Source organism: Temnothorax americanus, unplaced genomic scaffold (assembly GCF_048541705.1).
Source record: "Temnothorax americanus isolate GAGA-0224 unplaced genomic scaffold, ASM4854170v1 Scaffold19, whole genome shotgun sequence".
NCBI lineage: Eukaryota > Metazoa > Arthropoda > Insecta > Hymenoptera > Formicidae > Temnothorax > Temnothorax americanus.
The window spans coordinates 2547417-2618298 of NW_027509329.1; the positions used below are offsets into that span (position 1 = coordinate 2547417).

A 70882-nucleotide genomic window follows, 5' to 3' on the forward strand; every position below is an offset into this window, starting at 1 on the left:
GTTTGCATGGTATATCTTCAACCTTTCGTATGTAATTTACTATATTTTCATGACTTTCAGATAATAATGGTACAGACACTTCGTTTCGCATTGTCGAGAGGGACGAATGGGGTGCACTTCGAGACCCTTAATAAAAATGAAGCTGCCAGTACCATATGTAATTATTGGTTGGTCACAAGGTACTCCGTCACATTACTGTACCACGCAATCAGAGTGTACAACCAAAGTGAGGGCTATTCAGGCTTCTTATTTGGAAAATAAATTTGATGATATCGGCTACAGTTTCCTCGTCGGAGGCGACGGCCTTGCATATGTTGGCAGAAATTGGGACTACGTCGGTCAGCATGCCCGCGGTTATAACGACAGATGTATTGGCATTTCTTTTATCGGTAATTTCAGTTCAATTGTACCGTCGAAACTACAAATACGTGCCGCGCGAAAGATCATAGAGCTCGGCGTCAAAACCGGAAAGATCACGCCTGACTATAAACTGTTAGACCGACAAGTTTGGAATACTGGAGATAACTTATATAATAATGAAATTATAAAGTGGCCTCATTGGTCATCCGAGCCCTGACCAGATAACTTGAAAATTTAAATTGTGAATGGAATACATAATGTCTAAAAATATTTACATTTTTTTCTTTAAATCTGTAATTGCCGCACTGCAAATCCAAGTGTGTTAGTTTTATACGCATAAACGTCTATGAATTACACATTTGACTGCAGTTTTTTTTTACACACATTTGGGCATTTTAAGTTACGTCATTTAACACCTGTAACCGTATGAAATTAAAAGTTAATACGTTCCATCGTGTCAAATAATTAATGTGATTTAAAACGGCAAGAAATGTGTCAGAAGAGTTTTAGCTAAATAACACATTTGCATTTGCAGTGCATCTATATATCTATGTCAGTGAGATATAATTCCAACAAGTTCAAATTAACTCATTTAGTTAACTGAATATATCGCAGGTCTATTATTTTCGTTTCGAATATAAAATCTTCTTACACTCGAATACAGTGAAATATATGACAAAAGAATTAGTCTCTGCTTTCGTAGCATCAATAAATTTAATTAGATCAAGTTAATTAGTGAATAAAGGAAATAAATGTCATATATAAATATATAATGAGTGTAGAAGATATAAAAGGCATTGTACTGGTCGAACTTCATAATAAAATTGATTTGCTGTTAATGAAAATCACTATAGAAATATATCATGCATGAGATACAGGATATATATGTATATAAGAAATGTTAAGTGATCCATTTAAATCAACCGCACACACATTCATTAATGTGTCGAAATACCAGATTACTCATTGTCAGTTCAGTGGTTTGTGTAAAGAAATAAAGGTGCCAATGTGACAATTACTTTCTATATTTTTTATTACTCTATATACTTTATTTTATAATATGCCGAATTTATCAGTCATGTTTTAATACATGATCTTGGAGAATATGTTTATATAAAAAAATGTAAAATTTAATTTTGTTGTATATTTAACGTGCCTATTACTTGTTAAATAAAGAAACATATATGTCCGTTAAATAAAAAAAAAACATTCAATTCCTGTATATCTTTTTTTACTCGTCAAACATCATTTTGTACATCTCACATTGGCGCGTATTTACATGCAATAAAGAATTTAAAAAATTAAAAATGTAAGAGAAATTTTTCTCTTGCCTTTTTAATTTAAATAAAAGAAAGAAATGAGAAAACTAATAATATTGTGATAAAAAAATGGGAGGTCCAAAAAAAAGATGCTGTAGAAGAAATGGTAGAAGAAATGTTACAAAAAGAAGTCCACATAGAAATTAAAGCAAGTTCTGAACAAGAAAAGGAACAAATATGATTACAGAGAAACTGAAAGGTAAGGAATAGAAAATAACAGTTATGATTAAAAAAAAGATCTTAAAGGAGAAAAATATTGACAGTGACCTAACTTGGAAGGTATGACAGAGAGAGAGAGAGAGAGAGAGAGAGAGAGAGAGAGAGAGAGAGAGAGAGAGAGAGAGAGAGAGAGAGAGAGAGAGAGAGAGATACAAAGGAAAATATATAATAATTGAAAGAAAGTTTGCATGGAAAAAAGAGGGGGTTTAAAAGAACTAAATTTTTGAAGCAGAGTTCTGCTGGCCCATAAATAAGCGAAAAGGAGTTAATGCGGCTGTTCCTACGGGCTATATGTCGGCGATGCCTCTATAATACTCTATATTAGAGGAAAGTGCCCTATTATGAGACAGGATCCAAATATGAGATATGTTAAGCTAAAAGGCCTTATATAGGCCCTATCTGTTGATCCCACCATGAAAAAACCCCGCCATCTCATATTAGGATCCTATCTCATAATAGGGTACTTTCCTCTATTATTAGTGTATGCACAAGCTTTATCCAAGCCTGATCAAAATGAATTCTATATAGAGAAAGACGAACACACAACCTATAATAACTCTCGACTCTCAGTTTTTTTATAGGAAAAAAGATCTGATTTTCATAAATGTCATTGTTGGAGTAAGGACTAGCGTTAATCAATGCGCTCTTCTTTAGTAGAGTTGATAATAATTCTTTTTCTTTTATCTTATAAACCGCGCCATGCTGTGAATTCTGTTTGCGTTTCTCGCCGTATCATCGTGGCGCTACTCTTTACATATATATTGCTTTTTATCCCCCGATTCGGTGCACTCTCGTTTTGTACGCACACTGCGTTGGTTCTGTGAGTCATATTATACCGAATAAATACTTTGCCGTATATTACATATAATTAGTATGTGTGTTCTATCCGAACCTCAGCCCAACAGTCGTAATAGTTTACATATGAGAAACAATTCACAATTCCAACATAACATGATTAGAAATAAAGAAGGTCGTCATCTTGGATATTGATTACTTAATAAATTTTATGCTTTTGAGTTTGGAATTTACAATTAAGAAGAATTGAAAGAATCATTTCAAAATATTTCTTTATAAGATTTATATGAAGAGGCAATAATAAACTGTTGCTTGACTTAAACGTCTTTGTCTTATTATAGTTAAATAGTTTCAGTATTTTCAATTTCTTAGTGACAAGAAAACCAGTGGTTTTTGAATTAGAGTTTAACATATATTTCTTCATGAATTTTAAGGGATTTAATATTAAAAGTTAGATAATGACCTTCTAAACAACAATTATTCTTAACCCTCAATTAGCATATCGCACACATGTGCTAATTCGCACCACTTTTTTTCGTTCAGCACTTTATATATTTCAATTTTTCATGTAAAAATCTTTTTTTTTCCTAAAATAAAATGCACTACTCGATTGCCGGGGAAATTTTACATAAATTTTTATTAAAAATGACTGAGATACGACAGTTAAAAGTTGTCAAAATCTCAAATCGCACTAGTGTGGCATTTGAGGTGGCCCAACCGAGGTGTGCTAATTGAGGGTTAAAACTAACATATTAGAATACATTCATTTATATAATTCAGAAGTTCAGAATAATATTTCAAAAGATTAAAGTTTCACATCTTTTAACATAAATAATTAGTATCTTTTTCATATATATGCAAATTTCATAACTTTTTGACCGATCTTTAAGTATTTAGTCAAAACATTATTAAGGTATTAAAATATTAATACATTTGAATGAAAAATCCATTAGATATGACTTAATGATATCAAAAATTATACAAGAAGTCTTTTGAGAATCAATTGAGAAAGTAATCTTATTTAGAAGTTATAGTGAGCATTATTTAAGACGTTATTAATTAAAAGAATATGGTATGTTATTATGGTTCATTCTAGTAGATTTTTTCAAAATATGGAAAATTGTTTTAAATCATTGTCTTTCTAAATTTAATTTTAAGATATATATATTTATACATATAACTAAATATATAAGTTTGTGTCTACATATAGAAAGATCTCTGCAAAACTCTTAGCTCCAAATTTTTTTTATAATACACTGCCTCTTAATTTGAGGCAAATAATCGTGACACAATTAGTGGAAAACACTAATCTTTCATCTTTAATTGCAAAAAATTATATAATAGGAGTAATATATAGATGTTTCGTGTATGCTATTGGTGTTAGAAATCTCCGGCTATAGAAATGAAGATACAAGTCTATTCGATTCCACTAAAAGACTAAAGGCCTCCGCACAATAAAACATATAAAGAACAGATATTAGCGATTAGGGCTAAAAAATCAAGAATAAAGTTGAATACACGATAAAGAATACAGGCAACAAAAACAGGGAATAACACAGGCAATAGATTTTTAACCTATCGGAAGCCGTGCATTAATGCTACATCAGCTTTATTCCTATAATTTCTTATTTCTAATCGCTAATATCTGTTCCTTGTTCCTTATATTTTTCATTATGGGGCCTTAAAAATCATTTAATAAGCGACGTTATCGCACATACATGCATGCCACAGCTACGTCACTGATAACTGTGATTGAAGGAAAGAGGCAAAGAGTGGGGTCACAGATTTCCGTTCACGTTCAACAAGATATCAACGCTACAGCAGTCTGTTTTGTGCCGGTTTGAACGGAGATAATGCCGTCATTTCGCGTACTTTGATTGCATCGGTAATTCGATTGTCAGTGGCTGTTTGACAAGAGGCTTGCGACAAAATCTGTTCTTTTCAATAAAAACGAGCGTTGCGCACTTCCGAAATATACATATGTACAACATATTTTCGGATCGCACTGTATTTACATTCGCTTTAATACGCAGCTTGATTCGCTGATAGATTTGTCGATATGGTGACCGCGGTGCCATCCACTTATCAGCGCAGAAATCCCAGGCGTTATCATTCAAATTAAATAGGGGAATACCTATTATGCAAAAGGCAATTTCCTGCTGCTGTACCAGTTTTTAACATCCGCGTTTTTGTTCTTTTCCTCGTTTTGCTTCTCGCAAGTGAGAAGTGTGAGAACGAGCGCCTTCCACGATTCCACATCCAAGGCGTACTTTCAGCAGCCGTGTGGCGTTATCGCTGAAGCCAGTATCTCTGTCTGACAGTGTCGTAGGATCAATGAAAATAGCCGATAGTGACTTGAACCGAGTCCGTTCTTGTTCGGATTGTACTTTGTTCCCGCGGGACGGTGCATCCTCCAACTGCAGGTGGTGTCAATGCGACGTGTCGAAAACCGTTAGAGCCAGATAAAATAAAGTTTTCCTGCCCGCGAAGCGCTTTCCACAGTGACAGCACCATGTCGTCACAGATCGATGGTGAATTTAGTGTTGACAAAGTGACCGCTACCAGATGGTAATTTGTAATCCTAAATATAAGTCAGTTAATCTTTTAATTTAGCGGATTGTTGCCGACCGATTGCGTCAATTTAAAATATTAGGGTGCGTTCAGGAATTACGCCCAGGCCCAGCTAAGTAATTCTAATGCTGTAATATACATGACGTAAACTACAGCTTAGAGTTACCCAGGTTGAATTTCTGAACGCAGCCCTGATGTTTCTCGAGCTTGTTTTTTATTTTACCCTCAAAGTTTTCGCAAATTGTGAAAAAAAAATCAAATAAGAATTATGTTTACAAACTGATCTTTCTTTTGTTATTTGCAAAAAGTAGATTAAAAGACAAAAAATTAAACTGGACATTTATATTCTAATTGGAAGTGAGAGAATTTCGTAGCGACTTGATAAATTTATTTAAAGACCCTGTAGCTTTTTCGGCGTGTGTAAGATATATCTGATATAAAAAAGGTGAATTTTCAGCGTAGCGCATGAATATTGTGACATTGATGCAACAGCAGCATCAAACGCTCGACGGTAATCACCAGGGTCAGAAGGAGCAGGACCACATGAATAATGGTGCGTACTGTTGCGGCGTCTGCCGAGGGTCATGAGGTCGACAGGTTTCGCGGCGAGGCTGGATGTTCGGCGAAGGAAATGGCGGTCGTAGCTTCGGACAATGATAGCGTTGGAGATTCCTCTACGCAGTGCAGGGACGTTATAGACAACGATAATGAAGAAGAAGAGACGGATGTCGAGGAAAGCGGCGCCGGCGGCTGGATCACAAATCCGCCGGTATCGACCATCGTCCAGCAGCATCAAGCGTTCGATACCACGAATGGTTACATCGCCCTTCCGAACCCCGATTCGTTGAATTTCAGTGACGTCCGCGTGAAGGATTCGAGAAATGTGCATCTGGGTAGTGAGGTCAACTACAATGGTTCGGTTACTATTCATGTAAAACATGTCGTTTACACGTCTAGTCCGACTCAAGATGCGAGTAAATCTGATGACACCAGCGTCTCCGACAATATCTCGAATTTGTCGACGAATAAGGATAACGGAGATATAAACAGATCCATTTTTCAGCAAAATATTAAATTAAATAAAGGTAATAATCGTGCAACGCACCCGTTGCTTTTAGTCTATAATTCATTCTTTACGTAAGTATACATAGATATGTATAAGCATAAAATCGCAGGATAACTAAAAAGTAGATCCTTTATACAGATCCTTTATAAGTTTCTGGATCTTAGGGTAACAACAATTTTATATAAGAAATAACAAATCGCGACCCCGCTAAATTGCATTATAGTGTAAATATGCTAAATATGCTATAAATTGAATATAGATATAATGTAAATATTTTTTATTGATATTATCATAACAAAACTCTTCTTTCCTGATAAAAAAGAAAATGTATTTTCAACTCTTTCAAACTAGTTTGAAAACGTGTGTAATAAATATGTTGTGTATCTAAATATTAAAGAATCAATATTGATCTTGAAAATTTTAAATATATTAGTATTATAGGACGCAATGATTACTTGCAGACACTGATTTTAATCTGATAAATTCAAAAACATCATAGAATCAAATTCTCTTTGTTTTACACGTAAACATTTTGTGGTACATGTAAACATACGTGGGTATGTAATAAGCAACGCAAAGTGTTGAAATGTTTACATGTAAAACAAAGAGAATTTGATCTGGCTGAGTAACCTGAAACGATTAGTTGAATCGAAGTCGATGTCGATGCATTGATAAATAGTCGATATCAAATACTGATTCATATTTTTGTCATCATAGTTGTTTTTTTACGTCAATTAAACAATTGCAAATATTTTTGTAAGATTTCTATTGTTTTTCATCTGGCTCCACACATCCAGATGACAAAAATATCAATCAGTATTCGACATCAATCATTCATCGATGCATTGACGTCGATTTGACTAATTATCTCTAGTTGGATAGTACTGATAGTTCTGCGATAGTAATGCGATAAGAATCAATAATGTACAATCTTTATCTATTTTGAAGTTCTATCTTTTATAGTTTCAATAATTTCTTTCATTTAGTACATGTCTTTTTTTATCTGAAAGAAACCTATTTATAAACCGTCAAAGCCACATATTGACCTGTCAGAACATGGGGGTTTTCGGAAGAACAGCCGTTTCTTCTCTTACGTGAAGTATGATAATGTTATCAGAGAACCATTCAGACTGCAACAATTTTTAAAAGTAATTTCAATGTCACAAATATCATTAAATACTTTGAATAATGGTCTTTGTCATACTATTCCAGAATATAGTTTAATATCGACAGTATTCTAGATTTAAAATTATTACACTTTAGTTGCGCCACAAAAGTTTAAAACTAAATATAAAAGAGCTATTTTGATCTCACAATATATATGTGTTGTGCTATCTGGCATAGATTAGCGAGATATTGCATGTGTCACAAATTGTTTACTCGATTGTGAATAGAAAAACAGAAAATTGATACCAAACAATAATTATAATGCTTTACGTGAGGGACTTAATTAATGTAATTATAATATTCCTTTCGTACACACGTGCTACCCGTCATATTATTTGTGTATGAATTTCATCAAACGATATTAATAAGTAGCTCGTGAACAAACGTTCTAATACAGCTTTTTATAATTATTCTAGTGACGCAATGGCTCTGGACGTGGAAACGTGCGGTTTTATCGTGCGTTATAACTTTAATACTTCTAGCTGTTGTAGTACCCATATCGGTCCACCAGACCGCATCGGTCTCCTCGGAAATTCCAACCTCATCGCCCGAGGGTAATCGTCTATCTGGAAAATTTTTTATTTTGCAAGCGCGACATAAAGCAAGCGTTGTGTTATCACGACCTCGCCGATTATAGATCCCGACAAGGTATTCCCGTTATCCGGCTACTACAAGGTTGTGTGCTACTTTACAAATTGGGCCTGGTACCGTCGTGGAATCGGCCGTTATTTGCCGGAACACATCGATCACAATCTATGCACGCATATCGTGTACGGCTTCGCAGTGCTAGATTATTCCGAGCTGGCGATTAAGTCAAACGACTCCTGGGCGGACTACGACAATCGTTTCTACGAGCGGGTGGTAGCGTATAAAAAGCGGGGTCTTAAGGTGCTCCTCGCGCTGGGCGGATGGAATGACTCCGCCGGCGACAAGTACAGCCGATTGGTGAATAGTCCATCCGCTAGGAAGAAATTCATCAATCATGCCATTCAGTTTATCGAAAAATACGGTTTTGATGGATTGGACTTGGATTGGGAGTATCCCGTTTGCTGGCAGGTGAGCGCAATTTTTTTTTAATTTACATTCTGTCAAGTAAGAACGTGGTCGTTATAACTCGCAGTTGGCAAAAGCTATACTCCTGATTCTTGCATGAGTTGATAGAGAATAACTTTTCTTCTTGATGCTTTGCGAAGAAAAGCTCAGTTGTCGTTAAAGTTTTGGCACAGCAAAGCATAAGCGTCGCATGAGTGCCGCGTACGCATCGGGCTTCGAAGCTGTATTACGTGTTTACACACAATCTGAATGCGGACAAAATTTTGGAAATCTGTAAAAAGGCCTTGTTACTATCTGCCAACTCGTGGTTTATAAAAAAACAAATGAAGACTGGATCCTGCAGGTGGATAATGATCCGAAACACCGGAACAGACTCTGTACTAAGTGGAAGGAGCAATCTGGCATCAATCAATTGGATTGGCCGTCACAGTCGCCCGATGCAAATCCAATCGAAAATGTTTGGGCATATATTAAGCATAAGCTTCGTGAAAGACAAATATTCAGTTTAAAGCAATTATCTTCAGATATTCATTGGAGATACGGAGATCCTTGCCGCACGAATAGTGCAAAATATGCCTCGGAAATGTTAGTCAAATATCGACGCCGATGGTGACTGGAAACATTATTAATGTAATTGCATCTTAGCTCTAATCAAACAAAATGTATCTATGTATTTCAAAATTTTGCTAACTCAATTTTTCTATAAATTAGGCCGACAACGCTCTTACTTGACAGACTGTAATAATATTAATACAAGCGTTAGAGTTTTTATTCATCATCGTCCTTTTTTTCGTGTTTTTTTTTCTTTATTTTTTATCTCTGGAAATATTTTGAATAATATTTTAAGATTTAAATATAAAATTTAGATAGTATTTTATATCTTTATTTGAAACTCTGTTTTTCGTACTTTTTGTATATAATCTTGCAAAATATTTATAATTATTTTCAATTATTAACAATTTTTTTCAAATTTTGGCAACAGGCAAATTGCAACAAGGGTCCAGATTTGGATAAAGAGAGCTTTGCAGCTATATTGCGGGAATTAAGCGCAGAATTCAAGCCAAAAGGATTGCTTCTCTCGGCAGCGGTTTCGCCGAACATTCTGGTGATTGACAAGGGCTACGACGTCCCGGCGTTGGCCAAGTATTTGGACTGGATCGCCGTCATGGCGTATGACTATCATGGACAATGGGACAAACGTACCGGTCATGTTGCGCCTTTATATCATCATCCGGACGATGAGTTCTACTACTTGAACGCTAACTATTCGATCAATTATTGGATCTCGAAGGGTGCACCACCCAGGAGCATTGTTATGGGCATGCCGTTGTACGGACACTCCTTCTCAATCGACAATCCCAGAGCTGGAACTGGTCTGAATTCTCCGGCCAGCGCCGGGAACGCCGGAGAGTTCACCGGAATTGCCGGTTTTCTGTCTTACTACGAAATCTGCGATCGAGTACGCAATCGTGGATGGACGATTGTGCAGGATCCGGAGGGTAGAATGGGTCCGTACGCTTATAAGGGCAGCCAATGGGTTAGTTTTGACGACTCAGAGATGATCAGGCGGAAGGCGCAGTTCGTGCGAGATATGGGTTTGGGCGGTGGTATGGTATGGACTCTGGATTTGGACGATTTCCGCGGACGATGCGACAACGGACCACATCCACTGACTCGCACGATTCAGCGGGTGCTGGCGAAACCGCCGAAGGAGCACAACAGGCCTCTGAACCCCGTAGAATCAAAGCCACCCCCTCCAACAATGACGACATGGACCGTCAAGCCAACGCAAGCGATACAGACGACTACGACAATGGATCGCGTTTCACACGACAGTTCCGGCGAGTTCAAAGTCATCTGCTATTTCACTAACTGGGCCGGATATCGGCAAGAGGGCCGTGGTAGATTCGTACCGGAAGATATAGATTCCGATCTCTGTACCCATGTGCTTTGCGCATTCTCCGTGCTCGACGGTAGCAGCTTAACGATGAAATCCAACGATCCAAGGGCCGATATAGACAACAAGTTTTACGAAAGGGTGGCGGCGTTCAAGGCAAAGGGACTCAAGGTGCTGATGACACTGGGAGGCTGGAACGATTCGGCCGGCGACAAATACAGTAGATTGGTAAACTCGCCGTCGGCTAGGCGAAGATTTATCACGCAAGTTCTTGTCTTCATCGAGAAGTATGGTTTCGAGGGTCTCGATCTCGATTGGAAATATCCGGTATGCTGGCAAGTGGACTGCAACAAGGGCCCGGAGTCTGACAAGCAAAGCTTCGCTGAGCTGGTGAAGGAACTGAGCAACGAGTTTAAGCCTCGAGGATTACTTCTCTCTGCGGCCGTATCGCCAAGCAAGAGGGTGATCGACGCGGGATACGACATTCCTATCCTGTCCAAATACCTGGACTGGATATCCGTGATGACGTACGACTTCCATGGTCAGTGGGACAAAAAGACTGGCCACGTAGCACCGCTGTATTCTTTACCGAATGATTGGAAACCGACATCTAATGCCGTAAGTTTAATTACTTTGAGAATTATTTAGCATGGGAATTATTCTAATAATATTGGAAATTTTTAAACTACTTAGTTTTTTGTCACTAGAACTTTTCGATCCATTATTGGATAGAGAAAGGTGCAAATCCGAAAAAGTTGATCATGGGCGCCCCATTGTACGGCCAATCATTTTCACTTGCGGAGAGAAATGTACACGGATTAAACGCGCCAACCTATGGTGGCGGCGAAGCTGGAGAGGCGACCAATGCAACAGGCTTCTTGTCATATTACGAGGTAAATTCATGTCAAAAAAAAAAAAATATATTAAAAAATAAAATTTTAAATAAATATTAAAAAATCATCAAATAAGTTTCTAATAAAATGCATATAAGAAAATAATAATTCTGCATTAATTAATAACTGCAAATAAAAAGTTATTAATTTTTAATATCCTAAAGATGTACATTTATTCCAGGAGTAAATAAATATCTATTCTTTTGCTTTTATGACAGATATGTGAAAGAACGTTGAAGAAGGGATGGATAGTCGTTCAGGATAAAGACAGAAGAATCGGCCCTTATGCCTACAAAGATGATCAGTGGGTGAGCTTCGACGACGCTCAACAAATCAAACTGAAGGCAGAACTGATCAAGAAACTTGGTCTCGGCGGTGGTATGGTTTGGGCCTTAAATCTGGACGACTTCAACAACAAATGCGGCTGCGAGCCTAGTCCGCTATTGAGAACAATGAATCGAGTTTTAAGGAATTATCCGAAGGGCCCGCTGTGTCCCATTACAGAAGGTAGATGTTAATATCATTTTTTTTTAAAAGAAAAATATCTCAATGATATGTACAATATGTAAAAAAATATAAAGTTTGGAATCTATTATATAAAAATGTATAAATATTGATTATATTGAAATAGTATTTTTAGGTATAATTTTTTAATAACATTTTAATACTATTTCTTATGATTATTAGGAACGGTTGTAATCGACGTCAGCCAAACCGACATCGAATCCACAACTACCACAGAACGTCCAATATACGAATCCACTACATCATCAAGACCAATATAAGGGGAGACTGGGGCACTATAAGCCACAAGAATTCAAACTCTGAAAAGTACTTTTAAATATAAGATTTTTTGTATTATTTTTTTTTATTATAATTAAAGCACTATGTGTATTTAAAAATTTATTTAGCGTATTTTGCAAATATTGATTAGTTTTGGAGAAAAAAATTAAAAAATATTTTTTGAGAAATAACCCAAGGTGCCTCATACTCGGGGCATCATGGGTCTGTCACTGAGGCACTATAAATCACACACAAAAACTATGTTTATTTATTCAAAAAATTACAAAAAGTTACAAAAGTTAAAAAAAAGAAATTCTATTATATACGTTTTCTTATGACACTGTTCAGGATTGGGCAGAACAAACAAGATATCAGAACCCACTATTGAAATATTATTTTTTTGGGAGAAAAACTAACTTTTGACATGTTTTCTTCAATCAAAAATAACATATCATCAACCTTTCTATCTGTCATCAAGTTTGGTGGCGTGTGTGATTTATGGTGCCACAGAGCAGTTGGTACCATGGTGCCCCAAATGCACTTAATATAGAAAAAAATGAAACGTAATAAAAAAATAAATGATATATGATTATCTGTAGTGTAGTAAAATGACAAAATATGCTAGAAAGTTGCACCTAATTTTTAGTACGTGTATATTTTACTACAAAAACAATATATTAAAACATTTATAAATAGTTAAAAAGAAATTCATGCATCACGAAAATCATTTATGTAACGTGCGTCTCGAAACTACGGACTTTGATGACTGCCATCTCGATACGAAGTATGGGCAACGAAATAACCGTCACGCATGATACTATTTGAATCAACTTAAACATTCTGGATTATCTTAAACAGTCAATGACTCATGGTACTTCGTGGCTCATGGTGCCCCGGTCTCCCCTACATCCCACCAGCAACAACTCCGACTACAACGACGATTGAATCAGACATTGACGATACCATTGAGGTCGAAGCCAGTCCACTACCCGCGGCAAATTGCGGAGGACATTTATTCATACTGCACAAAAACAACTGCACCAAGTATTATCTGTGCAACTTCGGCAAGATCTCGGAACAGTCCTGTCCACCTGGACTCTACTGGAACGAAAACCGATGCGACTGGCCGGAGAACACCAAGTGCAATACCACTCAACGTCAAGTACGTATCGCGATGAATAGACTTTGATCATTTTAATGCAAACGTAAAACGCTTTAAAAAAAACGCGAGATTTATAATGTCGATTTCTTAGAGCAGCCTATCGCCGAGATTTAAGAGACTCGCAAAGAATATAGAAGAAAAAAAAGTGATTTGTTACTATACGAATTGGGCTTGGAGGCGGGCAAGCTTCGGCAGCTTCACTCTCAAAGACATCAACGAGCAGTTTTGCATTTTTGCATACACATCGTATATGCCTTCACTACGCTAGACGCGGAGACATTTCTCTTAAACATCGATGACTCCGTCGACGTCTATAGAAGTTTTCTTAACAAAGCGGCAGAAGTTAGAAGAAGAAACGGCGGGGGGTACCTTAGTCAAGCGTCCGAAAAAAAAAATGATTTTTTAAAACTATTGTATTCAGAATCTATAATTGCAATTAATTTAAAACTTTTTTTGCACACTAGTATAACTCTTAGACAATACAGAAAAACTTTATTTATAAAAAAAAATTATTTAAACAAAAGATATAGCAGATCTTGTTGAGCGCCTTAATTCGAAGCACCAAATCGGTGTGCAGTCTCTGGATCGCAAGAACGATCCAATCTGAAAATTTCAAATGATTTTGTAATCTATATATACCCACATTTTCTATATGAATAATATAAGAGCAAAATTTTAAAAATTAAAATTTTAATTTTTACAGCAATTTAAAAAAGAAAAACGATTTTTCGCATAAAAAAGTCAGTAAAAATGGCCAATAAAATTTTTTAAAACAATTTTTTTTAAATAATTTTTTATTCATACAAAAGATAATTATGTATTTTCAAAGTATGTTAAGTTTCAAGTTAATCCGTTTATTAGTTTTTCAGTAATCGTGCACACCAATTTCAAAAACATGTTATCGAGAAAAACGCGTTTAAAGTTTTCGGTACAAAAAAATATAAGAAAAAAAGTTGAATAAAGAATTTTTTGGGGAACTTACAGCTTTAGGTCAGTCAATCGGCAATTCCTGGATCATATAACCCATAAAACCCATAAAACCCATAAAATCCATAGAACCCATAAAACCGTTCCGGCTTACTGCGCGTCAAAGGGTACCTGAGCGGCAACTGCGTACTCACATACTTGCTCGGAAAAAGGCTCGATCGGTAGACTTATAGTTCGAATTTTGAAAAACCAAATATAGCCCCGTATTCTACAGATATTAAGGAGTATTTTAAGAAAAAAAGAAGACTTTTCTGACTATGCTATCCCCTTAAAGGCTCGGCCTGTTGCTCGGTCTAGGTGGATGGAACGACTCAAAGGACGACAAGTACACAAGTACAGCAGATTGGTTGGTAGCCCGCGGTCGAATTAATAGAAGACATTTTGTCGGATATGTCATAAGAATTATCGAGCAGTACGGATTCGACGGTCTGGATCTTGATTGGGAGTTTCCGGTATGCTGGCAGGTAAACCGAAATATCTTCTCTCTTCTTTTCAGTATAATTATAACCATTCTTTCAACACATGAATTATTAAAGATACTTTGGAACATTCAAAGGAGACATTTTACTTTCGATTTAAAGAAAGAGTTTAACAAGAAGAAATTATTTTCCAAATATACACGTAGTTCTTCTTTATTAAAATTTGCTGTTTATCAGTAGATCCCAAATGCTAGGCTAGGGACACTAATTATGGAAATTAATTAAAAAACAAATATCTCGGAGAGGGCGATTGTAGCCGCGGTCCTACGCAGAATAGCAAAAATTTCATAGGACTTTTCAAAGATCTCAGCGAGGCGTTCACATCTCGAGGACTCCTGTTATCCATCGCGGTCTCGGCGAGCAAGATCGTCGTCGACCGGGACTACACCTGTATCCCGCTATTAACGTGGATTGGATCGCCGTTTTAAATGATATGTACTATGTTTTCATGACTTTCAGATAATAACGGAACAGACATTTCGTTATACTTTGTCGAGAGGGATGAGGGATGCGGAGCCGCCTTTGGAACCTCTAACAAAAATGAAGCTGCCAGTATCATATGTAATTATTAATTACACTGTGACAGCATTCTGTACCACGCTATCAGAGTGTGTATTCCAAGTGAGATTTGTTCAGTATACACATTTAAAAGATTACAATTTTTTAAATATCGGCTATAATTTTCTCGTCGGAGGTGACGGGTTCGCATATGTTGGCAGAAATTGGGACTACGTCGGTGCCCATGCCCGTGGTTATAACAGCAGAAGTATTGGCATTTCCTTCATCGGTAATTTCAGTTCAGTTATACCTCCGAAACTACAATTACGTGCCGCGCAAAAGATCATAGAGCTCGGCGTCAAAGCCGGAAAGATCCGGCTATAACCTGTTAGGTCACCGACAAGTTTCGAAAACTCTGAGTCCTGGAGATGCCTTATATAACGAAATTAAAAAGTGGCCCCATTGGTCACCCAAGCCCTGACCCGATAACTTAAAAGTTTAACTTATGAATGAAATACAGTGTCTGAAAGTATTCACATCCTGTTTTCCTTTAAATCTGAAATTGCCGCACTGCAAATCCAAATGTGTTAGTTTTATACGCATAAACGTCTGTTCAATCGTGTCAAATTTTTAACGTGATTTAAAACGGCAAGAAATGTGTCAGAAGAGTTTTAGCTAACACATTTGCATTTGCAGTGCATCTATATATCTATGTCATACTACGTTTACGCGAGCGTTACTTCTGTAGTAACTTACGATAATTTACCCGTTTACGCGGAGTAAATTATCGTAAGTTACTACAAAATCCCGTTTACGCGAAGGAAAATCCCGTTTACGCGAACAAATTATTGTAAGTTACTACAGAAGTAACGCTCGCGTAAATGTAGTATCAGTGAGATATAATTCCAACAAGTTCAGATTAACTCATTCAGTTAACTGTCTATTATTTTCGTTCCAAATATAAAATCTTCTTACACTTCGAATACAGTGAAATATATGACAAAAGTCTCTGGTTTCTTCTGGTGTAGCATCAATAAATTTAATTAGATCAAACTAATTAGTGAATAAAGGAAGGGAATGTCATATATAAATATATATTGGAGTGCAGAAGATATAAAAGGCATTGTACTGGTCGAACTTAATAAAATTGATTTACTGTTAAATAAATATTAAAATTAAAAATCACTATAGAAATATATACCATGTATAATACAGGATATAGGTAGGTATATGTATATAAGAAATGTTAAGTGATCCATTTTAAATCAAACACACACATTCACTAATTAATGTGTTGAAACACCAGATTACTCAGTTCAGTGGTTTGTGTAAAGAAATAAAGGTGCCAATGTAATAATTACTTTCTATATTATTACTGTATATACTTTATTTTATAATATGCCGAATTTATCAGTCACGTTTTAATGCATAATTTTGGAGAACATGTTTATATAAAAAAATGTAACATTTAATTGTTGTACATTTAACACGAGCCTATTACTTGTTAAATAAAGAAACATATACGTCCGTTAAATAAATAAAAAAAAACATATTCAATTCATCCTGTATATCTTTCTTTTACTCGTCAAACATCATTTTGTCACGACATCTCACATTGGCGGATTTATATGCAATAAGAAATTTAAAAAAAAAAGGTGCAAATTACAAACTTGCACATTGCTTCCTCATTATTACGGGAAGCTTTTATTTTATTTAATGTATAATTATTAATATTTATTTTTTGGCTTCCTCATAAAGGAAGCCAAATTTTTCAGTTTTTTCCACCCCTATTTCATATATAAAAAATTTGGTTGATTAAACTAAACTTTATCAGAGTTCTATGTATGTACGAAATGTCTGTAACTCCAGAATTAATTAACCAAATCTTAATTAATTATATATAAATATAAGGGTAAAAAAAACTGAAAAATTTAATAAAATTAGATATAGATCGCTATATCAAAAATTGAGAAAGCTATAAAATAAAACACGCTTTTCTAAAAAAAAAAATCGAATAAAATAAAAGCTTCCTGTAATAATATGAGGAAGCAATGTGCAAGTTTGTAATTTGCACCCTTTCTTTTATTTTTAATTGCAAAAAATCATGTAATAGAAATAATATAGATGTTTCATGTACCCTACTGATGTTAGAAATTCGCGGCCATAGAAATGGAAATACAAGTCCATTCGGCTCCACAGAAAAGACTAAACATCGTATAAAGCGACGTTATCGCACATATATGCATGCCGCAGCTATACGTTTTGAGGGAAAGAGGCAAAGAGTGGGGCCACTGATTTTCCGAGCACGGTCGCGACAAGATAACGCAACAGCAGTCTGTTCTATGTCGGATTGAACGGAGGTAATATGTCGCCATTACTCGTACTTTGATTCCATCGGTAGGTCGTTCGTCAATGAGTGTTGGACAAGCGGCTTGCGATCGCAAAATCCATTCTTTTCAATAAAAACGAGTGTCGTGCACTTCCAAGACATATATATATATACATATTCTCAGATCGCATCGCTTTAAGTTTACGCGGTAGCTTCATTTTAATACGCAGCAATGATATAGACTGAGATGTGACCGCGGTGCTATCCGTATGGTATCAGCAAAAGAATGTCAGGAATCCAAGGAGTTATTCAAATTAAATACGGAACCTATTATATATGCGAGAGGGATTATCGTGGAATTCGTGCACGCCTGTTTCCGTTCTCCGTTCTTCTGTTCTTCATCTCGCTTTGCTTCTCGCGAGCGAGAACGAACGCTTTCCACGATTTTACCTCCAAAGCGCGTCGTCCTTCAGCAACCGCGTAGCATCATCGTTGAAGCCAGTATTTATTTGATAGTGTCAACGAAGATAACTGATAATGGCTTAATCCGATTTCACTCTTGTTCGGATTGTACATACTTTGTTCTCGTGGAACGGTGCATCCTCCAACTGCAGATGGTATCAACGACGTGACAAAAACCGTTAGATCGAATGAAGTTCTTTTCCCGCGAAGCGCTTTTCACGGTGACTGCATCATGTAATTGATTGATGGTGAATTTAGTGTTGGCAAAGTGACCACCACCAGCACAAACGATGATTTGCGCGAGGTAATCTCGAGTATGAGTCAGTCAATACTTCAATTTAGCAAATAATGCGGATTGTTGCCGATCGGCTGGGCCGATTTGGGATATTGATCATGAGTGATGCTTCTCGATTGAGCTTGTCTTTTATTTTACCTACGAGTTCTCGATTAAAATAAAATGTACGAAAAATACGATATTTTCACGATTTAAACTTTGCTTTTACAGTTGATGTTGTAATTTGTCAAGATAAGACATGATGGACTATACCTGCTATAATGAAGATGTCATGATCAAAAAGTCGCAAAATGACAATCTTCTGTCATGAACCATACCAAAAATGCAAATAATTTTATCGGAGCAAGAGTTAAACCATATGACTATAATTTAGAAATTTGCCACTGTGATATATAAATATGAGGAATATGATTGATCAGCCAGATTGAACGCAACTTATTCCGCAGTAAAATATTCTGAACGGCGAAGATATAATTGTGATGTTTAGTCCATGCTAGTATAATTGATGTCCATAATTTGTTTACAAAGAAATCAGTTCGTTGTAGATGCATTACTTCTTATGAAAGATACTCACCGTTTTCTTCTTGCCGTTGTTTTTTCACATACGTTTTACTCGAGACTTATCCCATTGATTGGCGTGAATACCTATAATCTGTAAAAATGGAGTTTAAATAATTTTATTGTTATTGAGTTATATACATATAGAACAATAATTGTACTGGAACATTTCTGAATTGTTCGCGATAATTTTTATTTATAAAATAACGATGTAAGATAAAAGATTCGGCTCAAAAAGAGCACAATGACGTACATTAACGATGTCTAGTGTGTTCGCTTTCGAGAATTCTTAATGACTTAAACGATATAATTTTTAGATATAATAAAGAATTTATCCACTGAATTCATCACTGAGCACATCGAATATATTTAATGTACGCATATAATTTGTATCGATTTACAATAATTAATAAATATCCGCTATGTGTAAAATGCATAAATGCGATTTACACCGTATGCAGCATAATAACTTCTTATTCCGTTAACGGAGGAAGTTTGAACAAATTTACTATACCAGATAATATTTGACTTATCGAATTTTATTTTTAATCTATTTATTTAAGCTTCTTATCATTGCCGTTTATTACTACGTTTATCTGAGTGTTACTTCTGTAGTAACTTTACGATAATTTCTTCGTGTAAACGGGATTTTGTAGTAACTTACGATACGTTACTCCGCGTAAACGAGTGAATTATTGTAAGTTACTACAGAAGTAACGCTTGCGTAAACGTAGTATATGTCGCAGAAGTTGGCACAAACACGATAACTAGGGCCCTTTGATTTGACTGTGGTTTCTGGTAGTATTCTTTACGCTGAACAAAAAATTATATAGGTCTTATAGGGCTAACTGCTTTAGTTTTCGAGAAATGCAGTATTAAAACTCAAAATAAATACAATATAAATTTAAATAATACTTCAATTGTGTGTGTATAAACAGTACACACGTAAGTGAGGGAGGGGCTACCGCACCACCCTCGAAAGCAGGGGGGGTGGGGGTGAACCTCGGTTCGCGTGAAAAGTGTATGCATGAACTTTTCATGCGTGGAAAGTTAATATAAATTTTTAAATAATACTTTAATTGTGTGTGTATAAACAGTACACACGTAAGTGAGGGAGGAACTACTGCACCTCCCCCGAAAACAGGGGAGAGGTGGGGGTAAATCTCGGTTCGCGTAAAAAGTGTATATTGTCAACGTCACCTTCCTGAGTGAGAGTGTTCCTTTTATGCATAATTACCAATTTAAAAAAGTAAAGATATATATTATATTTATTTTGAGCTTTAATACTGCATATCTCGAAAATTAAAGCAGTTAGCCCTATAAAACCTATATAATTTTTTGTTCAGCGTAAAAAATACTACCAGAAACCACAGTCAAATCAAGGGGCCCTAGTTATCGTGTTCTCCCCCAGAAGTTGCTCCCCGATCATTAATTCTGTTAATTCGTGCATTTATACCTACGTTTTGTCAACATAATTTCCTTGATTAAAGCATTCTATTGCTGTATGAAATAAGGACTCAACAAGCACATCCGACAGCCGTTTATTAGAAACGAGCTGTTACATACCTCGATGATTTTATTCAACAATATACTAATAATCGGTTTCAGCAATTAGTCTATCATAAGCATGATTCAACTTAATCTCAACCTTTTCTGTAAATCTTACGAAGAAATTGCAGATCTGGCAAGAAATTTTGTTCAAGTGCTTACATACAAACAACACTCTTTAAAAAAATTATTTTAAAATATAATAACAGCCGTAGCTTTTCAAAAACTGTTAAAGAAATCCTATATTAACAAAAATGAATCACGTTTTCAAACTGATTTTTCCCTTGTTATCTGAAAAGAAAAGATTTAAAGACAAATAATTAAACCGGACATTTATATTTTAATGAAACTGAAAGGATCTTGTATAGTAAAATAACGAATTTATCAAAAATTTACCCAACAGCTGTTTCTCGACGAGCTGATTCTGCTGCATGCGGCGTATCGCATTTCGAGACGTATCCGATAAAGGAGACGAATTTTCCGCGTAGCGCATATGTATATGTTGACATTGATGCAACAGCAGCAGCAAACGCTCGACGGTAATCACCAGAGTCAGACGGAGCAAGACTACGTGAACGGTGTACCTGCCGAGAATCACGCGGACGACAGGTCTCACAGCGAGGCTGAGCGCTTGGCGAGGGAAACCGCGGTCGTCACTCCAGGAAATGGTAGCGTTGGAGATTCCCCTACGCACTGGAATGACGTAGACAACGACAATGAGGAAGAGGAGACGGATGTCGAAGAAGACAGCGGCTGGATCACGAATCAGCCGATATCGTCGACCATTGTTCAGCAGCAGCAAGCGTTTACCACCACAAATGGCGATGTCGTCCTACCGAATCCCGATCCGTCGGATTTAAGCGACATAACCGTGACGAACTCGACGAGAGTTCGTGTGGGTAATGAGACCATCTACAATGGTCCGGTTACCATAAACCAATTCGTTTACACGAATCCTACTTCGAATCAGGATGCGATTGGACTTGACGTTATCCGCCCTTCCGACAATATCTCGGATTTGTCGACGAGTCAGGACAACGGAGCCCCAAATGAATCAATTTTTCCACAAAATATTGAATTAAATAAAGGTAATATAGTCAATCATTGCAACGCAATAGATTTGTTTAGGCTCGTTTTTTTTTAATTTTTCTATACTTTTTTCTTTTTGTAGGTACAAATATGTTTAAGCACAAAATCGGCGAATAATTAAAAAGAACAGGTCCCTTATAAGTTTCTGGATCATAGAATAACAATAGGACACAGTTTTATATAAGAAATTATAAATCGCAACTCACTAAATTTCATTATAATGCAATTATGCTAATCATTTTATAAATTGAATATAATGTAAATATTTTTTTATCGATGTCATCGCAACGAGACATTACTCTAATACCTTTCCTCATAAGAGAAAATACACTATCAAGCTTATAATTTGAAAGCGTGTGTAATAAATATTTTCAATATCTAAATATCATAGAACGAATCAATCTTTGTCCTAAAAATTTTAAATATATCAGTAGAACGTAATGATTACTTGCGGACACTGATTTTAATCCGATAAATTCAAAGACATCATAGAATCAAATTCTCTTTGTTTTTTATGTAAACATTTCAACACTTTGTGTTGCTTACGTATCCAGCCAGAAATGATTAGTCGAATCGACATCGATATCGATGCATTGATAAATAGTCGATATCAGATACTGATCGATATCTTTGTCATATCCGATCTCATCATAATTGTTTTCATATGTCAATTAAACGACTGCGAATATTTTTGTAAAATTTCTATTATCTTTCATCTGGCCCCACATCCAAATGACAAAAATATCAATCAGTATTCGACATCAATCATTCATCGATGCATTGACGTCGATTTAACTAATCATCTCTAATTAGATCATAGACAAGTCTATGAGTTTGATAGTACTATTTGAGATAATTGAAAAAACAAATATGTAAAAACGGATAAATGGAGCATATGTTTTAAATGTCGAATATCAGATAAATGCGATAAGAATCAGTGATGTACAATCTTTATCTATTTTAAAGTATAGCTTCGATAATTTCTCCCTTTTAGAATATATATGTCGTTATTTATCTGAAAGAAACCTATTTACAAACTTTGACCTAAACCAGAGCATGGGTGTTTTCGGAAGAACAGCCATTTTTTCTCTTACGTGAAGTATAATATATAATATTATTCGAACTGTTAAATATGCAACAATTTTTAAAAGTAATTTCAATGATACGTCACCAATATCATTAATTCCTTTGACCAATGGTCTTGTCATACTATTCCACAACATATAAGTTTAATATCGACGATATTCCAGATTAATAATTGTTACACTTTAGTCGCGCCACAAGAATTAAAGCTAAATATAGAAGAGCTATCTTTTACCTCACGCAGTATATATGTTTGTTAAGCTATTCATAGATTAGCCCGATATTGCATGCCTTAAATTTACTCGATTGTGAATAGAATAACAGAAAAGTGATATAAATCAAATACGAATTATAATAATGCTTTACGTGAGGGGAACTTATAATGTAATTAGAATACTCCTTTCGTACACACGTGTTATCCGTCATAATAACTCTGTATGCATTTCATCAAACGGTATTGAGTAATTTGTGAAATCGTTCTAATACAGCTTTTTATAATTATTCTAGTGACGCAATGGCTCTGGACGTGGAAACGTGCGGTTTTATCGTGCGTTCTAACTTCAATACTTCTAGCTATTGTAGTGCCCATAACTGTACATTTAACTCATCAATCGGACGCATCGGTCTTCCCGGAAATTCCAACCTCATCGATCGAGGGTAATTGTCTATTTGGAAAATTTTTCGTTTTGCAAGCGCGACATGAAGCAAACATTATCTTATCACGATTATAAATTTAAAATCTGTCTCCTACATTATATATTTGTATTTATTCTATTTATTAGTCTATTTAAAAGCATGTCTCTTTTTACTTTCCACAAGTCATATATTTTAAAACTTTTTGCATTCTTATATATGAGAGTAATATTCTAGATTTCAATGCTAAAATTGGCGTATGCATCTAATTAAGATTGTCACATTCAGTGTTAAATTAAGAAGCTTTCAATTTGTCTGATATATTTTGAACCTTTTGCACAATATGTATTTTATTTTCATGACTTTCAGGTACAAACGTAACAGACGCTTCGTTACGCTTTGTCGAGAGGGACGAATGGGGTGCGCTGCCGCCCTTGGTGCCCCTAATAAAAAGGAAGCTGCCAGTAGCGTATGTAATTATTAGTCACTCCGCGACATCGGTCTGTATCACCCCATCAGATTGTGCATTCCAAGTGAGATTCCTTCAGTATTCGCATTTCAACGATTTCAATTTTGTGGATATCGGCTATAATTTTCTCGTTGGAGGTGACGGCTTCGCATATGTCGGCAGGAGCTGGAACTACGTCGGTGCCCATGCTCGCGGTTATAATAGCAAAAGTATCGGCATTTCTTTCATCGGTGGATTCAATTTGACTGTACCGCCGAAACCGCAATTACGTGCCGCGCGAAAGATCATAGAGCTCGGCGTCAAAGCCGGAAAGATCGCGCCCGACTATAAATTGTTAGGTCACCGACAAGTTTCGAAAACTCTGAGTCCTGGAGATGCCTTATATAACGAAATTAAAAAGTGGCCTCATTGGTCATCCAAGCCCTGACCCGATAACTTAAAAGTTTATTGCCGCACTGCAAATCCAAGTGTGTTAGATTTAGACGTAAAAACGTCTAAAAATGAAACATTTGACTGCAGTTCTTTTTACACATTTTTGGGCGTTTTAAGTTACGTCATTTAACACCTTTGACCGTATTAATATAAAAGTTAATACGTTCAATCGTGTCAAATGATTTACGTGATTTAAAACGGCAAGAAATGTGTCAAAAGAGTTTTAGCTAAATAACACATTTGCATTTGCAGTGCATCTATATATCTATGTCAGTGAGATATAATTCCAACAAGTTCAAATTAACTTATTTAGTTAACTGAATATATCGCAGGTCTATTATTTTCGTTCCAAATATAAAATCTTACACTCGAATACGCAGTAAAATATATGACAAAAGAATTAGTCTCAGCTTTCGTAGCATCAATAAATTTAATTAGATCAAGTTAATTAGTGAATGAAGGAAGGGAATGTCATATATTAATATATATTAAGTGCAGAAGATATAAAAAACATTGGTCGAACTTTATAATAAAATTGATTTGCTGTTAAATAAATATTAAAATTGAAAATAAGATAAATTTCTCTTGCATTTTTAATTTAAATAAGAAAGAGAAATAAGAAAACTAATAATACTGTGATAAAAAAGTGGGAAATCCAAAAAAGAGATACTGGTATATAAAAAAAGCGGTGGAAAAAATGTTACAAAAAGAAGTCCACATATAGAAATTAAAGCAAGTTCTGAACAAGAAGAGGAACAAATATGATTACAGAGAAACTGAAAGGTAAGGAACAGAAAAGGACAGTTATGGTTAAAAAGAAGATCTTAAAAGAGAAAAATATTGACAGTGACCTAACTTGCAAGGTAAGACAGATACAAAGACAAATATACAATAATTGAAAGAAAGTTTGCATGGAAAAAAAGGGGGTTTTAAAGAACTAAATTTTTGAAGCAAGCAGAGTTCTGCTGGCCCATAAATAAGCGAAAAGGAGGTTGTTAATGCGGCTGTTCCTACGGGCTATGTCGGCGAAACCTCTATATTATTATTAGGTAGATATAATATTTTCTTTTTTTATTTAATAATATTATTATTTAAAATAAAATACTATATAAAATACTATATATCGAAGTAAAACATGTATTGACATGTCGGTATGTTAAATTTAATTAAATTTATATAATCTCATTGTATCTAAAAAGATTATATGGTATATTATTATGGTTCGCATTCTAGTGGATTTTTTCAAAATATGGAAAATTGTTTTAAAACATTGTCTTTCTAAATTTATTTTTAAGATATATATTTATACATATAACTAAATATATAAGTCTGTGTCTACATATAGAAAGATCTCTGCAAAACTCTTAGCTCCAAATTTTTTTTTATAATGCACTGCCTCTTAATTCGAGGCAAATAATCGTGACGTAATTAGTGCAAAACACTAATCTTTCATCTTTAATTGCAAAAATATATATAACAGGAGTAATATAGATGTTTCGTGTATGCTATTGATGTTAGAAATCTCCGACTATAGAAATGAAGATACAAGTCTATTCGATTCCACTAAAAGACTAAAGACCTCCGCACAATAAAAAATATAAGGAACAGATATTAGCGATTAGGGCTAAAGAATCAAGAATAAAGTTGAATGCACGATGAAAAATACAGGCAACAGAAACAGGAAATAACCCTGGGGAAAATATACTTTAAATAACTTTAAAGTTCTTAAAAGTAATCTTAAAAATTCAAGAGTTTACTTAATAAATTTTTAGGTAAATTAAAGTGTGTACAAGGTTAATCTAAAGTAATTTAAGAAATTTAAAAGTATTTCAAAACTGACTGTAAAATAATTTTAGAAAACCAAAGGTTTTAAAAACTGACTTTAAAATAGCATTCTGATACTCTAAAGGAGTGGAAAAGTAGCTTTAAAGTAATTTTAATAAATCTTAAGTAATCATAAGAAATCATTAAACTTTAAAGTTTTTTTATGAATCTCGATCTTAACTTAAAAGTTACATGAAAGCAAACTTTTAAGAAGATTTATCTCATGTGGTTAAATCTTCAAGGTTTAGGGCCAGTTTCACAAGTGTCGGTTAACTTTTAATCGTAGATTAACTCACTCTTTGTCTTTTTCTAAGGTGGATGTTAGAAGGAGACGAAGAGTGAGTTAATCTAAGATTAAAAGTTAACCGACACTTGTGTGAAACTGGGCCTTAAAGTTATAAAGTTAAAGTTATAAGTATTTTAAAGTTATAAGGTTTACAGTTATAGAGGATAACTCTTAAGTTATTTTTTTTTATTATTATTTTTATATTGCATCTGGAATTTTTATCCCACCAGGTAAGTGTGTTTTTCAAATACGAGAAAATATTTATAATCATAAACTGCATCTTAAAAAACAAATTTAGTTATAAAATAGTAATTAAATAATAAAATTAAAAAATTTTTTTTTTATTTTTAAAGTATTTTTTTGAGACCATATTTTAAAGGAAAATGCTCTAAAGTCAAGCGGGAGCCACTAAATGACAGAATATTTTTTTTGAGTGTAAGTTATAAGATTACTTTAAACAATAGTTTTTTAAAGTGTCCAAATTTACCTTTAATTTTTTTTAAGTTTTTTTTAAAGTAAGTTTTAAGGTTTTTTAAAAAAATTTTTAAGGTAAATTTTCCCAAGAGAACACAGGCAATAGATTCTTAATCTATCGGAAGCCGTGCATTAATGCTACTCTAGTTTTATTCCTTTAATTTCTTATTTCTAATCGCTAATATCTGTTCCTTGTTCCTTATATTTTTCATTGTGCGGAAACCTTAAAAATTGTCTAAAGCGACGTTATCGCAAATATCGCACATACATGCGTGCCACAGCTATGTCATTGATAATTGATTGAAGGAAAGATGCAAAGAGTGGGGTCACAGATTTCCGTTCACGTTCAACAAGATAACGCTACAGCAGTCTGTTTTGTGCCGGTTTGAACGAAGATAATGCTGTCATTTCGTGTGCTTTGATTGCATCGGTAATTCGGTAATTCGATTGTCAGTGACTGTTTGACAAGCGGGTTGCGATCGCAAAATCTGTTCTTTTCGATAAAAACGAGCGTCACGCACTCCAAAAAAAAATATATATATATATGCAACATATTTTTCTATCGCACTGTATTTACATTCGCTTTCGACATGGTGACTGCGGTGCCATCCACGTACCAGCATATACATATAAGGAAACCGAGGCGTTATCATTCAAATTAAATAGGATAATACCTATTGTGCAAAAAAGAATATCATGCATGTGATACCAGTTTTTAGTCTCCGCTTTTCTGTTCTTTTCCTCGTTTTGGTTCTGCGAGCAAGAACGAGCGCCTTCTACGATTCCACTTTCGAGGCGTGTCTTTCAGCAGCCGTGTGGCGTTATCGCTGAAGCCAGTATCTGTCTGACAGTGTCGTAGGATCAATGAAAATAGCCGATATAGTAACTTGAACCGAGTCCGTTCTTGTTCGAATTGTATTTTGTTCCCGCGGAACGGTGCATCCTCCAACTGCAGGTGTTGTCAACGCGACGTGTCGAAAACCGTTATGGCCAGATCAAATAAAGTTCTTCTTTCCGCGGAGCGCTTTTCACAATGACAGCACCATGTCGTCATAGATCAATGGTGAATTTAGTGTTGACAAAATGACCGCCGCTAGATGGTAATTTGTGCAAGGTAATCCTAAATATAAATCAGTTAATCTTTTAATGTAACGGATTAATTGTTGCCGACCGGTTGCGTCAATTTAAAATATTAGGCTGCGTTCAGGAATTACGCCCAGGGGAACCTAAATAATAATTCTAATGCTATAATATATGTGACGTAAACTACAGCTTAGAGTTACCTAGGTTGAATTTCTGAACGCAGCCTTGATGTTTCTCGAGCTTGCTTTTATTTTATATTCGAAATTTTTGCAAATTGTAAAAAAAAATCAAATAAGAATTATGTTTAAAAACTGATCTTCCTTTTTTGTTATTTGAAAAGAGAAAATTAAAAGACAAAAAATTAAACCGGACATTTATATTCTAATTGAAAGTGAGAAAATCTCGTAGCGACCTGACGAATTTATCTAGCTGTTTCTCGAGCGTATTCTGTTGCATGCGGCGTATCGCATTTTAAGACGTATCTGATATAAAAGGTGAATTTTTAGCATAGCGCATGGATAGCGACATTGGTGCAACAGCGACATTGGTGCAACAGCAGCATCAATCGCTCGACGGTAATCACCATCAGGGTCAGAAGGAGCAGGACAACGTGAATGGTACTGTTGAGTCTGCCAAGGGTCATGCGGTCGACAGGTTTCGCGGCGAGGCTGGATGTTCGGGGAAGGAAATCGCGGTCATAGCTCCGGACAATGATAGCGTTGGAGATTCCTCTACGCAGTGCAGTGACGTTATAGACGACGGCAATGAAGAAGAGGAGACGGATGTCGAGGAAAGCGGCGCCGGCGGCTGGATCATGAATCCGCCGGTATCGACGATCGTCCAGCAGCTTCATGTACATTTCACTCATCAATCAGACGCATCGGTCTCCCTGGAAATTCCAACCTCATCGAACGAGGGTAATTGTCTATCTAAAAATTTTTTCGTTTTGCAAGCGCGACATGAAGCTAACGTTATGTTATCACGATTGTTAACTTAAAATCTGTATTTTGCAATCTAATATTTGTATTTATTCTATTTATTCATCTACTTAAAAGCGCGCTTTTTTTTTACTTTCCACGTGTCACATATCATATCATGATAGAGTCATTTTTACCGTCGGTGCGACCAACAACAGGAACTACACGATCGTCACCGACACGTCCTTCTGGGACACCTTCTGGCACAAACACTTGCAAAGCACCTCCGCAACCGCAAAACGGTCGCTGGAAGTTACATCGATCGCAATGCTCAGATGGACAGGACTGTAACGTTCCAGAAGGAACGGAACTGGGATTAGGATCTCATCTCGTCTACTCTTGTGATTCGGGATATAAAATAAGAGGTTCGACCGACGGTAGCTGCAGTATCGAGAGAAAATGGCTTAATATACCAGTTTGCACAGGTATTAAACTAGTAATTATATATTTTTAACTATTTTAAGATAAATAAATATAGATTCTTAAATATTGAATATTTCAGTCAAAGAAAAATTCATCATCTTCAAAACGATCAGAATTATATGTTAATTATTGGCAATGTTTGTTTAATAGCAATACTCTGCAAAGCTTTAGCCGTATCATCAATCAGATCTGAATGTTTGTACAACGATGAATGGATATCATGCAAATTTCCAGTTCCACCAAAAACAAAAGCAACATTGTCATGTGAAAAAAGTTATCGACCCGAAACTAATCTACTGTCCGGACAAAGAACAAACGTGAGATGTAATAAAAATGGTGAATGGGAACCAGAACCTATGCGATGTGTTCCAGGTCCGCTTATCAAGACCAAAGCCAAAAAATGACACAGCAGCAAATGTGTCTTATTGGGCATAGTCTTAAGATTATAAAAAAATGATAGTACAATTATAAGTAGTAGAATTTCGAACAATATTTTTACATGTGGCATGGTAATCACACATGTCAATATCCCCATTAAGATAATTCACACACTTGTGTCATTCCGTATTACAATTTCTATTTAAGTTATGATTTGCAATTGTTTCCTAGTGGACCAAAGCTTTAATGAAAGTATTAAGATATAGTTTTTAATTACGCTGTGTATAAATTTATAATTTATAATTTATTAAGTTAAGTGCACATACATACATATATACACACATAGAATATATTTAAAAATAAACTATTACATGACCTAGATATATCTCAATTTCCTTTCCATCCAATTAGTTATAAAGACGAATAATTCTGTGAAATTGTTGTATAATCATATAAATCGACTATTGCAAGCACTTGGATTTCTTTAGTGCCTTTTCTTTATTGGATGGTACAGATGGTAGTACAGCTACATCTTTGCCGGGTAAAACTAAACTTGTATCATATATTTCATTATTTTGTATGAAATGTACTAATAAACTCTACAATATTAAGCGGGAGGGAGGGGGTGTCAGGCCCCCAGAGGCGAGATTGTCTATAATAGTTCGAAGGACCAAAGGGGTAATCAAAATCCCCTCGCAAACAAGTCGTAAAGCGAGAATTAAGACAAAATGTGCGCATGCAACGAGATACGAAAAAGCGAAAAGCGACTCACCGTGGTTCGCCGGTCGTCTGCTGGAGTCCACCGATTCTCGTTCTGTCCGTGGTTATTTTGGCATGCATTCAGCAACAATAAGATAAAGCACAGCGAGAGCAGGCACACTCAAGCGAGTGTTGAGCAAGCAGGCGAGAGATCGGTAAACGTGCGATCGGGCGTTCCCAAAATTTGGATCCGCGCGTTCCACGGCTACGTGACGATGAGTGCCCGCGGTCCTGCAACGTGCCGCGGGCGAGTAGGTGCTTCTTTTTTGGGGATAATTGCTGCCGTCGGTGGATGGGCGATGGCAGTACCCATAAGTGAGTCGCTTGATCTCTAGTTCTCTACCGATCGCGATCCACCGACGTTTTGCGCGAAAGAAAAGAAAAGAACAATATAGTACGACTAATCTAAATCTACATGCAACAAATCAACTATTACAACTAAAATATATATACAAGGTGATACGCCAAACAAATATTTACCTTCCATACGTAAGTCTTGCAAACGTTGCTTCAATTTTTCAATCTCTGGATTTGCATCAGGAACTGCGGTGGAAACTTCTACATCATCCTCATCCAACAATTCCGCTAATTTTCTTTCCAATTCGGTTTCAGAGTCTATGTTGTTTAGTGTTTCAGATAAAACTGTATCTATCTCTTTGTTCTCCTCTAAAACCTGGTCATCGAATAACAGGTATTACTACTTGTGTTGTCACAAGTAATTGCAAGTAATACATGTACTTGCATACACAATTCGTTAAGATTTGGTTGATCAGTTCTGGAGTTATAGAAATTTCGGTAAATTTCGGCACAGACATACACCCATACACCCATACACACATACATACACACATACCGAAATTTTTTAAAATAGCAATTTTTCGACGTTTTAGAACATTCTGAACACATTGGCAAAAGCAACTAAAAAAAAATTTTTTTTACGAACAATAGTTTGATAGTGGTCGTTTCATAAAAGGTATTTATTTGGGGAGTTAAAGAGACGAATTTCAGTCAAAAAAATACTACTTATTTTTTCAAAATATGTTTTTTCCATTGGTTTTCGTCATCAGTGTGTAGAAAAAGGTAAGTCTATCATGTTGTACGATGATTAATTTTTTTCTTTAAGAGCGTATAATATTCCGGTTTTATTAGATAGCGTATCAATTGCGACCTCGGCCCATACGCCAACAGCTACTCGAAGAGGATTGGGAGAATAATTTAGACGAAAATCCCTGATGTTTTTCATTCATTTTTCTACATTAATTAAAATTTATTTATCTAATTTATTTATTATATTTATTTGTTAGATAAATCATAGTTACATTAACGCTTTTAAAATTACGCTCTATATTTCAGGAGCAACTATAGGGAAGACATTTTCGTATACTATAAGGAGGTTTAAATTAGAGCTGAACTAGGCTGGTATTTTAGGCCAAAAGTCGTAGAATGTATTGATTGTACACATATACGTGTTCAATCTTTTAGTAATGCAATGATTAATTATGTGAACATTTACTTATTTTTTTTATGACAATATAATATTATATAAATTATTATTTCATTTCTTATATATAAATAGACTAGATGCTGAAAATTATTTTAAAACAAACCGAAAAAGACGTTTTTTATTTAACGTTTAAGCAGTTTGTTATGCAAATTTAGAAATAACAGATATGTTGCTAAGTGGTCTGGTTCAGTGCATAATAGTATAATTTTTTACAATAGTCATTTAAAAGCTAATTTTGAAAATCATACGCATAGAAATGCTTTACTATTAAGAAATAGCGGTTATCCTTTGAAATCATATTTCGAAAATAAATTGTACATTTTCTCCACGTATTTGAAGTAATTTACCTATTTTCTTAAATATGTTTAGAACAGAAGTTTTTTCTTCCATCTTTGTCTCTAAATTTACAATCTGTAATATTAGTTAAAATTAAATTACATAATTTATATGTATCATTGAGTATTATAGTTATTACAAATATACAATTGATTAATATAATAAATAAAATGTTATCGTGTATATACTTAATTTTAAATCTTCCTTTGTGTAATACTCAAATAATTCTTGTCAATAAAGTCATTTTTTCTGAGAATTTATCAGAATTTGTAATATCTTACTCTGAATTTAAGGAGATTCCTGATGTACGTTTATAAAATTATTCACATAATAAATTTAGAAATTATAATAAAATAGTATGATAAATATATATGCATACTATTAATATTAGATACATGTATACGTTCTAAAGATACATTCTAAAGACTAATTTTTTGTCGTTTTAATAAAACGCAAAAGTTATTAATCTATTGCTAAATTAATCCATTCGATTATATACAAAAGTATATTTTATTTAAAATTTAATAATAAATATTACTCTATTGGTGCATTAATCAAGAGACACGGTAGTGTCTCGCGCCAATTGTAAGCGCGAAGCAAATCACGAGCGCTATATTTACATCGCGGTAATTATGCATAAAAAGACCCCACCTGCCGATGACCTTGATCTTGACATTTTGTCAAGGTCACCCTCCTGAGTGACCTTCAGAAGTTTTTAGCCGGCGATCGTTATTCGTTAAAAAGTTATAAACAAAAAAAGTTTGAAAAATATAGCAATGACCTTAACCTTGACATATGTTGTCAAGGTCACCCTCCTGAGTGACCTTCAGAAGTTTTTAGCAGGCGGTCGTTATTCGTTAAAAAGTTATAAACAAAAAAGTTTGCAAAATATATCAGCTATTTTGAGTAGAAGGCATAAATGACTAATATATATATGTCGAAATAGTTCACGCATACACTTTTTTTTGTTTAGTTTTTGTTTAGTTTTGTTTAGTTTTGTGACGCGCTTTAAACAGTTAAATACTTTTAAAGCGCTTTATCTAACCTATGTATGATATACTATATCATACTATATAGGTAGTTTAACTGTTTAAAACGCGTCACTAATCTACATAGGTTAGATGACGCGCTTTAAAAGTATTTAATTGTTTAAAGCGCGTCAACTAACCCATGCGTAAACTGTTTCGAGGCTACCGCACCTTCCCCGAAAGCAGGAAAGGAGTGTGGGTGAACCTCGGTTCGCGTAAAAAGTGTATGCGTGAACTATTTCGGGGCTACCGCACCTTCCCGAAAGCAGGGGAGGGTATGGGTAAACCTCGGTTCGCGTGAAAAGTGTATGCGTGAACTATTTTGGGGCTACCGCACCTCCCCCGAAAGCATGGGGGGGTGTGGGTGATCCTCGGTTTGCGTGAAAAGTGTATGCGTGAACTATTTCGACATATATATTAGTCATTTATGCCTTCCAATACTCAAAATAGATGCTATATTTTCCAAACTTTTTTTGTTACTAATTTTTTAACAAATACCGACCGCCGGTTAAAAACTTCTAAAGGTCACTCAGGAGGGTGACCTTGACAACATGTGTCAAAGTCAAGGTCATCGGCAGGTGGGGTCTTTTTATGCATAATTACCTTTTAATTAGCGATTGCTTTCATGTGCTGTATCGTACTTTTTTCAAACTTCTTTTCTAACAATTATTAACTGTTATTAATTTATCTTCAGTTTTATCTTCTTTATCTTCGCTAAATCCTAAAATCAATATAATTCCTTCCAAGATACATATTCCCGAGAAACGACTTTACCTGTGCATCAATTGCTATCACGATTAAATTCTTAGAAGCTATCGCAAGAGAGTAAATCTCAATTGCATTTGTATACCCACATACATATATAATAATTTTTAACAAAGCATATCAGTAAAGCATGCATAAATTATCTTTAGCCACGATTACATATGTATAAAATACATACGATATCAAATGCAAATAAGTTTTAATCGCAGTTCAAAAGCTTCCAAATCAAAATCAATATACATATAAATATCACTATATAAATATTACATTTCGTATAAAAATATCTATCTTAAGCAAATGGGGAAAAAACATATTATTATTTTATGTCTCATAAAAATATTTTTTCTAGTTTATAAAATCAATATATTCCCTCCCCCCCCAAACATATATCTTTATTAATATTATACGAAACCATTGTCAACAAGTTTTTAATTACATGTTTTTTCATTTATTTTATTCGATTTACTACAGTTATTTCGAATATTCATGTAGGATCAGTACCTACTCTATATTATTATTGAATATAATACTTTATTTTTATTTAGTAATATTATTATTAAATAATCGATATTATTTTATATCAACATGTATAATACTGACATCTCGGCATGCAATTTATATAATCTCATTGTATCCAAAAGAATCTAATATATGGTTCTCATGCTACTAGATTTTTTCAAAGATATGGAAAATTGTCTCTTAAAACAGTGTTTTTTAAATTTTGGTTTTAAGGAATATAAATTGTATATATAATATAAAACTGCGTGATTATAAGTTTGTTTCTATTTAGAAAGACCTTCTCTACGAGAGCACTGAATTCTTTTTAAATACACTGCCTCTTTATAATTAAAGACAAATATCACGATATATAATTAGCGCAAAACACTAATCACTTGTCTTAAATTGCAAAAAATTATATAATAAGAATAATATGGATATGTCCCGTGTATGCAACTAATGTTATAGAAATCTTTGGCCATCGAAGTAAAGATACCAGTCCGTTCGGCTTCATAGAAAAGATTATATAAAAATTGTCTAAAGCGACGTTATCGCACACACATGCATGCCACAGCTATGTGGTTAACAGTTGTGGTTGAGGGAAAGAGACAATGAGTGGAGCTACAGATTTCCAAGCTCATTCAACAAGATAACGCTACAGCAGTCTATTCTTTGTCGAATTGAACGGAGATAATGCCGCCATTACTCGTGCTTTGATTCCATTATTTCCATCGACAAATCAATTGTCAGTGAATGTTTGACAAGCGGCATGCGACAGTAAAATTTATTCTTTTTTATAAAAACAAGTCCGCACTTCCGAAATATACATATACATATACATATATATATATATATATATATATATATATATATATACACAACATAATCTCGGATTTATAATTACGGTAACTTTACTCTAATACGCTGCAGTGACGTAGATTGGGTGCGACATTGATGACCGCGGGGCCATCCACGTATCTCAACACGAAAATCCGAGATGTTACCATTTAAATTAAATACGGGAATCCTTGTTGTACAAAAGAGAATATAGTGCACGCTATATCAGTTTCCGGTCTTAGCCTATTTATTTTTCGTTTTGCTTCTCGCGAGCGAGAACGAGAACGCTTTCCACGAATCCACAGCCAATTTAAGGCGCGTTTTTCGGTACTCGCGTGGCCTTATCATTGAAGCCAGTATATCTATCTAACTGATCGTCAGAGTGTCATAAAATCAACGAAGATAAACGATAATGGTTTGATCAGAGTCCGCTCTTGTTCAGATTGCATCCTGCGTGCCCGCAGGACGGTGCATCTCCCAACTGCTGGTGGTATCAATGACGTGTCAAAAATTGTTAGAACCAGATCAAATGAAGCTTTTTATTCCGCAAAGTGCTTTTCACGATAATGGCTCCATGTCATTATAGACTGACAATGAGTGTAAATTTAGTGTTGGGGCAAAGTGATCGCCGCCAGCGCGAACGATGAATTGTGCGAGGTAATTCTAGCAATAAGTATATGAATCAGTCAATCTTTAATTTAACGGATAATGCAGATTATTGCCGACCGGCTGCGCCGATTTGAAATACTGATCACGAGTGATGTTTCTCGATTGAGCTTGTCTTTTATTTTACCTATGAGTTTTCGATTTAAATACAATGTACTTTATAATATGCATTTTCATGATAAACTTCGTTTTTACAGTTGATGTTCCAATTTGTCAAGCTAAAACATGACGAATTGTTATACCTGCTGCGATCGGCGGATGTCAATAATTTTAACTGATTAAAAGTGACGCCATCACTAATTAAAAATTTGTCACTGTGATGTAGATAAGCAAAATATGATTGATCAGTCAGATTAAATGCAACATATTCCGTTCAGTTTATGCTAGTATAATCAATGTCCATAATTTGTTCATAAAGAAATCAATTCGTTGTAGATGTTCTGCTTCTTATGAAAGATACTCATCGTTTTCTCTTCGCCGTTCTTTTATCATATACATACATTCTATTCGAAACATATACTATTTTGATCGGCGTGAATCTCCATAATCTGTAAAAACGGAGTTTAAATAATTAATATATTATTATTATATTGAGTTACATACATATAGAACAATAATTGTACTGGAAAATTTTCGAATTGGTCGCGACGGTTAATTTATAAAATAACGATGTAAGATAAAAGACGCAAAAAAAGTACAATGGCGTACATTAACCAGATATATATAGTGCGTTCGCTTTCGTATTAAGAATATTCTTAATGACCCAAACGGCATGATTTTTAGACATTTTGAAGACATTGAAGAATTTATCCACTGAATTAGCAATACACATAGGATATATTTAATGTACGCATATAATTTGTATCGATTTACAATATAATTAATAATTATCCGCTATGTGTAAAATGCATAAATGCGATTTACACCGTATGCAGCACGCATAACGGTATAGTTCTTCTTGTTTTATTAACGGACGAAGTTTGAATAAATTTTCCATACCAGATAATATATATTTAACTTATCGAATTTTATTTTTAATCTATTTAAGCTTAAATTCTTATCATTTATTTTAATTTATTTAAGCTTCTTATCATTACACCGTTTATCGCAATGCCGCTCCACGATCACTGATTTTATTAATTTGTGCATTTACGTTTTGTCAACATAATTTTCTTGATTAAAGCATTCTATTGCTCTATGTAATAAAAATACAGGCACATCCGACAGCCGTCGATTAGAAACGCTGCACTGTTACATTTTTCATCGATTTTATTCAACGTATACTAATAACCGGTTTCACCAATTAGTAAACTTTAAACATGATTCAGTATATATCTAAGTTCTTTTGTAAATTTTACAAGAACTCGAAAAAACGTAGTAATTCTTTTTAACTAAACAAAATTTATATCTAAACGAAATTACAGATCTAGCAAGAATGTTTACTTGAGTGCTTTAAATATATCGAACGGCGATCTTTGGATTTTTAAGATACAAGGCGTAGTTCTTTGCAAACGGTTAAACTGTTTAAAAAATCTTATATTATTAAAAAAAAATTACGTTTTCAAACTGATCTTTCCCTTTTGTTATCTGATATGAGAGAAGGAAGAGACAAAGAATGAACCCAGATTGTTATAATCTAATGGTGAAAGAGAATCTCGTAGCGACCTGACAAATATAGATATCTAAAAACTCTAACAGTTATTTTTCGACGAGCATATTCAGCTGCATGCGACGTATCGCATTTATGACGTATCCGATATAAAAAAAAGGTAAATTTTTCGCGTAGCTCATGGATACGGTGGTATTGGTGCAACAGCAACAGCAAGCGCTCGACGCTTATTGTCACGCGGTCGACAGGTTTTCCGGCGAGACTGAGCGCTCGGCGAGGGAAACCGCGGTCGTCGCTCCGGGCAATGGTAGCATTGAAGATTCCTCTACACAGTGCAGTGACGTAAACGACGATGACGTCGAAAAAGAGGAGACGGATGTCGAAGAAGACGGCTGGATCACGAATCTGCCGGTATCGTCGACCATCGTTCAGCTGCAACCAGCCTTCAACACGAATGGCGATATAGCGGTCCTACCGAACGCTAATCAGCCGATTTTCGACAATGTCCGAGTGCAGAACTCGAAGAATGTGCGTCTGGTTAACAAGACCTGCTACAATAATTGTCCTGTTACGCAGATTGTTTACACGAATCCTACTCCTAATCAGGATGTGAGTAAACATGACGCCAGCAGCGTCTGCGACAATACCTCGCATTTGTCGACGAGTAAAGATAACGAAGCTCCAAACGGATGCATCTTTCCGCAAAATACTAAATTAAATAAAGGTAATAATTAATCGTACAACGCAATATATTGTTTAGTCCCGTTGCTGTTTGGTTTTAATAGTTTTTTTATACTTGTTTCTTTTCGTATGTTTAAGCATAAAATCATCGGATAACTAAAAGGAACAGATCTCTCATAAGTTTCAACAACAGTTTTATATATAAAATACAGTTTTATGTAAAAAATTATAAATCGCAACCTTCGAAATTGAATTATATAATATAAATATGCTAACTATATTATAAATTAAATATAATATACTTTTTATCGATATCATCGCAACAAGACATTACTCTAATATATTTCCTCATAAAAAAAATATACTTTGTCCTAAAAATTTTAAATACGGCGTTAGTAGAACGCAATAATTACTTGGTAATTTCAGAGACATTATAAAATCAAATTCTTTTCTTTACATTTTATATTTATGCATTTCAACACTTCGTATTGCGTATCTAAACCAGAGCATGAACGTTTTCGGAAAAATAGCCGATATGTTAAAATATAATTAATTACTTCGACTAATGGTCCTGTCACAACTATTCCAGAATATAGTTTCAATGTCGACGATTATTAGATTAAAAATTGTTACACTTTAGTTGCGGCACAAGAATTAAAGCTAAATATAAAAGAGCTATTTTTATCTCACAGTATATATGTGTCGCTATCTGGACGCGATAGATTGGCAAGATATTGCATGCCGCAAATTGTTTACTTGATTGTGAATAAACTAGCAGAAAAGTGACATCAAACAAGAATTATAATGCTTTACGCAAAAGGATTTATGTAATTATAATATATCCCTTTCGTCAGTGATCGGCAAAAATTCTGTTTTTAGTTATGATTTCGGCGATTATTTTTAATTAATCAAAAATAAAAAATTTAAATGTTTTTAATTTTAATTAACAAAAAATTGGTAATTAATAAAATACTAAGCTCTAAATTTAAAATAATTATAATTAATTAAAAATGTAATACTCTGTTTAAAAAATTAATAAATAATCAGAAATATATTGCTCATAATTTAAAAATTGGCAATTATATAAAATAAATTGTCAGTTTTTAAAAAAATTACATTTAGAAAAAAATATATTTTTAATTTTTTAAAAAATTAGTAATTTTTAAAAAGTAAATTATTTGAACAATTAATAGATAATTATTAAAAAATATATTACTAATTTTTTAGAAAATTAGCATTTATTAATTTGTAAAGTATTCGTTTTTAAAAGTACATTAGTTGCAGTAGAAAAGAAACGATGACGTTAACTATACTAAATAATTTTTTCCTACTGAAAATTCGTGTCTTTTGGGAAAATTTGCAATTACTAGATGAACTATAATTTGACGATGGTCTCTTGCTCTCTCTTAAGGCCATCGCGCACAAAATTGCATAGGCTGCATAAGCATAGCATAAGACCGCTGGACCGGCTGGACCAATCTTATGTAAATTAATATGGCGACTTTATACTGGATGCTCATTGGTTTAGCGGTCTTATGCTACGCTATACCTGTTTCCTACACTCATATCCGTCAAGACTAAATTACTGGCTTATCAAAAAATAAAGTTACAATTTTGTAAAAAGTTAGTGTTTGGATAAGCCAATTTTTGATGTTGAAAATGAAGGACGGATTAGCGCTGTAGCAGCAGCTTCACATCCTAAATTTAAATTGAACTGGCTCAATTGTTTAAGTCGCTCAGTGCAAGCAAATGTTATAGTAGCAATAAAAGAAGCACTTGCTTCTGTGTCGAGTAGAGTTGAAGATAAGAAAAAAGATGATAGCGTAGCTGAGGATGATTTTTTTGACTTTACATGTGATCATGATACACCTGATGTAGTCGAAACTTTTGGGGCCTCTGATGTAGAAGCAATTATTCAGAAATTTAGTACTGAAAGTAGGAATGATCTCGAATTACTTAATTTATATCCTATTGTTAAGAAAGTTTTTCTCAAATTTAATACACCTTTACCATCTTCTGCACCAGTAGAAAGATTTTTTAGTTACGCTACAATGTTTAATTTACCTAAATTTAATAAATTAACTGATGAGAATTTTGAATTAAAAATAATTATAAAGTGTTATTCAAGTGTCGCTAAAAAAAATAGTATTATTTACTTAGAAAACACGTGATTCTCTTAAATAATTTGGGCACATTTAAGGCTCCTGGGTACTCGTCGCGGCCATGTTGGAATGTGAGAAGAAGTAAGAAATGACACGTTGAAAATTCTTGCGTAGTATTTCCAAATAAAAAGATATTTGCTTAAAATAACACTACAGATCACTTCAGCACACTTTAAAAATACGCCGAGTTGAGGTTAAGTCTACCCCTTTTCCTTGATAGTAATAAACAGCCGTAAAACGAATGTGATACGTGCGCAGGCGCATGACTAGATTTCGTATTATATTCATTTTACGGCTGTTTATTAATTGTCAAGAGAAAGGAGTAGACTTAACTTCAACTTGGCGTATTTTTAAAGTGTGATGAAGTGATCTGTAGTGTTATTTTAAGCAAATATCTTTTTATTTGGAAATACTACGTAAGAATTCTCAACGTGTCAATTCTCAACATTTCTCGCTTATTCTCCATTGGAGAGAGTTCTTATTTCTACCGCGACGGTACGTCGTCACCGTCAACGCGGAGTTTTCGGCTCAGGGACCAGGAGCTTTAAAGAGCATTACATCAATGAGAGATGATAAATAATCTTGATTGAAAACTTGAAGAATAAATACGCTGTATCTGCTGATACGTTTATACAATATTAATATGTAAGTAATAATTAATAAATTATTCTTGTAAGTCAAATATGTACACATTTATTACCGTGTTGACTGATTTAATAATAACTGTGTGATAACAAATATAATTTTTTAATCATTGACTTCGCTTTATTTAGTACTTCTGAATATAAAATTGAAACTTTGAATACATTCATATATTTACAAAAATTGTATGTTATATGCACACTCAAAGAGAAGGAAAATTTAAGAACAACAACTTATACTTATTAATATAATCTAATAAATATCGACTAGGTTAATTAATAGATATATTTTCTCACAAATCTTCACAATTATTTTTTTAGTTGTTCAAAGAATGTTGGCATTCTTAAAACAATTTTTCGCTTTATCATTAATGTGTAAAATAAGTATAATCAAGAACTTTATGATGTTCCCTTTGTCTTGCCTAGTATCTCTGATTGTAATATTGTCAGTTACCTCATGTTCATGCTTGTTTTTGCCAAGACACCTTGTTTCAGAGTCAAGGATAAAAAATTATTTTTATTTAATTGTTAATTTTCTGAAAAATTAAAAAATATTTTTATTTAATTACTAATTTTTTGGAAAATATTAAAAATTATTTTTATTTAATTATTTATTTTTGAAAAATTAGTTATAATTCTCGATTTATTATTAAATTTTCTAAGAATTAAAAAATAATGTTACACATTAATAATTTTTGTAGAAATAATCTTTTTTTGAAATTATTTACAAATTGTTAGATAAATAAAAATAAGTTGAAAAATATTTTTAATTTTTTTGGCACTTAATATTGTATTTTGGCTTATTAATGATTGCTTTGACATAAAAAAAATAAAAAATGAAAATTTTTTTTTGCCGATCGCTGCCTCTCGTACACAGTGCTACCCGTTATAATAATTGCGAATAAATTTCATCAAACGACATTAAGTAGCTCGTAAAATTGTCGTTCTAATATAGCTTTTTATAATTATTTTAGTGACACAATGGCTCTGGACGTGGAAATGGCACATGGCTTTATTGTGCGTAGCTTTAATACTTCTGGGTATTATAGTGTTCATAACTGTACATTTAGTGACTCGTGATCCGGACGATGCGTCCACAACACCCACACCAAACACACCAACCACATCGAATATTCCAACCTCATCTCCCCCTGGTAATTGTCCATCTAGAAAATATTTTGTTATGCAAGCGCGACACGAAGGCAAATGGTATCTATCACGATTGCAAACTTAAAATCTGTCTCCTACATTATATATTTGTATTTATTCTATTTATTAGTCTATTTAAAAGCATGTCTCTTTTTACTTTCCACAAGTCATATATTTTAAAACTTTTTGCATTCTTATATATGAGAGTAATATTTTAGATTTTAATGTTAAAGTTGACATATGCGTCTGGTTGAGATTGCCAAATCGGTGTTAAATTAAGGAGTTTCTAACTATAAATTTGCTGCATGGTATATCTTGAACTTTTTGTACGATATGTATCTTATTTTCATGACTTGCAGGTAATAACGAGACAGAGTTTCGCATTGTCGAGCGAGACGAATGGGGTGCACAGCCGCCGGGACCCCTGGAAAAATTGAAACTGCCAGTATCACATGTAATTATTTGTCACACTGCGACAGCATTCTGTACCACGCAATCAGAGTGCGCAAACGAATTGAGAATTATTCAGGATTATCAGATGAAAAATGATTATGCGGATATCGCCTACAATTTCATGGTCGGAGGCGACGGCCTCGCATATGTTGGCAGAAGCTGGAATTACACCGGTGGCCACTCTGATCCCTATAAGCGCTTAAGTATCGGTATTGCGTTCATCGGTAATTTCAATTCGGTTGTACCGCCGATAACGCAATTAAATGCCGCGAAAGAGCTCATAAAAATCGGCGTGGAAAACGGAAAAATTGCGCGTGACTATAAACTGTTAGGTCACCGACAAGTTAAGCCCAGCACTGATAGTCCTGGAGATGCCTTGTATAATAAAATTAAAAAGTGGCCCCATTGGTCATCCCAGCCTAGACTTTAAAGGTTCCTGCTAGCTCGATTTCCAAAAGTCCGCGTTGACATTATACACACGGCGTTACACCTGGCAAAATCGTGAACTAAAAAATGCGAAAAATGACATGAAAAAACTGAATTAGTTTTGTGACCTATATACAGCGTATTTTTTGTTTCAACGCAGTGTTTTTTTATTTAAAATAATTGTCGTAGTGTTAAAATATACCAAAGACTACTATTTTGTTATAATTTAATATGTAAAGCAAATATTTTTATTTCAATTCGGCAGCTGTTAAACGGCTTGTTTTCATTTTTGATTAGGCATTGATTCAATTCGACATACGTGAATTACCCAAACAAAAAAGAAGTTGATATATATCTTACAAGTCTATTCTATCGATTACCCCAAACGTTATCTTATTGAAAAACATTTTTACTCTAATGTACGTCGCAAGAATTTTCATGATACCTAATTTTCTCATTTCTGATGTCATCAATTCAAGATGACAGCAGTAAGTGAACTGGAGCCTTAACTTGTGAATGAAATACAATGTATAAAAATATTCACATCCTTTTTTCCTTTAAATCTGCAATTGTCATCTGTTTATGTCAGTTGGATGTATAATTCTGACATGTACAGATAACAGTTAAATGAAAATATCGCGGATCTATTATTACCGTTCCGAGTATAAAAATGGTTTTACACTCGAATACAATAAAATGACAAAAAAGCAGTTTCTGTAGATTTTGTGGTATTAATATTAGTAAATAAAAGAAGGGAAAGTCACATGTATAAAAAATATTGAGTGTTGAAGATACAGAAGACATTGTTCTGGTCGAATCTCATAATAAAATTAGTAATTATGCAAATAATTATCGAGATACATATTCCGAGAAATGACTTCTCACCTGTGCTTTAGTCGCTTCTCTCGATTATACTTGTATACTCACATACATATATGTAATAGGGGAGACCAGGAACAAACGTAACAATTTTCTCATTTATGTTGATATCTTCGATTTGCTTGTTTATATATAAACTTTTTCCCTTTCATAAGGTAAATACATTATTTACTTACATTATAGTATAGATAAAATTTATCCACATTTTATAATTACGTAGAAAAATCAAATTTTACAAAGATCGAAATTTGTTACAATTGTCCTTACTCCTAGGGCTGGTTGTAACAGAGCTGAAGATCGAGTTTAACAAGGTAAAATAAAAGAATAAACATATAATGATATAATCAATGTAGCGTAATGTTTTAGTTCTTAAAATACTTTTTTTTAAATAGTTCTGAATATTTTTAATTATTTTAAACAGACGTTGCTAAACCTCTACTTTACTTTGACCGTGTTTTTACGACATCGACACACAACTTTTCATGACAGAGCTTCGAGCGCTACTGAGGTGAGGGAGGAGTTTAAAAGACATTATATAACAGCAGATAGATTCGTACAGGAATATTATTTTTTTTAGTAATTGCGTTTGTTACGTTTATCACGCGTTACTTTTGTCCCTGGTCTCCCCTAATTTTTAACAAAGTAGGGGAGACCGGGGCGGAGTCGTCACTACAATTATCTCGAAATCTGCATGTTGTGTGAACTCGCCATTAATATTGTAAACACTACTTATGGTGCCTTATCATAGCATTATTATAGTATTGAATGCTATGATCGTAGCATTAAATGCTATGGACATAGTAATTTTACTATAAGACTATAGCATTTAAACTTGGGCGTCTTGATGGTCCGCAGTTGGTGCGACAGCATAGTAAAATTTAATATAAAATTTTCTCCGTGTACTGCTGAATCAGTGAATAGTCACTGACATCAGTGTAAAGTATGCCACTGATTCGAATCAGTGGCATACTTTACACTGATATCTTGACTATTTACTGTTTCAGATTTAAATGGGTGCGCGACATTGATGACCGCGGTGCCATCCACGTATCAGCCCAGAAATCCGAGGCGTTATCATTCAAATTAAATAGGGGAATACCTATTGTACGAAAGGGAATATCGTGGTCTCAACTATTCTATTTCTCGCGTTGCTTCTCGCAAACGAGAATGAGCGCTTTTCACCTACAAGGTGCATCGTTTTTCGGCAGTCGCGTGGATCGCTGAAGTCCAGTATCTATCTAATTGACTGTTCGAATGCCATAAAATCAAGAAGATAAACGATGGTGGCTTGGTCGGAGTCTGCTCTTGTTCAGATTGTATTTTGTGCCCGCAGAACGGTGCATCCCCCAACTGCAGGTGGTGTCAATGACGTGTCGAAAACTGTTAGGACCAGATCAAATAATGTTTTTCTTTCCGCGAAGCATTTTCCACCATAACAGCATGTCGTCATAGATCGATGGTAAATTTATTGTCGGTAAAGTAATTGCCGCCAGCACGAACGATGAATTGTGCGAGGTAATTCTAACAATAAGTATGAGTCAGTCAATCCTTAATTTAACGGATAATGCGGATTGTTGCCGACTGGCTGCTCCAATTTGAAATACCGATCACGAGTAATGTTTCTCGATTGAGCTTCTCCTTTATTTTACCTACGAGTTCTCGATTTTTAAATAAAATGTACGTTAAAATATGTACTTTCATGATAAACTTCGTTTTTACAGTTGATGTAATTGTAATTTGTCAAGCTAAAACATATGATAAACTTATATTTGCTACGATCGGAAAATGTCAATAATTTTAACTGATCAAAAGTTACGCCATCACTAATTAAGCCGCTGTGATTTAGATAAACGAGATATATGTATGATTGATCAGCCAGATTGAACGCAACTTATTGCGCAGTAAAATATTTTGAATGGCGAAGATATGATATTGCGACGTTCAGTTTTTGTTAGTATAAATCTTTTCCTTGTTATCTGATATGAGAGAAAGAAGAGATCAAGAATAAAAAATCACAGACTGTTGTAGTCTATAGGCTATTCTACAATTGCGTAAGCGTAAGGTTGTAGGAGTAGGAGTAGTAGTAGTCGTGAATGTTGTACAACGGTTCAGTCTACAATAAAGTAACGATACGTTGTAAACTTGATTACAGCAACCAATCAGAGTGCAGTGGAAAGTACAGAGGTCAAGGTACTTCCGATACTCGTCCAGCACAAACTTTTCATTTGTTGATCTTTGTGTGAAATGCATCGTTTTTTCCATAATAACTCGTTGCTTCTCACCAGCCCAATCAATTCTCTACACGATAATAAGTTTAAAAAAGTTTCATCTTCCTCGTACTGAGCACTTTCCTCGTATTCCATGATGAACACGTACCAAAAACACTACAATAGAAAAAAAGAATACTTTCGGATGCCGAGAAAGAATGTTATAACTTGACTCTTGAGATCTTTATAGCGGTCTTCGGTTCGGATCACGTGTATTTACTGTTTTGACAAAAACAATTATAGCAGCGCGCGGCGTGATGACGCGTAACAGCACTCTGATTGGTTGGCTCTTACGTTCACATCTGGCGTAGTCGTGAAAGATGAAGTTCAACCATCTTCCACAACACGCTTTACAACCGCAGTACCGCTCTACAACCACGCCGTACAACACTCTTACAACCACTTACGACCACGCTTACGCAATTGTAGAATAGCCTTAATGGTGAAAGAATCTCGTAGCGACCTGACAAATATAGATATCTAAAGACTCTAACCGCTATTTATCGACGAGCATATTCTGCTGCATACGGCGTATCGCATTTTAAGATGTTTCCAATGTGTAAAGAAGGTGAATTTTTCGCGTAGCGCATGGATATGGTGGCATTGGTGCAACAAGAATAACAGTAAGCGCTCGACGGTAATCATCAGAGTAAGAGAGAGCAGGACCACGTGAATGGTACTGTTGTGTCTGCCGAGAGTCACGTAGTCGACTAGATTTTCCGGCGAGACTGCAGGGCGCTCGGCGAGGGAAATCGCGGTCGTTGCTACGGGCAATAAGTCCGAGAGAACTTGAACGCCGTACCGATTCGTTCCGGCGAAAGCCACACGCCGCGAGGAAAATTAGAAAATTTTTGCTCGAGCGAGCGCTAGTAACATGCGCTGCCGTGACGCGGTTACATATGCGCCAGGTCGCCAGGTACCTTCTCGTAAGCAAAAATCCTTACACATTAGGATAAGAGGCGAACCTGTGAAATACTTGGCTCTAATATTTTTCGCGATATCTCCGAGATATCATACAGTGCAGAAATGGCAAAATTCAAAATATTGGAATAATATCGAAGCATAATTTTGATTTATTGCGAATTCTTGTGTGTGAAAAGAACTTCTTTTATATCTGAAGAAAGACTCAGAATTAGTAACATAAAAATAAATTTTTTTTTTGAACTCTTAAGAATTATTTTGGAACAGAGAATAAATTAAAAAAAAGAATTAATTTCATAAATCGAGAATTTAAATAGAATTCTTCTTTCTTCTTGCTATTTGGGTTGTATATAACATATCTGTTTTTAAATGAGGCATATAGATATCCGATATATGTATATGCAGAATCAGATATCATATCTGGGATAAAATTATTATAGCTTTTTATAATCTTGCAGATTTATGTCTCTCAGATATTCTCATGATACCTCGACAAGTGTTGCACAATCAGATATTCTATTATTTAGATATCTTCCAGATATCTTGGTGATATATTTTGCTATGTGAGTATTTGTCTCGTTATCAGAAATTCGGTTTCAAAGGGCACGTACCTATCAGCACGGGAATCCTATCAGATGTTATCGTTCAAATATAAACAGGGGAATACCTATCATGCGGAAGGCAATATCGTGCAAGCTATATTAGCTTCTTACAGTCTTCGCTTTTCTGCTCTTTTCGTCGTCTTGATTCTCGCGAGCAAGAACGAGCGCTTCCCACAATTCCACCTTTAAGACGCGTCTTCCTTTGGCAGCCACGTGCCGTCATTGTAGAAGCCAGAATCTGTCTGACTGACAGTGTCGTAAAATCAACGAAGATAACCGGTAGTGGCTTGATCCGCTCTTGTTCGGATTGTACTCTGTTCCCGCGGAACGCTGCATCCTCTAACAGCAGATGGTGTCAACGACGTGTCGAAAACTATTAGGGTAAGATCAAATAAAATTTTTCTTTCCGCGAGGCGCTTTCCACGATAACGGCTCCATGTCATTATAGATTGATTGTCAATTTAGTGTTGGTAAAGTGATCGCACGAACAAAGAGTGACCTCAAAATCAGTGGTTTTTTCGCCTATTTTTGGTCCCGCGATATTGGAACTGAATTGTGTATCAAATGATACCTTATAACAAGACATCAATCACAAAAAATTTTTAAGTTGAGGTGAGAATTGATTCCAGAGATATGGGAGGTCAAAGTAGTCAAAATTCATTAACTCGTCGGCCCGTATGCTTTAAAGCACGAATTTTTCTTTTAATCCGATAATTTAAAACTTTGTACCCGGGGGTTTTGCTAGCTGCTGATGACAATGAATTTTTAAAATTCATAATGGCCGATTTAATATGGCAGACTATGTATTTAAAAAATTTTTTAATTTCTTTTTCTTACTACCTCGGTCGAAAGTACGTACTTTCGGCCCCGGTTCCACGGCAGAAAGTCTCATTTTATGCCTTGTTTAAACTACATGCGCGCCATCTAGAATAGCGGGAGTAAAAACTTAGTTGCGTGCACTGGCACTCAATATATGACAAGATCCCTACCACAATATTACCACAAACCCAATTCACATCGCCCCAACCTCTACTTTTACTTTCACTCGTATAACCTAAAAATTTGTTTACAGTTAGTCAATGATAATGTTTATTAGTAAATTCTATTCAGAAAGTGATTGTGATTAGTGTAATAAAAATAAAAATAAGAAAATGCATGAACCATCATCTGGCGAGTCAACAGATGAGGAAGAAGTCACCAAAAACTTTGATGCGGAAGCACAATTGATAGTGCAAACTGACACCTTGCCTGCCCCCGACCAGCAGCACTCGCTTCGCTCGTGCCGCAAATGTCGGGGCAGGCATCAATATCTTCAACACACACATGTCATTCTTCCGTACTTTCGACCAGGCAGCAAGAAAAATAGTATACACTACACGGGCAGAAAGTTTGAGAGCCCTGAACTGCAGGTGCAGGAATCTCAAACTTTCTGCCCTTGTAGTGTAATATACTATTTCTTGTTAAGGGGGGAGACTCGTCTCTTTGACCCTTTCTTTGATAATTTTTTATAAAGAACTGAGAGTATTTATTGAATCCTAATAAAATACATGATATTGTTGACGATCAAATGTACAAGAAGAAATTTTTTTATAGTACAAAAAATACAAAATGGCTGCGCTGCAGCTGCTCGAAGTTGTCGTCTAGATTTTGCGCGGGAGAATGTCCAGGTCCTTGTAATGAACTGAAATCAACAAACCAAAATTTTTTCGTTAAATTATGATCCTCCGATGCGCATAAACCTAAATTTAGCAAAAAAAATTTTTTTTTAAATAAAGGACGTTTTAAAAAAATTTTACGATTTTTTTTCAAACAAATGGCTAAAAATAATATTTATTATAAAAATTTTAATGTAAATTTAGGTTCATGCGCATCGGAAGATCATAATTTAACGAAAAAATTTTGATTCGTTGATTTCAGTTCATTACAAGGACCTGGGCATTCTCCCGCGCAAAATCTAAACGACAACTTCGAGCAGCTGCAGCGAGTATTTTTTCTACTATAAAAATTTTTTTCTTGTACATTTGATCGTCAACATTATCATGTATTTTGTTAGGATTCAATAAATACTCTCAGTTTTTTATAAAAAATTATTTAAAAAAGGGGTCAAAGAGACGAGTCTCCCCCCTTAAGTAAATCGATCCATAAGTATGTGTGAAAAATCTGACTTCAAATTCATTGCCAGCAGCTAGCAAAACCCCCGGGGACGCAGTTTTAAATTATCGGACTAAAAGAAAAATTCGTGCTTTAAAGCGTACGGGCTGACGAGTTGATGAATTTTGACTACTTTGACCTCCCATATCTCTGGAATCAATTCTCACCTCAACTTGAAAATTTTTTGTGATTGATGTCTTGTCATAAGATATCATTTGATACACAATTCAGTTCTAATATCGCGGGACCAAAAATAGGCGATTTTTAGGGTCATTCTTTCGATTGTTGATCCCAAGTATGAGTCAGTCAATCCTTAATTTAACGAACCGGCTGCGCCGATTTGGGATACTGATCACGAGTGATGGTCCTCGGTCGAGCTCGTCGCTGTTGTCCTTCATTGTTTAAATAAAATGTGTATAATACGTATTTTTAAAATAAACTTTGTTTTTACAGTTGATGTTGTAATTTGCCAAGATAAGACATGACGAACTGCTCTACTCCAAGATGTAAGTAATTTTATCTGAGCAAAAGTTACTCTTTTCACTATACTTTTATCACACTCATTCTACTCATGTATATGTTTTCAAAAGCTGTAGAATCAAAAGTGAAATGATTTATTCCATATATTATAACTTGACGCTGTTTGGCGTGAAACGTGAGACACTGCCGTGTCTCTTTATACCGTTTTTATACCACTGTTCGTCAAATTTTAAATACGATCCTATCGGATGCCATCTATCGGATAATCCGAATTTAAAAGTGTAATATATATAATGCACATGTGTTGTGTTTATATATAGTTATATTAATTATAATATAATCCGTGTGGATAAATGCTTTTTATATATAATTTATATATAAATTATAAGAACTCATATATAATCATATGTCAAATTGTATATGACATATTATATATATTTAAATATATTTTAATCGCCTATATAATTGTATATAATCACATAGAATTATATATATACTTCCATATGAATCTTATATGTATCCATACGTGAGTGCATATGATCTATTATGTTTATATCTACATATATAGTTCATCTATATCATTAACTCCTTTGACTTATGGTCTTGTCACAAACTATTCCAGAATATAGTTTTAACATCGTTGATATTTCAGATTGAAAAGTGTTATACTTTAATTGCGCCACAAAAATTGAAGCTACAAGTATAAAAAAGACACTTTTATTTCACTGTACATACGTGTTATGCTATTCTGGCATAGATTGGCGAGATATTGTATGCCGCAAAATGTTTACTCGATTATGAAATAGAATAACAGAAAAGTGATATCAAACAAGAATTATAATCCCGGGAAAAAATGATCACATCAATTTAGGTCAAATTATATCTGATCAGATCTATTTTTATATCTGATTAGATCTAACAGACTTATTGCGTATATAATAGGTCCAACTATATCTATTTAGATCTATTTGGAATCCTAGAAAAAATGATTATATCAAATCAGATCACATTACATCTGATCAGATCTATTTTTATATCTAATTAGATCTAACTAGATATATATGGGATGTCGATCTAAATAGATCTAGTTGAACTTATTATACATATATGCGTAAAATAAGTCCAATCAGATTAATTTAGATGTGTACATAATCAGATCGTAATACTATATATAGGGTACTAATATTAATTTTCTTATATTATATTGTTTTAAATATATACAAATCTTATATAAATATAAATATAAATATAAATATTATATTAATTAATAATAATTAGCGTTAGTTAATATTAATTAATATTATTAATATATTCATTGTATATAAATTTTATTTTATTTTATTTTTAATATTTGTCAGTTATATATATATATATATATATATATATATATATATATATATATATCATTACAAGATTTTTGAACACATTAAAGATGTGTTATAGCCAAGTATACCGGTAAGAAGGAAGCGTCAGATTCGAGTCAGAAAATCGTAATTTGTCCACTCGATCATCAAAGTCAAGCAACGAAGGTGCGGTACTATACTCGGATGAGTGACCGCTACTTACGTATATAAAGAAACAGAGTTAAAAAAACTTTTTTTTTATCTTTTCCTAGATAAAGCAAAAGAATGTTTTTAAACCGGTTACAAAACGTTTCAAACAAACATTTTTTAAACGTTTCTGAAACGAATATGTGCTACCTGGGATCTGACCCAGATCAGCACAGATCTGATTAGTTATAGACAAAAAATGCAGATCCGATCATATCTGATAATTCAGATCTACTTTGATCTAAGCAAATATAATCATTTTTTTCCGGGTATAATTATAATATTCCTTTCGTACACACCCGCTTTCCGACGTAATAATCGTGCATGAACTTCATCAAACAATATTAAGTAGCTCGTAAACAAATCGTTCTAATGCAACAATTTATAATTATTCTAGTGACGTCTCGACCGCAATGGCTCTGGAAACATGTAGCTTTATCGTGCGTTCTAGTTTCAATATTTCTACCTGCTGTAGTGCCCATAAATGAATATTTCACTCATCAGGACGCACGGGTCCCTTGGGAAATTTCAAACTCATCGATCGAGGGTAATTGTACATCTGGAAAATTTTTCGTTTTGCAAGCGCAATACGAGGCAAATGTTATCTTATCGCGATTGCAAATTTAAATTCTGTATTTGTATTTTTCTCCATTTATTCATCTGCTTATATAAAAGTGTATCTTTTTTATTTTCCATGAGTCACATTTTTTGCATTGTCATGTATGTATATAAGAGTAATATTCTAGCAAAATAGTAACATTTACTTTGCCAGTGAACAATTAACAGTAAAGACTTTTTAATCGACCCTATACTGACTATCAATTTTAATCGTCATGACAATACGACCATTGGTTTTGATCAATTAATCGTCAAGACGTTTCAATCATGGGTTTTGGTTTGTCTAACCTGAGGTATATTTCGCAATAAATTAAATGTATATTTATAAGCATCCAAATTACATCAATTTGGAAAGCCCTAAACCCATAGTCTAAACGTCTTGATGATTAATTGATCAAAACTAATAATCATATTTTCATGACAATTAAAAATGATAGTTAGTAGGATCAATTAAAAAATCTTTACAGTAATGTTCTAGATTTCAATGCTATAAATTAGCGTATGTATCCCATTAAGATTGTCACATTCTGTGTTAAATTAAAGAGCTTTTAATTAATTTGTCTGCATGGTATATCTTAAACTTTTTGTACGATATGTACTTTATTTTCATGACTTGCAGGTAGTAACGGGGCAGAAACTCCGTTATGCATTGTCGACAGGGATAAATGGTTTGCACGGCCGCCTTGGAGATCCCTAGAAAAATTGAAACTGCCAGTATCACGTGTAATTATTTGTCACACCGCGTCAAATTTTTGTACCAATTACGTAGAGTGTGCAAACGAATTGAGAATCATACAGGATTATCAAATGAAAAATGATTATGTGGATATCTCCTACAATTTCCTCGTCGGAGGCGACGGCCTCGCATATTTTGGCAGAAGCTGGAATTACGCCGGTGGCCACTCTGATCCCTATAAGCGCTTAAGTATCAGTATTGCGTTCATCGGTGATTTCAATTCGGTTGTACCGCCGATAACGCAATTAAATGCCGCGAAAGAGCTCATAAAGTTCGGCGTCAGAGCCGGAAAAATTACGCCCGACTATAAACTGTTAGGTCACCGACAAGTTTCGAAAACTCTGAGTCCTGGAGATGCCTTATATAATGAAATTATAAAGTGGCCTCATTGGTCATCCGAGCCTAGACGTTAAAGGTTCCTGCTAGCTCGATTGCAATGGCGGCGAACGCTCCAGGGTTAGAATCCCGAAAATCCGGTTTTAGACTACCCATGACCCTCCAAAACAGTAAAAAAAAAATTGCTTCCCGGAATTAATTCTATTTAAATGTCTCTATTGACTGGGCTATAACGTGTAAATGAAATACAATGTCTGAAAATATTCACAACCTTTTTTCCTTTAAATCTGCAGTTGTCATCTGTCTATGTCAGTTAGATATGATTCCAACACAGATAACAGTTAACTGAAAATATCGCGGGTCTATTATTCCCGTTCCGAATATAAAAATCTTTTTACACTCGAATACAATAAAATGACAAGAAAACAGTTTCTGCAGATTTTGTGGTATCAATAAATTTAATTAGAACAAGGAAATTAGTGAATAAAAGAAGAAAATACTGATGTATATAAAAAAATATTGAGTGTTGAAGATACAAAAGACATTGCGCTGGTCGAATCTCATAACAAAATTGGTAATTACGTAATTAATTATGTAATTAGCTCCGATCTGTATCAATATAATTACATATATGTAAAATAAACATATACAATATCAAAATGCAAATATGTTTTAATCTCTGCTCAATAGCTTTTAAGCCGAAATCACCATAAGCCTTTTGCATTCCGTACATAAATAACTATCTTATAAGCAAATAGAACGAATATATTATTTATTTATGTTTTAAAAATATTTTTTCCAGTTTTTAAAATCAATTTTCCCGAAAAAAAAACTTACTTTACGCTTTCGATTTATATGAGTATATTCTGATTATATTATTAGTCATATCATTATACATATATTTTTTATAATTAAATATTGATACAACAACGCATTTGAACTCGATGTTGATATTATCGGTTATTAAAGCTGACAATAGGTGCTTTCCATTTAGTGACACAAATCGACACAAACGTCGTTCTATCTCTCTTGGCATTCAATGAGTAACAAAGACAGAACGAGACTTGTGTCGACTTGTGTCAGTAAATGGAAAGTATAGGTACCCAATAAATATCAGATGCCTTAGTCTAAACGCAAGAATATTAAACTTAAATTTATGTATGTTACTCTTGTCTCAAGATATTACGTCAATCTTATTTCTTTCGACAAAGGAGAATAGGAATTATTATTTAATCTTAATATTGTTTTATTTTTATACTGCTTCAAGTTGTGATTACATTAAACACGTCAAAAATATTTTTTATCTCGTTATCAGAAATCCTGTTTGAGAAAATACATACCTATCAGCACGGGAATCCCATTAGGTGTTATCATTTAAATATATATAAACAGGGGAATATTATTGTTGTGCTTCTCGCGAGCGAGAACGAGCGTTTTCCACTTTTAAGGTGCGTCGTTCTTCGGCAGTCGCGTGTCGTCATTGCTGAAGCCAGTATCTCTTTGACTGACAGTGTCGTAAAATTAACGAAGATAACCGGTAGAGTTTGCTTGATCCGAGTCCGCTTTTGTTCGGATCGTATTTCGGTACCAGAACGTTGCATCCTCTGACAGCAGGTGGTGTCAACAACGCGTCGAAAACCATTAGGGTATATCAAATAAAGTTTTTCTTTCCGCGAAGCACTTTCCACGATAACAATAAGCGTCATTATAGTCATTATAGACTGATTGTAAATTTAATGTTGATAGTGATCGCACGATGATTTGTGCGAGGTAATCCCAAGTATGAGTCAGTCAATCCTTAATTTAAGGTATTCCTTTCATGACACCAAAGTCTTAAGAATTAACTGATTTTTTGGTACGAGAAAATTAAAATGCATATCTTTACGCTAGAAAAAAATTAAACCACATTACCGAACATATAAAGAAAAATTTTGACTTTAAAAATTCGATATTTTATATGTGACGTTATCGAAAAAATCTATTTTCCACATTTCAATGTAATAATTTGTTTATCAAATATGTTAAGATATCAAGAGACACGGTAGTGTTGTCCTTATTTATTTAAAATTTCGAGGTCTAACAGCGCCAAGTTTTTTTTACAAGAAAAATTTATGTATTTTAATAAAATATTTTTATTTTGTACTGTTACCTATGTAATTCTTTGTGATTAAATCTTTTATTCTATTGAAAAATACATATATAAACTTTATATTTAAATACAAATTGTATTCCCTCGTTGGATTAAATATTTTAATAAAATATTTGTATTTTGTACTGTTACCTCTGTAATTCTTTGTGACCATAAAATATACACTAAATAATGCTATCGACCTATACTGATTGTAATTATTTATGACATTACACGTAGATACTTCAATTCGTTTTAATGCGAGAAAAGCAATTATGTACATTTCGCTGCATTAGTCAAGGGCAATTTACAGTTCTTTTTTTTATGAATCGAAAATTTATATTTTTCGACAAAAGCGTATCTGGGAAGGCATGTAATTTATCTGAGTTTCGCGAGAAATTCAATTTCGTGAGATTAAATCTCGTTCCATCGACATCTTTGTTTATATGACAGTATTCAACGTTTCGTCAACCGAGTGGTTGTTTTCGGTTTTTTTCTTCGACACATCCAGTTCTTTGGTCTGTTTAAATCAGTTCGAACATGTTTTTTATAAACATATCGTCACAACGGCCGGTGGCATAAGGGTAGCATAAGAAAATGAAACTCGAGCAACAAAGACTTCAGATTCGTGGAGGGTCTCATTTCGACGAGATAAATATATTACAGTACACGAAAGTTAATTTTTCAGTTACATGGAAGAAAAGAAACATTATACAATTTATTATAAAATTAAGGTGCTTTGTCATACGTCGCCTGCTCTTTCTTCGTATAACATGAGATGTTTCTAAACGTGAGTTTATATATGTTAATGCTCTAATTGCAACTTATTCAGGAGAATTCATGTACTATGTTTATAATAGCCCTACAAAGGAATCACTGGCTCGGTCACTTAGCTTTACTGTTTCATTTGTGTAAGATATACAATATTGTGGTCGAGCGAGGGGATGAAACGTTTTGCTCTACTTGCCTCGATGATTTGTCGAGCTATTTTCGGGCGAAATGTAGTAATCTCACGTTGGTTACAATGTTACAAATATCTTTATTACATCGAAAAAGATTACGTCGCACGCGGCAAGCTTTTATTCAGATGATTGCGGCAAAACAGAACAGAATGTAGATTCTTTACCTGTCCCACAGCTTTCTCTTGGTTCTTTCGTGTCGCTTGAGCCTTCAAACTTCCTGTGCTCGCTCCATGTTTACGATCCTAGGATTTTTCAAGGAGTAACTTAAACTGACAAGCATTACCCGGGAAAAAATATTCATATCTGACAATATATGAACATATATAAACATATATGATATATATATGATCATATATAAATGAGATATAAACAGATATAAGTTTTACATGCCCATATATAAAGCATATATAATCATATATGGTTATCTATCGCCATATATGATCAGATCGTACATTATACATGACACAAGATCCTGATCATATAAGTTCATATATGGTCAGACATATTATTATGTGTAGCAGATATGACACTATACATAATCGTATCTGGCCTCACATGGTCGTATATAAAGAATGTTCGGCCATGTATTATCAGATATAATTATATGTGGCCATACATAACTGTATCGACATTGTATATGATCATATATGACAAGACACGATGCTGTATATGATTGTATATGTTCATATACGGCCGGAAATGATATGAAACATGATCAGATCTGTCTATATATGACGAGATTGGGATATAATGATATAAAATGTCCGGGAAAAATTATCTTATCTGACACGGTATATGAACATATATAAATGAAATATGAACAGATATAAATTTTACATGCCCATGTATAGAGCATATATAATCATATATGGTTATCTATCGCCATATATGATCACATCGTACATTATACATGACACAAGATCTGATCATATATGGCGATAGATAACCATACATGATTATATATGCTCTATACATGGGCATGTAAAACTTATATCTGTTCATATCTCATTTATATATGTTGATATACTGTTAGATATGAATATTTTTCCCGGACTTTTATATCCGCGAATAAAATGTCCGGGAAAAATATTCAGACCGAGAAATGGACCGAGTGTTAAGGTTGTCATCGCAACTATTGCACGCACCTGTAAAACAGGCAATTAACAAGTTATGATTTTTTACGATTTGTGAAACAATAATAATTTTTTCTTAACGCGAGCGTGAAATGGGCAGCTTTTCGCGCTTGTTTTGAGTGAGCAAAATGATCCATTTCTCCACTAGTTGAAAAATGGATCCATTTCTCAACTAGTGGAGAAATGAAATTGTAAAACAAACGCGAAAAGCGGCCTGTTTCACGCTCTTGTTAAGAAAAATAGTATAATGAACAACTCGTGGGAAGAGTGGTCGAGCCCAAATGAGTGTGATGGTCGCACGAGCGAAGCGAGTGCGACCACCTTCACACTCATTCAGAATCGGCCACTTTTCCCACTAGTTGTACAATATATTATTTTTAAATCAAGACAGTTTCAGTGTTATTAAACTTTTATTGAAAATAGAAGAAATCTCTAATTAAGAGTAAATTAAGCTTCAGAAAATACGATAAATGAAAATTATTCTCCAATAAATTTCGATTAAACTCTGTTATCATCATATTTTAATTTAAAACATATTAAATATACAATATCAACAATTTCTGGTAATTATGCAGTATAGGGGAAGCACCTCCGATGACCTTGACCTTGACATATGTTGTCAAGGTCACCCTCCTGAGCGACCTTCAGAAGGTTTTAGCCGTCGCTCGTTTTTTATTAAAAAGTTATTAACAAAAAAAAGTTTGGCAACCTCACCGATTTTAATGACCTTGATATATGTTGTCAAGGTCATGACCCCGAGTGACCTTCAGAAGATTTTAGCCATCGCTCGCTATTCGTTAAAAAGTTATTAACAAAAAAAGTTTGGAAAATATAGTATATATAAGTGCATATATAGGTTAGTTGACGAGCTTTAAACATTTAAATACTTTTAAAGCGCGTCAACTAACCTATGTAGGTTAGTGATCAACGATTTACTGCTTTAAATGTTGTGTTTTGGAAAAGCAGCGAATAGCGAGCGACGGCTAAAACCTTCTGAAGGTCACTCAGAAGGGTGACCTTGACAACATATGTCAAGGTCAAGGTCATCGGAGGTGCTTCCCCTATACTGCATAATTACCCAATTTCTCAAATATACTATAGTTAAAAATATGCTCCTTTTATTTTAAAACAATTTAAGTCATCGGGAAAGATCGAAAGTTACAAAATTCATACATGACATGCTACGTCATTCGAATTCAATTCTTCTCTAATAAATCCATTAATGATGTTGAAAAATTTTTCCTTATCATTTTCATCCAAGTTTTCATCGATTTTTGCTAAACACACGCTGGTTATAGTTTGCGTGGAAGACGTAATATCAAACAAATTGTAATATCCGTCGTAATATCCGCTTTCGCATTGACTGGCTACCTCCATTAATTTTTGCAAATCGCCAGACTCGACCAACCGTTTGGCCCAGTGTAACGCAGTATAATGAATGTTACGTGTAATAAATTTTATTAATGCGTCTCTAGCAATGCTTGTTGTTGTTTCATTTTCTATTTTATCCAACAAGCATGACAGAATCTTGTCAATTACTTTTTTATGCTTCTTGCACAAAGCCTCGTCGGGTATTGAATCGGGTTTATCGTTCCTGCCGCAACAAGTATTTAATATATTCTAAAACCGAGTTACACAATAAATTAATTACAGAAATACGAGTATGCTAACTACATTTTAGTCGATAATATTTACCTGTAAACAATATTGAGATGCGTTGACTATTTCTGTGTATGGGTTGTTTATCATTTCCAGACACCAAGGCAAAACAACGTTTATCATAGTGGACTTAGTTCGACTAACATTGCCCTTATTGCATGACTCGCCTACAATACGAATCGCGCTACAGATTACTTCATCATTCTCTCCCAGTTCCTTTATGAAGATTTTATAGGCATCAGTTTTCCAACGTACAAGTTTCAGCAGAATAATTATGGCGTTTTCACGTTTCTCTTCATCTGCGTTTACGTTAAGTGCTAAAGCTTTCATTTGTGATACCTAGCTAATACAAAACAAAAGTAAGCGTATATTTAAATATAATGGTCTATAATAAAAATATATATTAACTATGAAAGATTATATTTGCATGACATAAATATTTATCTATATAGTGTGTAGATTATTAATTGATAAGAAGAAATAATTATGTAATAAGAGAAACAAGAACTCAAACCCGTTTGTCAAATTATATGTAATATTGTATAAAATAAGAATTCTTATTAAAATATATATTAAGTATAAAAAATGTGTTATTATTTTTATATTATTTAGATTAAATTAATGTGTCTTGCAAGTTGGTGAATTTTTGTAGTTATGTATATTTATTTTGACATTAATACTTGCTCTTTTCTTAATATGTTTGTCTAAAATTTCACGAAATTGCGCCACTATGTGCTCAGGTAATATGTCATTTGAGCAAGATGAAATAATTTTCTCGTCCTGATCCTTTTCGAATGCCTCCTCAAATTTCTCTAACTCTATTAATGCTAAAAATCTGCGAAACAATGTTATGGAAACGTTATGAAATATTTTTAACATTGCACTGTCGCAGTCTTCAATCGCTTTGTCGTAATCACGCAGCTCGAAATATGTGGCAGCTCGTTTATCATAATACAATCCTTTCTCAGTGTCGTCTGTTGCTAGTTCAATTGCCTTTGTGTAGTGACTTAAGGCTTTGGACCAATTGCTTTGGTTAAACTCTTTATCACCCTCTTCCTTCCATTTCTGTGCAGTCATATCTGACTCTGCCATGGTGGAAGAATACTACAATACAAAATATATGATATTTTAATTTATGTTTAACACACACACACACACACACACACACACACACACACTTCAAAAGACTCTCTACGACATTTTATACATATTATCTTAAATGCGAACAAATTATGAACTTGTTACAAAATAATTATACGCAAGTATGGGACATTAATGGGTCAAAAATAAACTTACACTTTAATAATGATCACATTGCATTTTTTTAACGTAAAACTTGCATATAAATCATAATCGATTGTTGCAACAATTTTTATATTAAAAAGCAGCTAACTTGCACTAGCATTGAAAGACAGGTTTATTTTCGATAAATTATCTTCGACATAGACATAAGAGCATTGGGGTTAAGTATCGACTGAATAATGTTATCCAATCTACTACTGATTGTAATTCAATTATTATCGATCGCGACAGTTCGGGTTTGGATCGACAACGATTCATGACATTACACGTAGATACATCAATTCGTTTTAATCCGAGAAAAGCAATTATGTACATTTGGCTGCAATAGTCAGGGGCAATTTACACTTCTCCTTTTTATGAATCGAAAATTTATATTCTTCGACAAAAGCGTGCCTGAGAAGGCGTGCGATTTATTTGAGACTTGCGAGAAATCAATTGCGTGAGATTAAATCTCGTTCCATCGATATTTTTGTCTATATAACGGTATTTAATGTTCCGTCAACCGAGTGGTTGATTTTCGATTTTTTTCTTTGACACATCCAGTTTTTTTGGTCTGTTCAAACTAGTTTAAACGTGTTTCATATACTTAAACAGATCGTCACAACGGTCGGTGGCTGAAGGGTAGCATAAGAAAATAAAGACTCGAGCAACAAAGACTTTATAGATTCATGGAGGGTCACATTTCGACGAGATAAATATTACAAGTACACGAAAGTTAATTGTTTAGTTATATGAAGAAAAGAAACATTAATACTATTTATTATAAAATTAGGATGTTTTGTCATACGTCGCTCTTTCTTCGAATAACATGAGATGGTTCTAAACGTTTATATTAATGCTCTAATTGCAACTTATTCAGAAGAATTCGTATATTGTGTTTAATAGTCCTACATTGGAATTACTGGCTCGATCACTTAGCTTTACTGTTTCACTTGTTTAAGATAACAATATTGTGGTCGAGCGGAGATGAAACGTTTTGTTCTATTTGCCTCGACGATTGGTCGAGGTATTTTCGGCCATAAAGTAATAATAGTTAATCTTACACGTTTGTTACGAATATCTTTTTATTACATTGAATTGGATCACATTGAACGCGTGGCAAGCTTTTATGTAGATCGTCTGCGAAATAGAACGGAATGTATAAGATCCTTTATTACCTGTCAGATTGCTTTCTCTTTGTTCTCTCGTGTCGTTTGAGCCCTCAAACTTCATCTACTCGCTCAACGATTGTCTTGTAATCCAAGCACTTTTCAAGAAGTAATTTAAACTGGCAAACATCGGCGTAGTTAATGAGGCACGACGCTGCACATTACGTGGATTTCGAAGCACAAACACGACCGCGTGGAAGGCCATCAGATTGATTTTTTGCAGAATTCAAGACTCAGGATGAGACATTATTATCGGCGATAAATTCGAACTCGTTGAACGTAGCGCGTGACAAAACAAAATTACAAGTGAGACGTCGCGTCGCGACGCGATAATTCGTCGATATTGTTCGCTGAAGTAAGATCTCAACAACCAACAGAGAGGCTTGGTTTGAATTACATCAAGATTAACGCTAGGATTAGAGTCCTAAATAAGAATGCCCGATCGTCGTCAGGTACGTATCCGCATATGCGCTAACGATCCTGAAGGGGATAAGGAAAATGTAAAATGTTAAGAATGTCATGAAATTTATAATATAATTTTGTTTACAAATAATGATTGCACGCGTCAAATACACCGACGATTCTTTTTAACCGTTTAAAACGGCGCGCGGTTTTTCCGAAACCGTATGAGGATTTTTATAAATGCGTGCAATTTTTTTCAATCCGCGTGCGTTTCTTCTTAAACAGCTGCTGTTTTTTTCAAACCATTTTTTTCATTCGTACAAAATTGTAAAGTTACAAGCTGAGATTTCGCGGAGGTTGAGTGTTGCAATTGGTCGCTCTTACATGCTATTGTGATTTTCACTTTAAAATTCAGCGTTTTTTTTCATAATAGGCTGAAGGGTAGCATAAGAAAATAAAGACTCGAGCAACAAATACCTTATTATAGATTTATGTAGGGTCACACTTCGATGAAATAAATATTACAGTACACAAAAGTTAATTTTTCAATTACTTAAAAAAAAAAAAAAACATTAATATAATTTATTATAAGATTAGGGTGTTTTGTCATATGTCGCAGTTCTTTCTTCCAATAACATGACATGTTTCTAAACGTTTCTATTAATACTTTAATTAGTCTAATTGCAACTTATTCAGGAAAATTCGTGTACTGTGTTTAATACCCTTACAATGGAATTGTCGGCTGGTTTGGCTTTACCGTTTCACTTGAATAAGATATACAATAGTGTGATCGAGCGGGGAGGAAACGTTTTGACCACTTTCCTCGTCGATTCGTATTTTCAGTCAAAAAATAATAATCTCACATTTATTACGAATACCTTTATCACATCGAATTGGATCACGTCGCACGCGGCAAGCTTTTATTCAGATTGTCGCGGCGAAACAGAATAAGGGAATGTATAGAGTTTTTACCTGTCGGATGACTTTTTCTTTGTTTTCTCCTGTCGCTCAAGCACTCTCAAACTTCCTCACTCCACAATTGTCTACCTAGCAGTCCTAGCACTCCTTTTCAACGAGTAATTCAAACCGCTAAGCATTATCCAAAGTGAGTGCCGTGCGCCGTCTGCCGTCTCTCTCCGGTAGAATTCCTGATTGGCTTCTCGTAGCCACGTGACCGCCGGCCTTGCAATAGTGAGGCACGACGCTGCGCGTCACGTGACTATTGCAAAAAAACAGTTAAATTGATTTTTCGCAGAATTCAGGATGAAACATTATTACTGAGATAAGCTCGAACTCGTCGAACGCAGCGTGCGAAGAAATAAAGTCACGAGCGAAGCGTCGCGGCGACGCGATAATTCGACGATATTGTTCGGCGAAGTAAGATCTCATGTAACCAATAGGAGTGCACGACTTAAATTACATCGGGATTAACACTACGATTAGAGTCCTGGATAAGGCCGTCAGGTATATGCCCCTCGCATGCGCGCTAACGATCCTTAATCGACCGTAATGATCGTATTTTTTGTAATATTTAAACAATGGCAGGTGGCGGGCAAACGGAAGGTCGCTGTATGTCTTCTGTTCATTTTCGCACACTTTGTAACGATACTCGGAAATTTTTTTTTAAATCAACGATTGTTTCATAAAATTGATTTTTATCTCTATAATTTACTGTAAATCTCACTGCCACGAATCGTTTAAAGCAGAACTAGGAGTTTACACATTTCGGGCCGATTTCGTTGTCGAGCTCGTTGTCAACGCCTCAGTCTTGCCATTCGTGTTATAGTAACAAGTCATCGGACTTGTCTAACGATAAACATAAGACGCGGTATACTCTTTATCACAGAAGCGATAGTAGATACTATAATCAATATATCGATGAAATTACTATTGTTTTAGGTATTATAAAGTAATTAGTTATTATTGAAACAAAAAATTTTAATTAATATTTTAAAATTATTTATAAAAGAAATAAAGATATTTATACAAAAAAATTTTAAGTACATAGTTCTCGACACATTGTCAAACAAAAAAGGCCAATGTTTTCTATGCGATCTACAAAAAAAATGCCAACGTTGTTGGCACGTTTAAAAGAAACGCCAGGCGTTTTTAATGAACGCGTAAAAAATGCTAGCGTCCGTTCTGAAAACGAATAGAAAACGCTAGCGTCTTTTTTTTTAATAGCGCATTGAGAACCATCTACTTAAAATTCTTTTGTTTTAAATAACTTTAAAATATTAATTTAAAGTTTTTTTGAAAAATCCGTAAAAGAAGCCAGCGTTATTTTGAAAACGCGCAGAAAAAGCTAATATTATTTTTAATACGCGTAAAAAACGCCGACGGTCTTTTAAGAACTGCAACACTCCAGTGCTTCTTTAAAAACACGCCCAAATACAGTTATTTTTTGATACTTAACGCTTAAAACCGCACGCGATTCTTCTGAATCTGCGTGCGACTTTTTTAATCCAAGTGCAAGTAAAGGAAAATACATGCGTTTTTGTTTTAAATATGCGTATCAGGTAAGTGAAGACTTTTCGTGAAGAAAGAAAATTAGTTCAGCCCGTTGAACAGAATGTTAAGAATGTTTATAGCAACTTAAAATGTCCCTCTTTGGTAGATGTACCGTCAATTGACAAATTTCAGGTTGATATAATAACAAGTTCACATGATCAAAATAATATAATTATAATTGTGCGTCTAAATATTATTTGCATTTAGAAAACGTCTCCTTGCGTACTCTTTAACGTAATAAACGTAATATACGGCGCATACGCGTCCGTCCAGTCTAATGAGAGATCATGGTTGATTAAACATATAAATAACGATAGAGCATAAAGACCCGCAACAAAGTGTTTGCGTTAAATTATTTTTATTTTTAATAGATGTTTTCTAACATTATATTATTTAATCAACCATGATCTCTCGTTGGACGGAGTATAGATTAGAGATTATTTCAGCTATGCTGTGAGGACGCTGCGGAAGATGTAAATTCAGCAATTCAATTCGTTACGGAAAACGTTAAAAGCGTAAGTAGCTTTGTATACATATATATTAATATAAATGTATACATTATAAATATGAAGTATATACTTAGGTTGATTGCCCACAAGTTAAACAAACTTTAGCAGCATTAAGAGAAGCTGGTGCGTCCATTTTCCAATGACGAGACTAAAATAAAAACCATCCATACGTAAGCGGCATTCTCCGAGCTCCACCGATTGCTGGCAACAGAGAAAAAAAGATTTTAACTCGCAAGAACGGCAATTAAGAATTCACAAAGAGATTTTCGCTGAGATATAGCGACGACTCAAGCCTCCCGAAAAAATATACTTTTGTGCTTAAAATGTTAAAATATTTATCGTGGGCAAAAAGCGCCGGGACAAGAGTCTCGTAAGTGCAAAGTTCCACAATTTATTAATTATACAGTGAACCTTATACATTGAACCTTCATTTATTAAAAAAAGAGAAATAATATTCTATTAATATGACATTAAGATTCCAATTGACATTTATACATAATTTTCTTAATCGACATGCTTTATATTATCATGCAATGCTATCTGACGATTCGTTCCCTTCGACATTTCCCTCGATTTCCTGGTTCCATTTCGCAGCAGCCTCTAGAACAAGGGATGCTAATTCCTTGATCTCTTCGTTTTGTATGGTATCGTTCTTGCTCAATTCTCTCACTTGTTTCATTATTGTATCTGTTTTGATGAGTTTTGCAGCGACGTCTTTTGTACTATTCACCATATTTAACGCAATTTCAATACCCTTACGTTGTAAGTAATTGTCTGGATTATTGAGTAAAAAGTATAGGAATTTCGGCCAAATATCCCAGCGAAGTAATTTTTCACAAGCTTCTTCGCTGACTGCCGTTAGCGTTGTTACCGCTTCAACTGCTGCTTTCTTTGCACGTTCATCTACGTTGCTCACCACGGACAAAGCAATAAGATATCCAAGTTGATAATATCTCTGCTTAACATATTGAATAGCAACTTTACGGCATAATACCAAATTGTTTATTAGTTTTGCGTACGCACAGTCCACCATGTTGTGATTATCGTTCATATAGTTGTTGAAATTCTCAAATCCTGAATCGTTGAATATATGTAGTCGCATACTATCCTTGACACTAGCTAGATTGCACAAAGCTGTTAGAGCCTCGCATCTCTCATTAACGGAATACTCCGGGTTCAAGAGATTTGTGATCGGTTGTACAACATCCATCATTAAATCACCGGGAAATGCATCCTCAGGAGGTAACGTGTGTGCCAGATGGACTAAGACTTGCGAAGCTATCTTTTTTCCTTTGTCTGTGCCATCTAGCGCTAACGACAACAATGCCTTCGTACCGCCTTGTTGAACAACTGTTTTTGTCAATTCCTCTTTACCGCATATAGCGGAGAATACGCGAGCTGTCAGTTCCTTGCAGTTTTGGTTGCCCGTTTTGGCGAGGCTGACCAGAGCGCCGGTCACACCGTTCTTCACTAACAGGCACCGTCTTTTCTGCACAAAGTCTTCGTCATTTTTAGACAGATATTCTTCAAGAAAATAAAATTTGAGAAATTTCATCGATTCTTCCATCTCAGGTATAAATGTTGGTTGAAATGTAGATTCTATCATAAGCCTCTCATAAGCATTGCACACGTTTACTAGCGTCGTGGCCACACTATAGAGGACTGATTGATCGCTAATCTTGGCAAGCTCGAAAACTGTTTGAATGATTTGTTGGTCCTTGATCAACTCGTCTTTGACGTTGCCGTCGAGAGTGAGGTACGATAGGCCTTTAACGGCCCATTTTATTATATTTTTTTCTTTCTTGGGATTTATTAATAATCTTCTGCAAACCTTGACCAATTTGTTCGTTGCTTCACCCCAGAACGGTTTGCTAATGTAACCGCAGGTTTTAAACTTGCTCCACTCGCAGAAACCCACCAACGCTTGAATCCGTATTACATCATCCTTAGATTGATACAGAAATATCCGCAATATCTTTACACCTTCATTTATGAGCGCGTTGACCTCATCAAAATTAGTCATAGCGGCAACGAGGCATTCGCAAACCACTTTCTGTTGCAATACGTCATCCGTTTTCGCCATATCGAGAATCCTCATACAACCCGTCGACGGATTTGTAAAGATAATTCTGTCTGCAACTTCTAACGGACCGAATATTAGGGTTGTTATTGCAACTACTCCACGCAGCTGTAAGACAATCGATTATAACAATTTATAAATTTGTACATTTATGAAATAATAATTAATTAAAAAAAAAAATGTCGATGATTAGCTTTATTTAATTTTGATGAAAAATAGGAGAAGTCTTTGATAAATTATGCTTCAGAAAATACAATAGATGACAAAGTCATATTCTTCAGTAAATTTTGATTAAACTCTGTTATAACCGTGTTTTAATATATAAAGTTACAGAATATACAAAATCGACAATTTAAAAGGAAACCTTTTTTGACATTTTTGCTTTAAAAATATATTGTTTTAAATTTCTCAAGTACGCTAAGGTTAGAGAGATAATAGATTTTTTATTTTAAAACAATTTAAGTAATTAGAAAAGATCCGAAGTTACAAAATTCATACTTTAGATTCTGTGTCAGATGCAAACAATTTATCCTTAATAAATTTATCAATGGTGTAGACAAATATCCCCTTATCGATATTACGGTCCATGTTTTTCCATATCTTTGCTAAGGACATACTGATAATAGTTCGCGTGGAATACGTGATGTCGAACGAAGATTCGTATTGGTATTCCTCCAATTGACTGGCAACCTCCATTAATTTTTTCAAACCGTCAAACTTGACTAATCGTTTGGCCCAGTCTAACGCAGTATAATGAATGTTACGCGTAATAAGTTCTATTATTGCGTCTCTAGCAAGTCCTGTTATCGTTTTACTCTCTACACTATTCAACAAGCACGACAAAATCGTATTAATTTCTTTCTTATGCTCTTCGCACAATGCCTCGTCGGGTTTTGTACTGGGTTCATTATTCATGCCGCTATATTTGTTCAATATATTCTGAAACCGAAATACACAATAAATTAATTACTGAAATATGTGCATGATAACTGCACGTATTTCACTTGATAATAATATTTACCTGTAAACAGTATTGAGACGCGTTGACTCTTTCTGTAGATTTGCTGTTCATCATTTCCAGACACCAAGGCAAAACAACGTTTATCATAGTGGGCTCAGTTTGATTAATATTGTTTTGGCATAACTCGTCTACAATGCGAATCGCGCTACAGATCGCTTCATCATCTTCTTTTACTTCCTTTATAAAGATTTCGCAGGCATCAGTTCTCCAACTTGCGAGCCTAAGCATATTAATCATGGCGTTTTCACGTTCCTCTTTATCTACGCTCACGTTAAATGCTAGACCCATCATTTGTGATACCTAATACAAAACGAAATTAAGCGTATATTTGAATATAATGATCTCGTGATCTTCTGTAATAAAAATATAAGTTAACTGTGAAAGGTGATATTTCTATATTTGTATGACGTAATTTTTATCCATATAGTGTGCGTAGACAGCTACTAATCAATAGGAATAACTAATTATATAATAAGAGAAACAAGAATTCAACTCCGTTTGTCAAATTATATGTAATATTGAGTGAAACGAGAACTCTTATTAGAATATATATGTATATTGAGCATGAAAAATGTGTTATTATTTTTATATTATCTAGACCAAATTAACGTGTCTTGTAAGTTGATAAATTTTTATAGTTATGTATATTTATTTTGGCATTAGTACTTACTTTTTCTTTAATATGTTTGTGTGAAATTTCATGAAATTGCGTTGGTAGAGATTGAGACATTGTGTTATCTGAGTAACATAAAATCATTTTCATGTCTTGACGTGCCTCCTCGAATCTCTCTAACTCTATTAATGCTAAAAATCTACGAAACATTGATACGGAAAGTATTTTATGATATATTTTCATCACACTGTTGCAGTCTTCAATCGTTTTGTCGTAATCACGTAGTTCGAAATATGTGGCAGATCGTTTATCGTAATACAATGCTTTCTCAGTGTTGTCCTCTGTTACTATTTCAATTGCGTTTGTGTAATAACTTAAGGCTTTAGACCAATTGCCTTTGTTAAACTCTTCATCACCTTCCACTTTCCATTTCTGTGTAGTCATATTTGACTTTGGCATGGTGGAATAATTCTACAATACAAAATATATGATGTTGAAATTTTTTTTAACATTGAAAGACTCTCTTTTTATACATTATCTTAAATGTGAAAAGCACAGGTTATAAATTTATTACAAAATATTAATATGCCAAGTATGAGACATTAATGAGTCAAAAATAAACTTACAGCACTTATAGCGTTTTTTCTTGGCTGCACTACCATCCTGCACTGCCCTGCACTACCCAATAGCGTTGCACTAGTGTTGCACTAGTGTTGCACTAGTAGGCGATAGTGCAGCCAAGAAAAAACGCTATTAATAATAGCATTATTGCACTTTCTAATGTAAAACCTGCATATAAATTGTAATCGACTGTAGCAACCATTTTTATATTAGACAGCTAACTTTTATTAAACATTAAAAAACAGGTTTATTTTTGGCAAACTGTCTTCGATTATAAATAGGAGCTAGCACTGGGGTTCAATATAGACTGAATAATGATATCGATCTATTGATTGTAATTTAATTATTATTGATCGCGAAAGTTTGAGTTTGGATCGACAATGATTCATGACAATGTTGATATTTTATTTCGTTTTAACGAAAGAAATGTATAATTTTACATTTCGCTGCAATAGTCAGGAGCAATTTACATTTCTCCCTTTTTTGCGTCGGGAATTTAAATTCTCCGAATGCGTGTCTGGGAAGAGCGTGCGATTTATTTCAGAATTGCGAGAAATTTAATTGCGTGAAGTTAAATCTCGTTCCATCGATATTTTTGTTTATATGGCAATATTTAACGTTTCGTCAACCAAGTGATTGTTTTTCGGTTTTTTTCTTTGACACATCTCCAAGTTCTTTGGTCTGTTCACCTAGTTCGAACGTGTTTCGTATAAACAGATCGTCACAACAGTCGATGGCTGAAGGGTAGCATAAGAAAACAAAGACTCGGGCAAAAAGGACTTTAGATTCGTGAAAAATCACATTTTGATGAGATAAATATTTCGGCACACGAAAGTTAATTTTTTAGTCACATAAAAGAAAAAAAACATTAAAACGATTTATCATAAAATTATAGGGTGTTTTGTCATACGTCGCTTTTTCTTCGAATAACATGAGATGGTTCTAAACGTTTATATTAATGCTCTAATTGCAACTTATTCAGAAGAATTCGGATACTGTGTTTAATTATAGCCCTACAATGGAATTACTGCCTGGTTTGGCTTTACAGTTTTACTCGAATAAGATACACAGGAGCGTGATCGAGCGGAAATGAAACGTTTTGCTCTACTTGCCTCAACGATTCGTATTTTCAGTCAAAAAGTAATAA

The 70882-nt window shown here is 34.4% G+C and overlaps 8 protein-coding genes across 15 annotated transcripts in view; 6 read left to right on the plus strand and 2 right to left on the minus strand.

Annotated features, from left to right (window-relative positions):
- The window catches only part of LOC143896673 (peptidoglycan recognition protein 1-like), a 2751-nt gene extending 2553 nt beyond the window's left edge, over positions 1-198 (plus strand). For both annotated transcript variants that reach the window (XM_077404648.1, XM_077404647.1), the window contains exon 4: positions 61-198. In XM_077404648.1, the coding sequence (XP_077260774.1) occupies positions 61-131 (71 nt within the window). In that variant the 3' untranslated portion in view covers positions 132-198. The remainder of the gene's footprint in view (positions 1-60) is intronic.
- A 4306-nt stretch (positions 199-4504) lies between these two features.
- On the plus strand, positions 4505-13118 carry LOC143896668 (putative chitinase 10). 2 transcript variants are annotated; one of them, XM_077404639.1, is made up of 9 exons: positions 4505-5261; positions 5722-6349; positions 7914-8051; positions 8135-8553; positions 9533-11065; positions 11155-11340; positions 11559-11847; positions 12028-12171; positions 12982-13118. In XM_077404639.1, exons 2-8 carry the CDS (start codon positions 5815-5817, stop codon positions 12123-12125), a joined length of 3198 nt encoding a protein of 1065 aa, XP_077260765.1. In that variant the 5' UTR covers positions 4505-5261; positions 5722-5814; the 3' UTR covers positions 12126-12171; positions 12982-13118. The 2 variants fall into 2 exon arrangements, with proteins under 2 accessions (XP_077260765.1, XP_077260766.1); XM_077404640.1 differs by lacking the exon at positions 12982-13118 and having other exon boundaries at positions 12028-12246.
- A 4370-nt stretch (positions 13119-17488) lies between these two features.
- LOC143896669 (peptidoglycan-recognition protein LC-like) lies at positions 17489-24864 on the plus strand. The gene is made up of 4 exons (XM_077404641.1): positions 17489-18344; positions 20845-21529; positions 23121-23270; positions 23616-24864. The coding sequence occupies exons 2-4, from the start codon at positions 20935-20937 to the stop codon at positions 24140-24142; spliced, it is 1272 nt and encodes a 423-aa protein (XP_077260767.1). The 5' UTR covers positions 17489-18344; positions 20845-20934; the 3' UTR covers positions 24143-24864.
- Positions 24865-25002: 138 nt separating this feature from the next.
- LOC143896675 (uncharacterized) lies at positions 25003-29983 on the plus strand. 3 transcript variants are annotated; one of them, XM_077404654.1, is made up of 4 exons: positions 25003-25196; positions 28321-28731; positions 28917-29216; positions 29365-29983. In XM_077404654.1, the coding sequence occupies exons 2-4, from the start codon at positions 28329-28331 to the stop codon at positions 29616-29618; spliced, it is 957 nt and encodes a 318-aa protein (XP_077260780.1). In that variant the 5' UTR covers positions 25003-25196; positions 28321-28328; the 3' UTR covers positions 29619-29983. The 3 variants fall into 3 exon arrangements, with proteins under 3 accessions (XP_077260780.1, XP_077260779.1, XP_077260781.1); XM_077404653.1 differs by lacking the exon at positions 25003-25196 and adding an exon at positions 26188-27845; XM_077404655.1 differs by lacking the exon at positions 25003-25196 and having other exon boundaries at positions 26521-28731; positions 28950-29216; positions 29365-29982.
- Positions 29984-35556: 5573 nt separating this feature from the next.
- LOC143896670 (uncharacterized) lies at positions 35557-43126 on the plus strand. Of its 2 annotated transcripts, none has more exons than XM_077404642.1 (4): positions 35557-35976; positions 37772-38318; positions 42053-42232; positions 42587-43126. In XM_077404642.1, the coding sequence occupies exons 2-4, from the start codon at positions 37775-37777 to the stop codon at positions 43108-43110; spliced, it is 1248 nt and encodes a 415-aa protein (XP_077260768.1). In that variant the 5' UTR covers positions 35557-35976; positions 37772-37774; the 3' UTR covers positions 43111-43126. The 2 variants fall into 2 exon arrangements, with proteins under 2 accessions (XP_077260768.1, XP_077260769.1); XM_077404643.1 differs by having other exon boundaries at positions 37843-38318.
- A 4719-nt stretch (positions 43127-47845) lies between these two features.
- LOC143896676 (peptidoglycan-recognition protein SD-like) lies at positions 47846-54306 on the plus strand. The gene is made up of 4 exons (XM_077404656.1): positions 47846-48156; positions 50380-50432; positions 52354-52503; positions 53194-54306. The coding sequence occupies exons 2-4, from the start codon at positions 50408-50410 to the stop codon at positions 53721-53723; spliced, it is 705 nt and encodes a 234-aa protein (XP_077260782.1). The 5' UTR covers positions 47846-48156; positions 50380-50407; the 3' UTR covers positions 53724-54306.
- Positions 54307-56020: 1714 nt separating this feature from the next.
- LOC143896671 (protein unc-45 homolog B-like) lies at positions 56021-63767 on the minus strand. Of its 3 annotated transcripts, XM_077404646.1 has the most exons (6): positions 63353-63767; positions 61988-62458; positions 60213-60632; positions 59565-59867; positions 59409-59489; positions 56021-56978 (listed from the first exon to the last, which is right to left on the minus strand). In XM_077404646.1, exons 3-6 carry the CDS (start codon positions 60618-60620, stop codon positions 56832-56834), a joined length of 939 nt encoding a protein of 312 aa, XP_077260772.1. In that variant the 5' UTR covers positions 60621-60632; positions 61988-62458; positions 63353-63767; the 3' UTR covers positions 56021-56831. The 3 variants fall into 3 exon arrangements, with proteins under 3 accessions (XP_077260772.1, XP_077260770.1, XP_077260771.1); XM_077404644.1 differs by lacking the exon at positions 56021-56978 and having other exon boundaries at positions 57214-59489; positions 63353-63764; XM_077404645.1 differs by lacking the exons at positions 56021-56978; positions 61988-62458 and having other exon boundaries at positions 57214-59489; positions 63353-63765.
- Positions 63768-65771: 2004 nt separating this feature from the next.
- The window catches only part of LOC143896637 (protein unc-45 homolog B-like), a 5361-nt gene continuing 250 nt past the window's right edge, over positions 65772-70882 (minus strand). Inside the window, exons 2-5 of the mRNA XM_077404586.1 lie at positions 69172-69585; positions 68502-68801; positions 67979-68419; positions 65772-67588 (exon numbers count right to left, since the gene is read on the minus strand). Coding sequence (XP_077260712.1) covers positions 65927-67588; positions 67979-68419; positions 68502-68801; positions 69172-69573 — 2805 coding nt within the window. The 5' untranslated portion in view covers positions 69574-69585 and the 3' untranslated portion in view covers positions 65772-65926. The remainder of the gene's footprint in view (positions 67589-67978; positions 68420-68501; positions 68802-69171; positions 69586-70882) is intronic.

What these genes read in the sequence shown, in the direction of transcription:
- LOC143896671 (XM_077404645.1), bottom strand. Translation starts at nt 60,620, where the DNA reads ATGGCAGAGTCAGATATGACTGCACAGAAATGGAAGGAAGAGGGTGAT. An exon ending in ACAAACATATTAAGAAAAGA is followed by an intron (nt 59,868 to 60,212) that starts GCAAGTATTAAT and finishes TGTATTAGCTAG; the next exon opens with GTATCACAAATGAAAGCTTT. An exon ending in CATCTCAATATTGTTTACAG is followed by an intron (nt 59,490 to 59,564) that starts GTAAATATTATC and finishes ACTCGGTTTTAG; the next exon opens with AATATATTAAATACTTGTTG.
- LOC143896669 (XM_077404641.1), top strand. Translation starts at nt 20,935, where the DNA reads ATGTATATGTTGACATTGATGCAACAGCAGCAGCAAACGCTCGACGGT. An exon ending in AAATATTGAATTAAATAAAG is followed by an intron (nt 21,530 to 23,120) that starts GTAATATAGTCA and finishes TAATTATTCTAG; the next exon opens with TGACGCAATGGCTCTGGACG. An exon ending in TCCAACCTCATCGATCGAGG is followed by an intron (nt 23,271 to 23,615) that starts GTAATTGTCTAT and finishes CATGACTTTCAG; the next exon opens with GTACAAACGTAACAGACGCT.
- LOC143896675 (XM_077404654.1), top strand. Translation starts at nt 28,329, where the DNA reads ATGGATAGCGACATTGGTGCAACAGCGACATTGGTGCAACAGCAGCAT. An exon ending in TCCAACCTCATCGAACGAGG is followed by an intron (nt 28,732 to 28,916) that starts GTAATTGTCTAT and finishes ATATCATGATAG; the next exon opens with AGTCATTTTTACCGTCGGTG. An exon ending in TAATATACCAGTTTGCACAG is followed by an intron (nt 29,217 to 29,364) that starts GTATTAAACTAG and finishes TTTGTTTAATAG; the next exon opens with CAATACTCTGCAAAGCTTTA.
- LOC143896668 (XM_077404639.1), top strand. Translation starts at nt 5,815, where the DNA reads ATGGTGCGTACTGTTGCGGCGTCTGCCGAGGGTCATGAGGTCGACAGG. An exon ending in TCCAACCTCATCGCCCGAGG is followed by an intron (nt 8,052 to 8,134) that starts GTAATCGTCTAT and finishes CGCCGATTATAG; the next exon opens with ATCCCGACAAGGTATTCCCG. An exon ending in GCTGTGTCCCATTACAGAAG is followed by an intron (nt 11,848 to 12,027) that starts GTAGATGTTAAT and finishes TATGATTATTAG; the next exon opens with GAACGGTTGTAATCGACGTC.
- LOC143896670 (XM_077404642.1), top strand. Translation starts at nt 37,775, where the DNA reads ATGGATACGGTGGTATTGGTGCAACAGCAACAGCAAGCGCTCGACGCT. An exon ending in AAATACTAAATTAAATAAAG is followed by an intron (nt 38,319 to 42,052) that starts GTAATAATTAAT and finishes TAATTATTTTAG; the next exon opens with TGACACAATGGCTCTGGACG. An exon ending in TCCAACCTCATCTCCCCCTG is followed by an intron (nt 42,233 to 42,586) that starts GTAATTGTCCAT and finishes CATGACTTGCAG; the next exon opens with GTAATAACGAGACAGAGTTT.
- LOC143896676 (XM_077404656.1), top strand. Translation starts at nt 50,408, where the DNA reads ATGACGAACTGCTCTACTCCAAGAT. An exon ending in GAACTGCTCTACTCCAAGAT is followed by an intron (nt 50,433 to 52,353) that starts GTAAGTAATTTT and finishes TAATTATTCTAG; the next exon opens with TGACGTCTCGACCGCAATGG. An exon ending in TTCAAACTCATCGATCGAGG is followed by an intron (nt 52,504 to 53,193) that starts GTAATTGTACAT and finishes CATGACTTGCAG; the next exon opens with GTAGTAACGGGGCAGAAACT.